Raw genomic sequence first — 72,089 nt, 5'->3', positions numbered from 1 at the left:
GATCATCTTCTTCCATGGGAGCATTACCTTCTGCTTTGATATTCACACCTCCATGTTCTACCTGTTCAAAATCCACATTCACCAAAGGACGAAAATCTTTCTCCCTTCAATGTGATCATGTTGAATACAATGTCTCTAAGCTGTTGTGATTAGAATTCTTTGACTCTTTAAGCCCTTGCATTTTTTGCAAGGACAATAAAACTCTCCATGACCTTTTCTTTTGAATTGAGACCACAATCTAGCAATTGCCACCTTATTTTGTTATGGGTTCATATTGTTAGGCTTGGACTTTCTTCATAGGAAAATATTTGGGCTCTAAAATTATGTCTAATATAAACATACAAGCATTAGTAGTATCTTGTATATAATTGAAAATAATGAAATAATTAAATATTAGCATCTCTTTAGTAAGGGTGGCATCTAAACAACTCAAATGAATTAAATAATATAAATAAATAAATAAATATAATAATAATAATAATAACAATAACATCTTAACATGTTTACTGTTCATAACTCATACTATAATGCATGTGATAATACAATTTGATTCGTAAACAAGTAGTGGCAGTTGATGATAGCGTAGTAGCAATACTTACCCCAAGGTCTAATTGTCGATCACAAATGTCAATAAGGAGTACAATCACAAATGCGAACAAGGAGTATGCAGAGGAATATTTTATTCATAATAAGGACCAATGCCTCCACACTATATCTACAAGTTGGCTCATGATACCTAAGAAAGGGAAATTGCAAATTTCAAAAGTATAACATATGTCCTTATTGACACATGACATTGCTGACATAACCATATTTCTTAATGGGATAGTGGAAAATAAGGATTCTCATGAATTTGAAGGTTGGATCTTTTTTATCACCATCACTTGTGAAGGAATCTAGTTTACTGACTTGGCAAAGATTATTAGTGACAACTTGTATAGTTAACTAATGGAACTCGGCTTACACACTCGCCTTCCTCTTCTATGCCATTGCAAGAGTAAAGAGTTGATTGAGGCAGAATTAATAAAGTCTACATGATGAATCAAAACTAAATTATGATTATCACTCACAAATATTAGAATTAGAAAATAGCTTTCATTATTTTACAAGGGTGAATGTTGCCTTTACCATGCTAATTCTTTAATTTATAGTTGTATTAAGTTTTTTACACTTCTATTGGGCACATTGTCAAGAGTTTCAAAGTGACAAGTTTATTTACCAACAGATGACTACAATTCATTAGAATAAGTTTTTTAGTGCCCCATGGAACATTTTGGTTTCAAATAATTTTAATCAGGTTGTGGTTTTATGGTTCATGGGTTGTATGTTTTGTGTTTTATTTTATTTTTTAGCTCCTTTTGATGTGGTGTTCGTGTTTTGCTTATGTTTTCATTTCTTTTAATTTATTGTTTCTTGATGCTATTAGCTATTTTTGTTTTTTTTCAGATGTCTTTAAAAAAAAATTTGGCACATTTTTTAAAAAGCAAGATAGAAAAAAGTATGAAGCCCAACAAAAAAATGATGCATAACAAAAATATCTATTTTTACTACAATTGTAAAACAACAAATTGTAAACAACAAAAGAGATAAAAACTAAAATTCAAGACTAAATATTCAAATATTAGAAATGAAAAATTAATTTAGAACGGTTTGAAACTAAAGCATTCCAAAGAATATTGAACAACCTAAATTATATAATTTTGATACAAAGATCCCTCCAAATTAAACTATCTTATCCTTACTAACTCTCCTATTATCATTATTGTTCTTTCACATTATAAACACTTCCTTAATATCATTCTTACTTTATAAAACTGATTTGACCCTTTCAAGACTCCACATTTCCAAATTTTAATTACTCTCTTATATCCTCATTTTCTTAATTTATTAAAAATGATTTGACCCTTTCAAACTCTACCTTCTGAAATTCTAATGAAAATAAGATTTCTACATAGAATAGATTCCTCTCTCATCTCTTCAACATATATATGCCTCTTATGAGGTAATAGACTGCCATAATTGGATCTTGGAATGTTAATTATTCCTTTTTTTAAAATTATCATTGGAAGTCAAGAACAATTTATGTTTTGTTTTCCATGAGAGTAACAATTCTTAACCACTAAAAAATAGTAGATAGTAGAGATTGAATGTAATACTGATGAAGTCCTGTGATTTCTCACAACACTACAATGGCGAGAATTCAAAAATGTTTTGAGGGATGATTAGGATGTAAAGTGACATAATTAGAATAAAAATTCTACCTTTGAATAAGATGATCATAGTGCTGGTTTTTTTTTTTTTTTTTTTTTGACATTGAGAATGACATTCACCTTGTCCTATAAATCTCTCATCAAAAGATATATACATTCATCTTTTCTTCGCATATATAAAAAAACACATAGATTCATCTTTTTTTGTGTACATCTCATCATTCTTCTCTCAATAGGAGGTACACACATTAACCTTTTGTTTTATATCTATATCTCACCATTCTTCTCCGATAAGAACATAGAACATGCATACATCTTTGCCCACATTATGAGCATCCTTCTAAGCACATTAGGTGGACATGATATATTCAATGCAAGACATGTTTATGTATGTAATTGGTAAGGTGTCACCCTTCAACATTTGCAATGTTGGAAGTAGTTATATGTGGAATTTCAATACATTACCACATGGGTAATTGACAAAAGAACTAAGACACTTGACTTGGTTTTGATTTTGAATACAAGACATGCCAAAATAATAGAACCCTAGATCTAGACCCAAAACAAAAATGATTGAAAAAAATTTGAGGTTCCTTTTGTTTGTGCAAGTGCCTTTGAGTACTTACAAGTGTCTGAGTTCACATCGAAGAGAGTGGAAATAGATCTTTCTAGATTTTTCTCATATGGTTCGGAGAAGGGACTTTGATTCACAAGGTTCCTTCTGTTTGTGTAAGTGCACCTAGCCATTATCCATTTTCTTGAAAAGCTTGATAGGAATGGAATTCAATGAACTTGAAGGTTATCTTTAGAAATTTAGAACAATATAACATTCGTTATATTTAATTTATGTTTTAAATGAATTTTGTTGTTGGTAACTTGGTATAAGTTATAAGTAGCTCTGATTTTGATAGAAGAGGGCTAGAGATGGAGCATTCCTTTTTTAGGTCATTATGGATTATAGCTTGTGATTGTTATGTTCACTCTATTCCTTTTCCCTTCCATTCTCCAAAAATGACGTATTGAAAACCTATTGAAATCCTTGTCTCTAGTTACTTTAAACTATTAAAGTAAAACAATGGATATTGTTGGATCTCTTACCTGACTTAAGTTGTGCTTTCCCTTGCCTGCAGAAAACTCACATAAACCCTCGCTCGTACACACTTGCAATTTTTTGGATAAAAAATGAAATGTTTACTTTTATTTATTTTTGGTTTATATCTCATCAATGTTAAAACCTCAACAATAAACTTCGATGTCATCAAGATTTTGACATAAACCTTAAGTGTCATCAAAATTTTGATGAAAAAACTTAAGTTCGGTCAAAATTTCAACCTTATCGAGATCATATTAAAAAAAAGTGAATTTGACAAGCCAAATTGACCTGTCGTCAAAAAGTCTAGTAAAAAATGGAAGCCTAATGTACTAGTGATACACACACACACACACACACACACACACACACACACACACACACACACACACACACACACACACTCACACACACATATACACACACACACACACACACACATATACATACATATATATACGCATACACACACATATATATGTATATATATACACACACACACATGTATACATATATATATACATATACATATATAGCTATACATACATATGTATGTATGTATGTATATGTATATTTATAAATATGTATATGTATACGTATGTATATACATATGTATATATGTATATGTACATATGTATATACATGTACATATATGTACATATATATGTATGTACATATATATATGTACATACATACATACGTACATGTATGTATGTATGTATATATGTATGTACATATATGTACATGTACATGTACATACATACATACATGTATGTATATATATATGTACACATATATACATATATGTACATATATATACATATATGTACATACATTTATATATGTACATACATATATATATATATATATATGTATGTACATGTACATGTACATATATATGTACGTACGTACATATATATGTACGTACATACATACGTACATACATATATATATATGTATGTACGTATGTATGTACGTATGTACGTACGTACATACATACGTACATATATATATATATATATATATGTATGTACATACACACACACACACACACACACACACATATATATATATATACACATGTACGTACATATATATATATATACACACACACACACACACACACACACACACACACACACACACACATATATATACACACACACACACACATACAGATATATATATATATATATATATATATATATATATATATATGAACAATACACACACACACACACACACACCCCCCTGCCTATGATTTTTTTAGTTCCTGTCATGACATGAATATTTATACAATGATTTCGTACAATTAAAATGTATTATAATATTTTTGCTAATCAATAGAATTAACATATTTTTGCATGTCTCAAACTTGTTATATAGTTTTAACATTTTTACATATTTTTCAATTCTACTAAATGCCAATTATTTGAAATCATATTGAATGTTTTATTATCTAATATTCATACTTTCAATGAATTACATTAGTTTATTAAATGAATTGTGAATTACACCTACTGACATGACACTCACCATCTTGAAACCATATCATGAGTGGATGATTTTATTAAAATCAAAATATCTTTGTATTTTGTGTTTTACTAATTCCTAACATATTTATTTTTCAAAATATAAATCTATTCATTAAATGAATTATCAATTTGTACCAACTCACATGACACCCACCATTTTTAAATCATGACATAAGTGCATATTGTATTAAAATTAAAATATCCTTAAATATTGGGGTTAACTAATTCTTAGACTAGGTTTTTTCTTAAAAAAGATATATTATCCTTCAATGGATGGAATTAACATATTTTAATTACTGAATCCTATTTTTCTTCATTGTTGCCATTGAATTTGATATAGATTGTGATGCCGATGATATCATTAGTTGTTTACATTTAAAAATAAATAAACTTTTAATTATAATTAGTGGAGAAAGAAAGAATGGTTAAATATTAATATATTTAAAAGTATATATATCTATATAATTATATATTATATTACATTATTTTTTATTAAATTTTTTAATTTAATTGAAAAATATATACTATCATTATTATTGTCTATTGGCATTTATGAAATACATTTTTGTCATTTGATCAAAATGTATTTGAATTTTTTTTATGCTATGTATATTTCCTATAATTTTGAAATTATGTATATTTAATTAATTTAAATAAAAATATTAATTTCTATTTCTATTTGTTAACAAGGATAAGAGTAGAAATCAAATGTTAAATAAATATCTTTGTAGTGGATAAATAGCAAAAATGTTAAACATAAAAATTGTGACCATTATATGTGTGTTGTTAAATGGGGGAAGCTAATGTTTATTGGGGGTACTGGCAAAAACAACAAATGAATGCTGCTCTATGAATGCTTAGATTTTTGGATCTTTGAAATTGAAAAAAATAAATATAAATAGATGAGGAGAATTGGTAAAACCAGTGGCTAGAGGTGACTGATATCAATTAAACTTCACTATAGACACTTTTTACTCCAATTTATATAAAACAACCCAATTTATCAATTATCAATTGTAGTTGCTAGGAGGCATCTATACTCTACGTAGAATCCTTAGTGTTTGGCTTCAAGGAAAATGGAAGTAGCGAGAAGGAATTGGGTGGCATTGAGAAGAAGCAGACACCCTGCAATAGGGTTGGATCATAAGATGCTCATAATATATAGGCTTGACAAGGAAGGAAGAAGGAACATGAAGGGAAAGAAGGAGAGGAAGAGGTAGGAGATAAGGAAGATGAATTAGAGGTATCAAGCGATTAGAATTTAGAGTTGCTAGTGAAATAAGAGCTTGCATACGATCTTCAAAGAGTCCAATGGACTGAAAAGCCAGTGTGTGTCTATGCCAATGATATTTATGATCTCTTTCATTTTGGGCATGCATGATATCTGGAACATGCAAAGAAGTTGTTAGTATTTGTTTTAGATCTTAATGCTTTAGTTCATTTATGTAGATCTATTTTTTGTTAGTTTAGGAATCATTATTCGTTATTAGGTTCTTTTGTTTGGGGACAATATCTATTTTTGAATCACGACTCTTGTTATTGGGTTCTTTTTGTTAAAGTAACTAAGATCATTTCTGCAAATGTATAATCATGGCCATTGTAATTAATTATATCCAAATGTAGATTTGGATCTCATATGAATATGAGAGGAGGAGACATGTCTCTATATTTAATCACCATTTACTTAATAAATAACTATATGTAAAACTCACCTTTAAACATATATATAATATTAATATATTAACCATATATGTAATATAATATAATATTATAATATTATTATATAATAATATTGAATGCATAATATATATAATATATATAAGATATATAATGCATAATATATATTATACATAAGAGACTTATCTTAAGGATAATTTATCATCAATGAGGTAGCTTTGACAAAATCAATCCGACAGAGGCTACAACAAAGTCATGTCCCATAGAGACATGTGATGGTGAAACAATTACATTCAAGAACTTCATAACACAATAGTCTCTTCTAATCATAAGAGCCCAATTAGTTAAGTAAAGTAATAAATCTATGAAGACATAGACGTCTATACACACACACACACACACACACTTTTATCAATAATATAAGACGTAAAACAATGTTCATATAAACCATGAATACAAATACTCAATGTAATTAGTATGCCACTTTGATTGATGCTATACTTCAACACTCCCTCTTTGCAAGGGAGAAGTGACAAAAGAACATTTTATGAGATATCGGTATCAAGGATATCTATACACAACATATGATTTGACTTTAACACTCTGAAATAGTGACTTGTCAAATAACTACAATCACAATGTTATAAACACTATCATAACATATATTATGATCTCTAATTGTCTGAAATAATATCTAGAGTAATCATAATGCATTCGTTATTAATAATCTTTAATCATCCGAAACGATATCTAGAATTTTCATGATAACAAGCCTATCATTTGCAAGATTATCATGTTACAAGATTATCTTCTATTTGTTCATTATCACGGTGTCCAAAAAAAATTGGCCCAAAGAACCATGATAATAGGTCTACCATTTATAAGATCGTCATCTTATAATGGTTACCTTCTGTTTATATATGTCAATGAAAGATCGTCACCTTTCATTACATATCATATGTGAAATAGTAACCACCACGAACCCAGTTAGAGGGTGGTACAAAGGGTTTTTACTTCATTCTTCTCTCTCATAGAGAATAATTTCTCTTAGAACTTCTCCTCAAAGAGAAGATATCATCCACAAAGGATTGTATCTCAAAATTTCTCCCTTTGAACATCAATCTTGGGAAGTCAGGTCCTCTAGTTACTTCCTCAAAAACTCTCTTTACCCAAGGATGTCTATCGAACTAATTAATCCCTCATGATATACGTAGGAGTAGGCCCATAAACATCATACAATCACCCACATGTATTTCTAGACTCCCTCTGAGTATCAATCTTCTAAGCTCCTGCATTGCCTTTGAAGAAGTGTCATACTTCCTCTTAATGTAGAAGAATCTCATAATCTTAATCATCAAAGATGCTTTCTTCAATGTTATTATGTGAAGCACCAACATTCTTTTCCTGTAAGAATATCCTCAAACATAAAGGAAAAGATAAAAAACAAATAACCTTTATAGTATGTATAGAATTACAAATAGATGAATAGATATATGTAAAAGATACAAGTACTTATTTGCCCATGAGGGTCATGGAATATCTCCTTTTCTTAGGATGGTTCAAGTGGGAATGAAGCATTTCCTATTATTCCCCCACAATGTAAAATTTCCACTCTTACATCTTTGAATGCTTTTACATCATATCAAATTTGACAACTTCTTTCTAAGTTCCAACTTGCTCATTTCATCCATTGAAGCTCCAAACATTCATTAAGCTTAATAGTAGAAGCTAACACAAGCTCGTCCACAATACACTAATATCTTGATTGAGTATGATCGTGCCACTTGAATGACTCTCCAACTCACACATCAAGTTTCATTTATCAAATAGAGACCTGTAGATAGTCTAATTTAAAGTCACAACTTTCTTATGATGTATGCAAGGGGTAGGCCCATTCACATAGTTGCATGAATTATAGTCCTCTTGACTGTTAAAATTTATCGATCATTAAAGATTCCATCAAAACATTGTTTTACTCCCTTTGAATCAATATGATCGATATCATTGACAGTTGATGAAACCATATCCTCTATTTACTCCCTCTGATAGATGTGTCAGAATCCTTCTGAACATAAACCTTCTACGCTTCTAGACTTCTCTTTCATAAAGTGTTAGACTTTCTCTAAATCTGATATTAATCCTCCTTTTCTTGCAAGAACATTCTTAGAGAAAAAGATCAAGCAAATAGCTCTTATAGTATATATTAAACATAAACTAAAAGAAAGAATAATATAATTCTCAATATAAGATCTTTCCAATATGGATAATTATTAACTAATTTCATTCCCTCTCATCCTACTTTGAAAATGATCCCCATTATTTCAATATATTTTATCTCCATAATATATCATCATATTATTTTTCTTCAATTATTAATTTTGAGCTTAACATCAAACTAATTAAATATCACCATGATATCCCTATCAATAATGTTAAAAATAAATCTTCTATCTAAAAGATAGCCTTTTAAATTAAGAAAAGATATTACAACCATCATGTTACATACCAACTATAATTTTGAGTCTTGGTTGTCCTCCCATTATATTCGGTGGTCCTTCACTTATGTATAGAATTGCCCAAGTATCATGTTAATAGCGTACACTCCTCCCCATTATTGTCACCCGATACATCCCCCTTCTTTGGAGCCTTTCTATTATTACTCAAGGGTGATTATTATCCCCATGGCATGATATGCATTTTTCTTTTCTTTTCTACAAACACTTGATTTACCCCAACAGGTGCATGGGCCCAATGCCACTAGTCATTGAACTTAATGTTATATTAATCAATGTCTTCATATTTGTAAACTCGGTGGCTTACCCTTCCATTTGTATGATTGCTCCAATGTCTTTATCTTATCTCAGTAATATTTATTTATTTTGGGGACCTTGTTCGATATTGAATACCTACAACACTATAAAGCATCCTCAATCTGGTTCTTTTGTTGTTGAGTGCGATCCCATATTCTCCTATCATTTATATTTTAACAACAAACAACCACTAAACATCAAAGACATTTGGATCAAAGTTGTTTCCCATGGACACTCAATCCATTCAGTACAAACCCAATGGAAATGCCTTTCCCTATTGTCATCATGTATTCCCATCTTGTCAGGCTCTCTTCGACACTGTAACATCATTGAGTCCCACATTCTAGAGATGCGTTTTCAAATCCAACACAACAAGTTGTAATTTGACTCCAATAACTCGGCCTAGATCACTACGAGATAACTCCCACCATCATTGGCTTGAACTAGAGTGGAGGCACCAATATTGGACCTGCAAGCTAATGTTTGCGAGTCTGGAAACCATTATTTTGAAAGATGGGTTTTGACTTCAAATACTTTGCTTAGGAGCATTCTCAATACTAATTTTGTCAGTTGGATAGCTTCTAGCCAAAAATCCTATGGTACCATTTTCTCAGCTAGGATCGCTAACAAGGTACTAAATAATACTGTACTTAGGAGATTCAAAGCTTCCAGTCACAGAGCTTTTTCATGTTCCAAAAAAGTTCACTAGCATACTACATTACTAGAAACTTACTACATCATGGTAATACAAACAAAAAATGTCTTTGATATGGAACTTTGCAATTATTTGATAGAGGCACATTTGAAGATCATAAAATATGAACCACAGCCATGGGAGTCTCATAATATTCGCCTATGTTCATATATAGAATAAAACAACACTAGAAAAAGCTTAATTAAATTCTAATATGATACATAGGAATCCATATAGCTACCATAAGTCTTAGTAGAATTTGAAGCACAAGATTTGGTGCATCTACGTTGCTATATGCTACAATGTTTAAACTTGTAATGACACTGCCATTTTTGTGGTATGTTTCTTTATGTTCAAATGGAATGATTTCCTTCACTAGTGTTCAGTGGTGTATGCATGCCAAGATTTGTACCCGCCTTGTTTGTTGCATTGTTCAAAGTTTGTCTATGCTTCTCATGATCACAATACTAGTCACAGTCTCCAATTGCTATCGTGTCTCATTAAAATCTCTCTTATACAACACCAAAGCTGATATGCTCAAAACATATTGTGCATTATGTATCTCCAAGTTGCAGAAAATAGTTAGATCCTTTGAACAACAAGTAGATCTGTGGCATCCTAATTATGAGAGCATCCCAAGCAGTTCACGGTTCCTTCAAAGCAATGGGAATTCATTGCCTAGTTTGACATTGTTATCCTACACAAATTAGAACATGATCCACCTCTCCAGCTTGGTGACTTGAAATAAATTTTGAGACTTCTAATCTAAACCATTGCCAATCGAGATTCAATACCGACTTCTATTAATTTGGCAATCCTCAAACATTGTATTTAGATCCGTGCTAACTTCCACATATACACTGAATTTGACAGACTTACCTCTTATCTTACATTTGCAATATGGCCCTAATACCATGTTAAAGTAACTAAGATCGTTTATGCAAATGTATAATCATGACCATTGTAATTGATGATATCCAAATGCAGATTTGGATCTCATATAAATATGAGAGGAGGAGACATGTCTCTTCAAGAGACATGAAGAGACATGTCTCTATAGTTAATCACCATTTATTTAATAAATAACTATATGTAAAACTCACCTTTAAACATATATATAATGTTAATATATTAACCATATATGTAATATAATATAATATTATTATGTAATAATATAATAATATATAATGCATAATATATATACACACACACTCACACACACACACACACACACACACTTATCAATAATATGGGACGTAAAACAATGTTCATATAAACCATGAATACAAATACTCAATGTAATGTGTATGCCACTTTGACTAATGCTATACTTCAATAGTTTTGTTATGGAATGTATACATCATTGGATAGAATTGTGCATAAGATTTGGTAAATTTTGTCAACCTCTTGGTGTAAAGTTTCAGTGAGAAAAAGTCATAATTACTTGTGAGCTAGAGCTTGTCACGAGAAAAGAACTTGCCACTAATTCTATGACTATTGTGTCTATGAATCAATAACAACACTTTCTCTATATTTTATGTGGGACTATCAAAACAAAAATTAATGGGTCTAATTCTATTGTTTCTTCCTAAATGTGTAGGTTTCTGCAGAAGAATCAAAGTAGATTTTTCCTCTTTTGCTATGATGGGCCAAAAGTTCCCTACTAGGTTAAAAACAAAGAGCATAAAGGTTCTTGACTTTGTGTCCTCTCCTTGCAATTTTGTTCCAGAGGGTCCTAATTTCGTTGTGATTTTGCAGTGGCTTGGGTAGTTGCCAACAAATTATACTACATTTTCAAGGTTTTCCCATTGTTGTGCGATGTTTGATATTTTGTGATTTAAGTGATCATATGATTGGCCTCTTACTTTTCTAGTCTAAACTCACAATTTTGCTGACTAGCTTGGTCTTGGTTGTCCATTCTGTAAATTGTATTTGGATATAGAAGTCAAGCTTGCACAGAAATTAGTTGAATTATGTTTGATTATTACTATCTACTTACATATGTAGCTAAAAATCTTTCAAGAGAAGTTCAATTTGATATAAATATTGTTAAATATATACTAAAAGTATATTATAAAATCAAATTGCTTTCATATATAAATGTTTCTTAAGAACACAATTTAAAAAAAAACAATTCTTCTATTTTTCTTGTTTGGTTTTTTCATTAAATTTCTTTTTTATTTAGACTTATTTGGAAATTCTCATAAATATCTTTTTTGAGTAATAAGTCACAAAAGGTTGTTCATTTTTGTTGATTCAATTTTCCCGTTTTCCTTGAATTTCATTGGTTGTGAATATTTGTACAAGGATGAATCACCTAGTCTTCTACAAGTTGACGCTCCTTTACCATTAGAGAAAAATTTTTCGAGAGGTAATTGGGCACCTTTGAAGTGATGTGGGGTCTTGTTTTTAACGTAGTTCTTAAATGTAGTGGATAAATAACATTGCATTCATTATTCTCTTGACATGTGATCTTGAGGTGGACAATGGTAGATGGAAATGGTATGTAGGAGAATTCACAGGCATGGTGTTGGCATTATACATCTCCTTAAATTTTTGCATTCTTCCATTACAAGATATAATATTATACCAATATTCTTAAGTCCAAAGAGGGTCATTGTGATGTTTAGTGACATGATGTTTTTGCTTGTTGGTCTCTTATTTAGTCTTGAAACTGTGTTAAGAAGGAGTCCGTGTATTAAACCCCTACCTTAAAGCTGGTTCTGCGAAAGCCCTTTTGTATTTAGACTGCAACCACTTCTGTGTCATTGTTAGGGATAAAGTGTACTTGTGGTGTTTTTTGGTGCATTAACTATTTCATACTCTGTTCCATTCTTTGGGACAATGGTGAGTTTTTAAACATAGTCGATCATGATAAAATTGATGTTGCTACCGAGTCCCTTAATGGTTTAATTGATTAGAATTAAGGTAAAAACTATGGTATCTAAGGTATGTTGGAAATGATTGAAAAGATCATGAATGAAAAGTAATGGAACTGGTAAAGAATGTTTTCAATCATTGTTTTGTTATTGATGTCAAACTTGCTACTTGCAGGAATGACAATTGCTTTAGTGATCCAAATACTATCAATTGGTTGATTGACAAGGAGGAGGCAATCAATAAGATATAACTAGAGCACCTAGAGAAAGGTTGAAGTTATGATGTTATAATGAAGTATAAGGATCAGCTAAGCCATTGATGAAATGGTGTATTGATGTCATACTCTAAGACACAAAGAATGGACACACTAAAACACATCAAAGATGTAAGGTTTAGCTAAGTCATTTGTAAAGCCTAACTAAGTTTATTAGAGAGAGCCGAGCAAGCTAGTTAGTGCCGAACAAATTCTTAGTTGAAGCCGAACAAAGTTTAACTTTAGTAAGTGTCGAGTGATCTTCAAGTGCCGAGTGATCTTTAGGTGCCGAGCAACCTTTAGGTGCCAAGTGAAGATTAGGTGCCGAGCATGATACAAGTGTCGAGTAACACAGAAGAAGCTGAGCATCAGTAAACCAATGATGCTGAGTTGCTGCATTATTTTGAAAATCAAAGATTCGCCAGATTTGAGCTGACATGGTAGCTATTTAGAATTTTGTGAATAAGATAGAAGATAAGAATGATGAGTTGGTGGCACAGAACACCATGTAAAACATTTTTGGCGAATACAATTGGATTCTAGACGAAGTTTCTAGATAAGAGCAAGATATGGGATAGATACATTGTATCCTACCTAATCTATTGAAACCCTAAAGTTGGAGAGGGAGAATTGAGTAGGAAAGGTATTCCAGATTTCTATTTAAGGAGTCATAAGGTCACGAAGCAGAGGGGATGGTCAAGCATGAAAGAATGAAGTGCTGAAGAAGGTGCTAAGGAGAAAGAGAGCACAAATATTCTGTTTCGTGACATGACCATAGATATGATTGCATTGGTATGATGAGCAAGAAGACTCAAGGTGACAAAGCTTGAGATGACAAGCTGACAGAGCTGAAGTGATTAAAGCCGAGCAAAGGATTGAACTGAAGTGTGATCTTTAATTTGCAAGATATGTTGTAAGTTGTATAAGATCAAAAGCCATTATTGTTACTCTCTAGCAATTGTAACAGTTAGTATAAATCCTATGGACTTAGGTTGGTTTAATAGCCATGTTGTAAATCCTTTAACGAGGTGACATTCCAAGTGAATGTTCCAAAGTCCTTTGACCAGGCCCATTCCTAACAGTATGGTGAAATCCTCTAACAAGGTCACATTTAACAGTGTGTTGTAAGCCTTTAACAGGGCATCACTTTAGAAGAGTGAGAATTGAGTAGCATGTTACTGGTGGTTTTTCCCAAATTGGGTTTCCATGTAAATCACTATGTCATGTGTTGATCTTGCATGTTTTATTTCTGCATGTTGATTTGTTGTAACTTGCTAAGATGGTTGATTTAAGCTTGGATGGATGAATAGTTTAATGGGCTCGCTATAATTGGTGAAAAAGTATTATTAGGGCATTTAGACCTTGAATAACTGATTCACCCCCACCCCCCCCCAGTTATTCTAAAGAATTCTAACAAGGTAGTAATGTAACTGATATGTGGTATTCATTTGGTTCTGTCAATCTTATTATATGATTTGGGTTACCACTAAGAGTAAAATGAAGTCTTTTAAAATTTACATTTTAGACAATATCTATAGCATATGCCTCATCGACGTAAACATTGTACCTTTAGTACAATTGCTAGTTCTATACAACTTCAAAAGTTGTTTTAAATATTGCAAGACTTATATTTATTTAACTTTGCAACATTCAAACATGACTCAAATTAATTATCTCTACTAAAAGGTAAATATATTTGTTCCACTCAAAGGTAAATATATTTGTGTTTGTTGACACTTATAGTTTATATATATACTTTTTACAACTATGTGGTGAAATTTTTTCAACAACAATCTGTCCAAGATGGATTAATAGAATGACCTCTATGATGAGAGGGAGGCTCAAGACAAAATAAAATTGACCTTAACACCAATGTTAAACATATTCTACTTATTGCTCTACCCCTTCATATCTATGATTATCTTCAACTCTTCTTATTGCATCTCTTTTTAAAAAAAATTGATACCCTATAACAAAAAAATTGAAAAGAAAGTGGAAACCCTTATTAGCCATAAACTTAAAACCCTAAAATAGATAAATTGAAATGAATTTAGAATTCCTTAATACAAGTTGTGACATTGAAAACTATTCTTGCTAATATTATATATCATAAATGGTATATAGAAATTGCAATTCATAGTTAAATGAAAACCTACTACACTAACATTGGAAGCTTTAATCTTTAACGTTGGAAAGGAAAGTAAACTCTTTAACACTAAAAATGAAACCCTAAAATTGAAATGAATCCAAAATCCCTTAACAAGAGCAATGACATTGAAAACCTATAATATTTGTTAAAATTTAAACCCTAATACAATTATAATCATACCAATAGGTGAAATACAAACAACGATGCTTGAGAAGATGAAAACATTAAGTTCCCTTATGCTTGAGAAGATGAAAACATTAAGGTCCCTTAACTATGGTCATATCACTGAAGCTAGAACAAAGAAGTGCAATTCTCTTTAAGGCTTACAAATATTAATGAACAAAATAACTTGTGTTCACAAAAACAAACAGTGAAATGAAACAAAACTAAAAACAAACAATGAAGGTTATAGTTAGGAAAACAAGAAGGAACAATTCAAAAAACTAGAATGTGTTGCCCCGAAAGGACTTTGGTGACCTTTTGAGGATAAAATCCTCACCTCCATTGAAGACAACTTGATAAAACCACTCCCACAACTCCTCCCATTGTCAAGCCCAAGGGTTCCCAATGCCATCTACGATACAACTTATATGCACCGTCTTTTTAGTGTATTTCACTTGTTTATAATAGACTTAAGACTATTTAACACTACTATGGGTGTATATAAGTGTGGTAATGTGGCAAAACGCTGGGTAGCCACCGCAACTAGTTCAGATGGTAAACTCTCTCATTTTGTGGTGGGCCCTCTGGATGTCCTAATCGAAGCACCGAAATGCCACGATGATGACACCTTCAATGAATAAAAATAAAACATATGATCAATGGATTTAAACGAGATTTAGAGTCTACGTGACAGCCCATATGGACCTCCAAAGCCTGCACGCTCCGGCTTCACTCCCCGCCCCTCCCCAACTCCATTAAAATTATATGGTGCTTTAGATTTGCTTTAGCAAATTTATTTAGGATTTTCTCTTACGCGTGGTATATATTATAATATAAAATATACCTCTCGTGATGGATATACTAAAATATGCTTCTTTCCAAAACTCACGATTATTGTCTTCTGTTTCGTACGATTTTACATAAGTTCATTAATTTATGAAAATTGTAAAATATATGAAGAAAAAGCCAGCTAGTCCGCCTTGAAAGATTGAACGTGTCATGGTTATCCGAAATCCTCCAATGGGGTTCTCTTCCTATCTACAGATGTTAACATATGATATGGCAACGTAGCCTGTATTACAGTCCAACATATAAATTGTCATGTTTAAATTTAGTCTTATCAGACGCCGTTTACACGAGTGAATTTGAGCGGTTGCTTGGGAAGGTCCATTCAAATTGGGTATGTCTGTTCTTCAACGAAATGCTTGGTTCAGATGGAGAAAAATACCTAGTTTTGGAACTGAAATTAATGTGGTGCATTCTTGAACATTTTTTTTTTACAAACTGTACCCGTAACAATTCATCCAAATAGAGCTCAGAGCAAGAGATTTATAGTGTAGCAGTTTCTTTCTTTTATACGTACACGCATTGGCATTGCCGACATTTTAATTTGGTTCTGTACCATCATAAGAAGTAGTGTACATTCATTCCATTGAATTGATGCACAAATGTTTAGGATTAGATATGTGTGTATATGAATACATCTATGAATGTGTATCTGTGTGTATATACACATTAGCAGAGGATGCAATTTAATTTAGTCTGTTACCACTATAGGAATTAGTGGTAAGTGGTCACAGATAAATAACTCCATTTAACTGAGGCGCAGACAATTTGCATTCACTGAAAAAAATGTCGAGTCTATTCCTCAAGATCAAAACGACACCAGTGTCTATTAGTATGAGAGGTAAGGGTAAGAGGAGGAAGGCAAACTACATGGACTAAGTTTCACCAATTAGCTAATATTGGGATATCTACCATACATTAGATTGTCTCTTTGGCAGAAACTCAGCTGAATATCTACTTAAAATTCAATTCCGTGTTTTAATTGAAAAAACTGAATGTTTGAATGGTGAAATTGAACTGGCATCTATTTTTATAATGTTAGTGGATTTTCAGTAATCTCGTTGGACGAAAAACAGGTTACCCAAGAAACTTGTTTGTTTGATAACAAACACGATTACACATGGCTCTTCTTTTGCCCCAACATAGGTACTAAGAAGACATACCGTAAGATCTAAGCTCCATTTTTGTTAACTTTTACTTAGAGGACATAAACTTAATTGCAAAATTTAAAATAGCATTGCCAATTCAGCTCATTGAGGTGAGAGTCACATCATACTGGAGATTCTGCTGGTACTGGCATGCAGCAATTTGACTAAGAGCTAAAGGAATTGATAGACCAGTAAGAAAGCTAACGGAATTGGCTTTACTTGATAGACAATAAGCAAGCCTAAGAAATCTAGCCAATACATTTTCCAACTTCCTTAAAAATTGGCTTTAATTCAGAAATGTTCCAACTTCCTTTGTGATCAGTGACTTCTTAAACACTCACACCTTTCATGCATTAATATGCTCACAATCTTAGTAATGCAGGTGTACATACCGACAAACTTTGAATACTTAAGCGGGATCCAGTTATCACTGCCTATTCTAGTATTGGAGATTGAGCAATGCGGCTTGAACATCATCACAAAAATCATTTTGGCTAACCATTAGGTCATATTCTACTAAGATATCATCCAGCTATTTAAGCCTGGTTAATGGAAACAAGTATTTTATCATCAATGAATGGGTTTTAAAGAATAGAAATTGCAATTTAAGGAGCTCTAATTTTATGTGGCAGTCTGTTTTATGCTCAAAGACTATTTATGTTCTAAAGGGCATAGGAAATTCGATCCCATTGGACTTTCTGTTTTTGTGGATATTTAGAAATAAAAAGATAATGTATTCTCTAGGCTAAGGATACTTTATTCTGCACTTAAGTGGGACTCTAATATTCTTTAAATTGCAGTAATCTTTATAAAATGTGGCTGCATCTGTTTGTGGGTTTGCACTGCATTCAGTAGAGAGAATGTTTTTGACTAACTTAGCATTTTTCGGTCTTTTCTAAAAAGATTTCAAATAATATTAAATCCCTATTTTGTCAAGAATATAACCTGAATAATTCTACAGGTCTGATAAGTACAGATCGTACCTTCTTAGCATGGTTGATATATCCTATGAATGGCAAATAATACATTTTATACATTTCCTATATGAGCCGGCGATTCCAAATAGACATTCTTGTTTTATATTTAACTGAACTAATATTAAGTTTTGTTAATACTAAACAGAATTTATTAAGTCGCCGATTTAGGGATAATAATATTTTAATGCCAAGGGTCATGTCCCTCGAGGGACATACCCTCTAGAAGGATATATCTATGGGTTGTGAATGTAGATTGGAGGACACACAATCCACAGCAGTCTGATCTTCCAAACATTCTCCTTCCCACAAATACATAGCAGAGATTATACAATCACACAAGTTTGAGCATAGAGGACTGGACCTGCGGTAATCATAAAAGAAATCTGCCTCAAGAAATCTGAATATACATATTGTTAAAAGGATCATTCTCAGCAAATCTAACTTTGATTCAAGGCTCACGAATTTGCAGAACTGTACATGGTATCAGAGCCAAGTTATCAGATCTAGGGCTCTGCAAATTTTTAGTAATCAGACCTTATATATATTCAGTAGTTGTCTTCCATTTCCAATGACATATACAATCAGACCTGAGGACAGATTTGATGGGAAGGAACACTTTGAAGCATGGAAATTCAGAATCTTGATGATTCTTGAAGAAAACAATATTAAACAATTTGTTGATGGAGCATCCAACAGCCACCAGTTGAATCTCACAAATCCATATGGACCAATGGAAATAAAAAAGCCATTCAAATCATCTTGGATGGAGTTAAGAATGATATTGTACCTATGCTTACGAAACACCAAACTACCTACGATATGATGAATGCATTTGAAGTAAATAATGCAACTAGGGTCCTTGCACTAAAAAGACAACTGAATCACATCCAAATAAAGAAAGGAGAATTGATAAACTCTTATTTCTTAAGAGTTGCTGGCATTAGAGATGAATTATCAAGCATAGGAACCATCATTAATGACACCGAACTAACGCTCATGGCCATAGATGGTTTGCCATAATCATGGGAAACATTCGCACAAGGAATAAGTGCTAGAGATCAGCTTCTGGACTTTAACAGACTCAAGAATGATTGTCTTCAAGAAGAGTCAAGAAAATTAAAGAAAGGAGGAAAACCAAAAGTAGAATATGAAGAACTTCATGTTCTTAATGTAAACTCCTATAAAGGCAAGAAAAAGCAATTCAAGAAGAAAAGGGGAAATCAAAAGAATGGAAAACCCAAGAAAGATCTATCTAAAATAAAGTGTTTCAAATGTGAAAAATTTGGACACTATAGATCTAATTGTCCGGAAAACTCCAAACAACAGGCAAATTGTACAAATGTCATTAGAGAAGAAGAGACTTATGATCCTGAGAACCGTGTTTTGTATTCCTCTCTATCAAATGAAATCTCAAATAAGGCATGGGTAATTGATAGTGGATCTTCCAGACATATAATAGGATACAAAGAAACTCTAGATTCCTTATTAGAGAAAGTTAACGGTGAATTTACTATTCGTCATAACTTTGCATGCTCAATTGAAGGAATTGGTAGCTGCACTTTGAAACTAAAAATAGGAAATACTCTTCTTCTTAAAGGTGTACTCTATTCACCAGGGATTAAAAGAAATCTAATGTCAATAACAACACTTGAAGATAATGGACACAATGTTGTGTTCGTAGATGGAAAAGTATTAACTTGGGCTAAGAACTCTTCCATCAAGAAAGCTAAATTAATTGGTCAAAGAAAGGGATATTTGTATGAGTTGAATACAGAATCTAGTCGATCCATTCAAGCCCTAGTTCATGAAGCTAAAGATTCAAACAAAATATGGCACAAAAGATTAGGGCACCTAAACTTTAAAACTTTATTAACTATGGAAAAGATGGTTACCGGATTACCAAAATTAAATAAAGATCACCCTAGTATTTGCAAAGGGTGTGCCCTGAGTAAAAGTACTAGAAGTCCTTTTCATGATAGTACTAGAAAAACAAATAATGTACTAGAATTAATTCATTCAAATTTATGTGGACCTATGTCTATTCCCTCCCTTGGAGGATTTTGGTATTATGTCTTGTTCATAGATGATTTCTCTAGGAAAACATGGATTTATTTTTAAAAGTGCAAAGAATCAGATGAAATCCTACAAAGATTTAAAGAATTCAAAGCATTAACTGAAAATTTTTCAGGACATAAAATTAAAACCCTTAGAACAGATAATGGAGGAGAATATACCTCAGACTTGTTTAAAAGGTTTTGTAAAGAATCAAGGATCAAGAGGGAGTACACTGTTCCTTATAACCTAGAACAAAACGAAGTAGCTGAAAGAAAGAACAGGACAATTATAGAAGCTGCTAGGGCTATGATTTTTGACCAAAATCTAGAATACTATCTTTGGGTAGAAGCCTCTTGTACTGTTGTATACATTCAAAACAGAAGCCCTCACTCCTATCTTAAAGATAAAACCCCTGAAGAAGTATTTACTAAAGTAAAACCCAATATAAGTCATCTCAGAATTTTTGGATGTCCTGTATACATTCATCTTTCAAAAGAAAAGAGAACCAAATTAGAATCATTTGGGAGGAAAGGTATCCTTGTAGGGTATAGTGAAACTTCTAAAGCATATAGAATTTTCATACCTGGACAGAAAACTATTGAACTTAGCAGAGGTGTAATCTTTGAGGAAGATCTTACATTCAAAAGAGCCTTAAGTTCCAATGAACCTTCTCCTTTATCAAGTTCTGAAAGAATTAGTGAATCTGAATCCCAGAGGGAGAATCTAGAAGATGTCAAAAATGAAAATATGAACCTTGAGGAAAATTCAAAGAAAAGACCACTTTGGGCCATAAAAACAGTTGAAGCAGCTCAAGATTTTGTTGCACCTTCAGGATCAGTCAGAGAAAGTAAAAGACCTAAAAGATTTTCTGGTTATACAATAAATATGATTGATTTATCCAAAACAGAGCCAACCAATCCTTCTGATGCTATTAAACATCCAGCCTGGAAAGAAGCTATGACAAGAGAATATCAATCAATTATGAAAAATGATGTTTGGGAAATAGTTCCAAGACCAAAAGGAAAATCCGTTGTTTCTTGCAAATGAATATTCAAAATAAAGCATGCTGCTGATGGGAGTATTGAGAAATATAAAGCCAGAAGTTTTCTCAGAAAGAAGGGATTGATTATAAAGAAACCTTTGCTCCTGTTGCTAGATATACTACCGTTCGAGCTGTCTTAGCAATTGCCGCATCTAAAGGATGGAAGGTACATCAGATGGATGTTAAGACAACATTTCTCAATAGAAAGATTTAAGAAGTCTATCTGGAGCAACCGGAAGGATTTGAAACCCATGATCCTAACGCCTTTGTTTGCAGGCTCAAGAAAGCTCTCTATGGGCTTAAACAAGCTCCCAGGGCCTCATATGAAAGGATTGATAAATATCTCACCGGCTTAGGATTCTCTAAGAATGAAGCCGATCCAAACTTATATTATAAAAGAGATAAAGATGGTATAGTAATATTGATATTGTATGTTGATGATTTATTAATCACAGATGATGATCATCTTATAGATCAGTGCAAGAAAGATCTAACTAGAGAATTCGAGATGAAAGACTTGGGGCTTCTCCATTACTTCCTAGGATTGGAAGTACAACAGAATTCTGATAGTATCATATTGAATCAAGGAAAGTACACTTCAGATATCTTGAAGAAATTTGGAATGTGGAATTGCAAGTCTATGTCTTCCTATGGAGACCAATTTGCATAAACTTAAAGAAGCAGCTGCAGAATCACCTCCAATAGATTCTACTCTCTACAGACAGATGATTGGGTCCCTTATGTATCTAGCAAATACAAGATCTGATATTTGCTATGTTGTTTATGTCTTAAGTCGGTTTATGTGTGAACCTAAGGAGATTCACCTAGTTGCTATTAAGCACATTATGAGATACTTACAAGGCACTCTTAATTATGGACTCAAATATTAGAAAGTTGCTTTAGACTTGCATGGATTCATCGACTCAGATTGGGGTGGAAGTGTTAAAGACAAAAAAAGTACTTCAGGATGCTGTTTCAGTTTAGGATCAGCTATGATTTCATGGATATGCAGAAAGTAGTCTTCAGTAGCTCAGAGCTCCACAAAAGCAGAATACATTGCAACAGCGATGGCCTCTCGAGAAGCAGTATGGCTGAGGAAGTTACTTGTGGGATTATTTGGGCAAGCCATGAATCCTACGATTATTCATTGTGACAATCAGAGTTCCATCAAACTCTCGATGAATCTAGTTTTCCATGACAGATCCAAACATATTGAAATTCCTTACCATTATGTGAGAGATATGGTAGATAGGAATTCTGTAAGATTGGAATACATTTGTACTGCAGATTAGACCGCAGACATATTCACCAAACCTCTATCTAGAGTAAAGATAGAACATTTTAGGAGGAGACTGGTTGAGTTGTAATCCATTTGTACTCTTTTGATTATTAATAAAATAATTTTATTGTTTGTCAAGCTATTGACTGTTATGGGCTCCACCATGTGTAATCATTATTTAAGAGGTGACAATCTCTGAAATAATGAATACTTGTGTAAAAGGCATTATGAGAGATGATGATCTCTTAAATAATGTACTAAACAATAGATTTTTACTGTTAGATCCAGATGAGTTTTTAGATCGTCTTGTCACATCGACATTGCCATGTTCATGGGTCACAAATTGGATAAAGGGAGAATCTTAGAATTCTTCGGGTTTATCCTGTATTCTGGTAGATCTTAAACTCAGGATCTTCTTGTGATTTAGAAATACTAGTCTCTATGAGTCACAACATGTGTCTTATCACTAGTAGCAGTGATTTGTCATATCACAGGTTTAGTAATATGATGTTGTATCATGTGTTTGATACCACATACTAAGAAGAGACAGACAAATATAGAGTAATTATTCTTGCTTAAACATCTATGTTGATGTTTGCTAGATATGATATCTCTCTGTAGGATTATCAGGTTAAGAGGGAGTGTTAAGAATATAACCTGAATAATTCTACAGGTCTGATAAGTACAGACTGTACCTTCTTAGCATGGTTGATATATCCTATGAATGGCAATTAATACATTTTATACATTTCCTATATGAGCCAGCGATTCCAAATAGACATTCTTGTTTTATATTTAACTGAACTAATATTAAGTTTTGTTAATACTAAACAGAATTTATTAAGTCGCCGATTTAGGGATAATAATGTTTTAATGCTAACTAAGGGTCATGTCCCTTGAGGGACACAGCCTCTAGAAGGATATATCTATGGGTTGTGAATGTAGATTGGAGGACACACAATTCACAGCAGTCTGATCTTCCAAACATTCTCCTTCCCACAAATACATAGCAGAGATTATACAATCACACAAGTTCGAGCATGGAGGACTGGACCTGCAGTAATCATAAAAGAAATCTGCCTCAAGAAATCTGAATATACATATTGTTAAAAGGATCATTCTCAGCAAATCTAAGTTTGATTCAAGGCTCACAAATTTGCAGAACTGTACATATTTTACCCAAGGCTGTCCAATTTATTTACTCAGGTTATTTAGGACTGATGATGCAAAAGCTTTATTCAATGCAAATTATGGCTTCTTATCTTGGAAGAATTCAAATTTGTTAAGTCCTTTTTGCCTTTGACACATTCTATTTTAAAAGAAAAAAAATTTCATTGGCCCAGATATGGAAAATGAGTTGAAGGTCAAGGCTTCTGATTGTGGTTTGAATCCTTCGATTGTATTTCTTTCCCATTTAAGGGGACTGTGTGATTCTGATGGGGTAGATGGAAATATGAACAAACCAAAAAATAGAAGTAATCACACAAACACATATGCAAGTGCTTCTGCACTTCATCTTTCATTAAACAATTGCTAAAATGATACATCAGCTGAGAATACTGCTGCCTTCATCGTACTTAATCAGATGGAGCTTGCTTGGTGTTCAAACTTCAAACCAATTACAGTTGCCTCTTGTAACAAGCAATAAAACTGCTAATGAAGTAATGGCTAGTTGGCTAAAAATTGAACCAGGTTTAAATTTTAAGATGTAAGAAAAGGATATTATTTTAAAATGTTGTTTTTTCTTAAAAAGAAAATATTAAAACAAGTACATTCCAAAGAACAAGTTTCAACAAATTTTACAAGATACTTGAACTGAAAAGTAAAGCTAATCTGATTCTACAACTTATTCTATATGATCATATTTTTTGAAACAAAATATAGAATGGAAAATAGTTTACTAAGCAATTAGAAGTGGGCTGTCACTGGATCCTTCTTGCTCTCTCTTCTGTTAGGGGGAAAATGTATCAATCGGGTGTTTATCCGCCCAATCATGGATCATACCTTGTTTATTTCTTGCTAACTTTTAGTCGAAGTGGTTCCAGCCCTCCACAAGGGAAATGAATATGGTAAAGGGTCAAGTCAGCTGGAACTGGTGTTACCTTACAAACCTAATCAGTTACGCCTTATAGCTCCTGCTAACTGGGCACAACTCTTGACCAAGTTTGTATCCGGGAGCTAGGAATTGACAAGCACCAACATAATCTGGTGCACCTTGGCCAAGGATTCATGAACATGATGAACATGTTGTCAATTCACACCCTATCCAACTTGCACTGTCTAGACAGATCAATTTAGGCAAATTAAGTATATACAACTATATGTGGAAAGATATGTTCTGAGGGTAGGGTTCCTTAGCCTTTCATTTAATAGTATCCTCAGCTAGGGCTTTACAATGCAGCTACATTTTGTTTAATAGGGAAGGTTGGACCTTACTGGTCCTTAACAGTTCTGTTTGTTTTGCTGAGTCATGCTATGTTTCCAATTCCGTGGTCTACAGTGTTCAGTTGTATGTTTAGACAACCCCTTTTGCTAGTAATTCTAAACAGCCTTTACAGTGAGGAACCTCTCTTGATCCAAGAGACGGTAGTGAAACATCTTGTTCCTGTTACATAACTGAGAGGGGGGAGGGGGATGAATCAGTTATATCCAATTATCCTACAGGCCTTGCTTGTTCAGATCTTTGCTTTGCTTTGTCTTCTTCCTTCTGATCTCTGTCTGGCTGATTCACTCTCTTTCTCTTTCACTTTGCACTTCCTCTGCTTGATCTTTCTTCTTTTGCTCTGCTTGATTCACCTTGTTCTTTTTTCTCCTTCTTCACCTTCAATAGTTCTCACTTTATCAACATCTATTAGAAACAATCAGCAACCAAAAACACTTTCAATCATCTCCTTAAATAGTAAACTTTTGCCTTCTAGATCCTTCCAGATTTTGGCACTTAATCACGACCATAGATCTCAGATTCATTGAATTTAGACACTCGGAAAATAGAACTTGAACTCTGTGCTCATATTCATCTTGCATAAATCTCCTTCATCAAATCTTCATTATATTTCTCTATCCGTAGATCTCATAACTAACTTTGACTTCATCCTTTGAACTTCTCAATCATTCTTTACTTTCACCATGAGTTGGCCTCAGATTCAATTTTTCTTAACTTGTTCTTCTTGTTCATACTCGGTAACCATTGCAACTTTACTCAAGCAATACATCTCTTGGTTAACACTAGAATTACTCGGTTAACACTAGAATTTAACTTTGCTTTGCCAAGTGCTTGGTGATAACTGTAATCACTTGGTGTATAGTGTATCTCTTCTTTCACCTAGTTGCTCGGTGTAACTTGTGTAGCTCGGTGAATACATGAACTTCATCACATAATTACATGATTGTAAGACAATCAAACCAACATTATATTGTCATAGTCCAATTCATTCAAGTACCCATTGAATACCAATACTTACAAACTCTATCATCATACTTTCTTCAAATCCTCTTCATCAATCAAATGATATGGTACTCTACTCAATTAGCATAATATCTAACCTACTAAGGCTTGACATTAGTGACAGCATAACAACTGATATGACTCTTTTACATACAATAACAACATTATCAGCTGGGGCTAACAGTTCCATATCTTCTAATTAATCATTCTATTCAATTAACTGATTGAAGTTGGCAGCTGAGTAACTTTAACATTTCTCTACATTTGTGGAAGGTCCTATTCATAGAAGGATTAGACAATAGTAAACCAAACCGTTCTTGACTGTGAACAATCAGTTTGTGAGTTTTTTGGAGCGTTTAAATCTCAACATATGAACTACAATACGGCCTCAACCAATCTTAAATTATATCAAAGTGCCTTAACTGGTTGTTTGTCATGTTTCTTGCTAAGAGTATACCTTTCTTTTCATCTCTGGGCTTAGTGTTAGATAGTTTCTATGTGGAGGAGCAGCATTACACATAGGTTTGCTACGTCCTAATGAGAGCACCTATTTCCTAATAGAAGTTAATAAGACCCCCTTCAGCTATGAAATAATAGTATTTATGTGTGCTTACTACTTCTTGCAACTACAGACTCTTCCCAAGTCAAATATATAGAAATGCAAACACTATATTTTCCTCTCTGTATATGACAGAGCTAGATATTCTGAGCTTATAAGAGCTTCATGCACTAAATCTCTTCATTCTTTTCAGACATAATGAACTCTTAGCATCTTAATACTTCCATAATATTGTCCTCAGTATAAAAGACATTGAACTAATTTCTAGTATTGTTTCATGTGAAAGCAAAGAAGACTCAGAAACTAATGTGCAAAGACAAGCTTATTACTTCTACACATTGCACAGATATATCAGCTGGCGTAAGGAAAGACTCACACCACCATGCTTGACTCTTAATTTTAGAACCCTTTCCTACAGCTAGAAATCACTTAGAATCTTTACCGCTGAACAATACTAAATTCCATTTAAACAAGGAGGTACTACTGGTTTTCCCGTTTCACCATTTCTATTCAATAAAGGAGTAGAGAGAGACATGCTTGTAATTAATAGAAGAGGAAACTGCAGTTTATGCACAACACCAACACCCAGATACATGCAGGTTAAGAACCGTCTCAGACTTCTTGTGAGTATTTCTTCTTTCTGTGTTATTAATCCTGGCCTCCAAAGAATGAATTAAATCATTCCTGCAATGAAATTTATACCAATGCAAGGGATGACATCCTGAAGTTCGTGATATGGTACTATTTTTCCACCATCACCCATCGTGTAATCAAGCAAGATAAGGATTTAAAGATCTTTAGATCTTTAAACTTTTCTCAATCATCATGCCTTTTTCTAGGCTTGCTCCAACTGCTATGGTAGTCTCTCAAATATTTGGTTTTTAACCCTTCAAAAGTTCGATTTGAACCATCCCGCAACTTCATTTTCTGTAGACATCTTGCAAGACAATATTCTCCTTTGAATAATTTTTTTTGTTATGTCTTTGAACATGCAAACCTTCCATGATTGCTGTCATTTTTTACATATGAAGTATGAACTTTTATACTTGAACAAATTTTTTATCATACTTGTAATCATTTTCAAAATTGATCCATAGTTCCATCCACAGTCTGCTTTCATGCATTGATTCTTGGACTCTTTGTTCTGTCAAGTCTTTTCATAATGATTTCTCAATACAAATATTACAAGCTTGCAGTACCCAACACTTGTCATTTGTATGACCCATAGTAGAATGTGAACATTGCATTCCTTGACTTAATTTGCTTGAACTTGTAGCAGTTGTATCATCTTTTTCATTCTTTCTCAATCTTTGACCTTTATAACCAATTCTTTTCATGATCTTTAAACTAACAATATCATAAAAAATTTAGTAACTTTGCCGAAACAAACGCATTAACAACATTGCCATCTTTATCTTGACAATCTTTAAACAACTTCAGCAAAATCACACTTACCAAAGTTACTACACAAATCCTTCATGTCAAATGAAACATCATGAACCAATTGCTTTGACTTCAAACATTCTGTTTGCTGCAAGTGATTGACTTATTTGATTGCTAAACTATTTGTTTCTTCTAAATTCTTTTGCTTTTCTTCCAAATTTTCATTTCTTTTCTTAACATCATCAAACAACTTTAACTTTTCCTCTAGATGTTCATTTTTATTTTTCAATTTTGTTCAATTCTTATTAAGGATCACAAATTTCCTCTAAAAGTTTAGATTTCTCTGTTTGACTCTCTTTCATAATTGCTATCATTTCTGAATTGAATTTCTTCACTTCCACCAATTCCCTTTTTAAAAGCTCCACCTCACAATTTAAATTTGCATTTTCTTTGAACACTTTTTTACCTAGCTTTCTCATTGAAATAAACAATTTCAACTCAGCATATGTATTTGCTCATGATTCCCATATTCTGTAGCTTTACATGCCTCCTCTTCCTTGATGTCCTTTCACTGTGATAACCAATCCTCTAACAACTTCTGTTGCAGCTTTATTCGTCCTCAAATTTGTTAGTCTCTTTCAGGAAAATAAAATCTCAAACAAATTTTGTGATCTGTCCAAACTTGACAATTTGTTTACAAAACTCTATCTTTTCTTATAGTATTTCTCAAACTGATAACAACTTCAAAAGCCTAAATTCAACAGCTGTGACTGGTATTCTTTCTCTGATCAAACACATCACAAATGCATTCCTTACCTTCGGAAGCAAGGATACAACATATTGACCTTTGCTCCTTTCGCTGGCTTAGACAACTACGACTTTTCACGTTCAGTCAAACCCACAATCTTTTCTGACTTGGCGACTTCCTTGATGGATAATCCCTGCAGCTTCTCTTTGATTAATTTTTTTTGAACCTGCAGTTCTTCCTTTCATCCTTATATTGCCTTTCAACATTGACAACCTTACTTCTAATTGGTGTGGGCTTCACATCTAACAGACAGATTAATGTTCAATCATTCTCACCTGCAATATTCAGGTGGCATTATTTTCCCAGCAGCTTCATCAATTTGTTCTCCTAGTCCAGTCATTCTCTCATCTCCATTTTCCTGTGAGCAGCCTGGGTAATTCTTGTTCTCTTTTACAACCTAAACAACTTTACACTTTGGTAGCTTTCTAAACTATAACAACGCCTTCAATTTCTCATTTGATTTCTAGGCAGCAAAGACAGTTCAGATTGTATAGACAATAGAAATAAATGTGATCTCTTCCTTACCAAGCCTTTATCTCCTTCCTCAGTGACAATTCCAAAGTCTTCTCAAGCCCTGAGTTCACAATGCAGTTTCCAACCCTTCATTGGCGGCTAAAGAAAGCAACAATAACAATTCCTGCAAGCTCCTTTTCTAGGTGTTATACACTTATTTTTCCAGTGGCATCTCTAACCCGTGTAATCTTTCTTCAGTGAGTATCTCTTTTGCCTGCCTGTAAATCCTTCATGTAGTGGTTAAACTATCAGACAACTATACAAACACAGTGACATACAAATCTCCATTCCCTTGGGCTCTGCAGTTTGCTAGATCAAGGCGGCTGCAAGATCTTGTGGCAACTTCACACTTTGATTCTTTATTTGGATCTGATAAACCTTAGCTCTGATACTCCGACGGGGTGGATGGAAATATGAACACACAAAAATTTAGAAATTTTCACACAAACACATTCAAGTGCTGCTGCATTTCATCTTCCATCAATCAATTGGTAAGTAATACATCAGCTAAGAATGCTGTTGTATTCATCATACTTGATCAGATGGAACTTGCTTGACGTTCAAACCTGTTACAACTGCCTCTTTAAATAGAGTTCTCAAGATGATTCTGGAAATCACACTGTTGATTCTAGATCATAGGCTAACTTCAATAATATTTAATGTTTTGCACTCACTCATCCTCATCTAGGTCTTTCTAGAACATTTCTATCTCATCTTATCTAGGCCAACTTGGCATTGCATTGAAATTGGAAAGGGGAAATTTCATTTGCAAACAATTTCCTCATCCGAGGACCCACAGAACAAGATGCATGATAATTCCTGTTCAGTTATTGTTGCCTTTGATTCTGTTTGAATAAATGGTGATGGATCACGTGACTATATTCAGCCCTTGTTTTAAAATAAACTAAATATTTTTTTTGCTGAAATTAGTTGTGATCTTAATTATTGTATTTTAGGCTTTCGTAAAGTGATAACCATTTTTTGGTTATGAATGGTTGAATTGATTGTTATGCTCTAGCCAATGACCATCGTGTCCCATACACAGTGAGTCGAAAGTTAACATAAGAAAGTCGATGTGGTAGGCCCTTTCTATGCCAGACACTGTATTTTACGCTATCTGGTGCAAAAAGCTATCGTTCTCCTACATTCTTCTTTGCTTTATTCATGGACTGCAATATTAGTGCTGTGAGTAGTAACAAGGGATTTCGATGTAAACATTTCTGGTGCCATTTCCTTTGCAAAGTTGGCTGAGGTTGAAGTCAAGTGGAATTGCTTGAGAATAATTACTAAAAATGACACACTATAAAGATGGAAGTAAAATGTGGAGGCAATGGCTTAACTAGTTCAAAAGTGAGCCAAGAGAAAGCAACAAAAGAGAAAACTAAAAAACTTGAGTTAGTCAAAGAAAAAATTCTGTAACCAATTTGCCTGGATATGCTATCTAGAGAAACTTGGCTCTAAGTGCAGACGTTGATTGACTGTTGTCTGATTTGCATATATTCCTTGCAAGGCTTTACATTATTTTGTAATATCATTGTGCCAGATGTGGTCACAATGCACAAGCAAAAAACATCTCAAAATGGTACAAGGAGAGGTGTCATTAGGAAGAAAATGGAAAGTTTGAATACCAACACTAGAGTGAAGCAATTAACATGCCATTGAACTTAACAATGGTGATAGAAGAAGACAAAATGATTATGGAGTGGATCAAGAAGTCATATGATTTATTTGATTGGTGGAACAATGAGAAAAAAAGAAACACCAAGCAACACAATCAACTCTAAAATCCTCTCAAAGCAAGTTTGAAGTAGAAATGAAAGCCAAAGCCTAAGTGAAGACTAGGTTAGAAGTATAAGTGGATGTTGCAGCCAAAGGAAAAGACAAAGGCGGGTCTAGTTAGAATTTGAGAATTCTATGCAACTCATGACCAAGAAGCAGGTAGAAGTTTCAAGGTAATGTAAACCTTCAGGTAGAGGAAGGAAATGGAGACCTTCCTAACTAAGTTATGATAGAAAGTCACAGAGAGGAACCAACTGAACTGTTGATCATTCCCCCTTGTTCAAAGGGAAGTCTTCCTTTAGAAGCTGGTTTAAGGACTTCTTACAAGGTAGAGCCACCTAGGAAAGAAACATTTGACACATTGAAGAATCGGTAATTGATGAAGGTGAATGAAAATCACTATAGAAGTCAACTAGAAATATTTAGTTCTGGTTTGAACAATACATTTGCCTACAATGTCTTTCCCCACACCAGAATTCCACTTGACAACCTTAGTACTGGTATTATAAAAAGCCCCTACTCTAAATTTAGAAAGGTCCCTATTAATTGTGCTACAAGCTACAACACTTACATTACCCTTTACACTCAAAAACTAGGTAGATGCCACATAAATTTTTTGATACCCAGTTTGTAAACTTGGACTTGGAGAGTACTCAAAAAGCCAAAATATTTCAACTCTAAGAGTACTTTATAAAAACTCAGCCACTATAAAAACACTTAAATTTTGAAGAAGCATAATTTAAAATAAAATAAATAAATCTAATGCAAAATACAGCTACAAAATTATTGGATGAGTTTAACGGGGATTGAGGTGCAATGCCCTTAGTAACCTTGCTCACATGAGTGTTTGGGGTCAATGCCCTTATTAGGGTTGAGGACCAACACCCCTTGTGGGTCTGATAGTAGTGCCTTTGGCATGCTATACAAGGTAGGGTCAACGGGCAAAGCCCTCATTACAAAGCTGAAATGCAATCTTGTGTATACAGCTAAATGAAAATAGGTTACAGCTAAATGAAAATAGGGAACAATCATATGGAAGATATTAACCTTTGGAAAGGAGATAGTAATAACTAACAAGCATATGTTGTTAACCATTGCTAGAGTCTCACCACACAAGGTTTGGATTGCCCCATAGCTTTCCCTGTAGGTACGATTTTCTCCTTTGAAGAAGCAATGACATTTTGTCTTCATGAGTTTGATCAAGTAGGAATACAACCTTCTCTTAGAATATTGGTCCATTATTTATGTGTAATATCAGCTTCCATATAAACTTGCATCCAATTCTAAAGAATGGTAGAACGGATATAGAAATATCAGAAACTTGAAAATTTAACTATCCCAATCCCCAAATAATGAAATTAGTTCATGGGACAAAAGCTTAGGCTCAAGAATAATAAGCCTAAGAACACCCAACAAGGATGTCAATTCCATAACCAAAAGAAGGAAAATATAAATTTTTTATGAATGGAAAGCCTTAAATTGTATAAATCTAGATACAAAGAATGGCTCTATCAGTAGCACTATAGAAAATCAAAGACTTGTCACACTCACATCCATCTATGGCAAAAAAATTAACTATAAGAAAGATCAAGTCTATTGGAAATGATATTTTCTTACAATTTTTATAACATTTAAAACAAGAGAAGGTTATTCCATTATTTGATTTGGTTTGCATTAGCATCAATTATTCTTATTCTTAGATGTTGTGAGAAGATTGGGAATTGGTCACATGGCACGAATGTTTTTTCTTTTTTGATAAATAATAGCTTAGGTTGTTCAATTCCATATGTCTTTATTGTAATTGTTATATCAGGTTCTATTGCTTTAGGCAAGGGTTCATGTGACAATTTATTAGGATTAAACTGTGCAGCATCTAGTCTATCAATCACAAGAACCCATCTCTTATAACTATGAGTGGTTTTTCAAAGTTCATATACCTGTGGTACCGGTATCCGGTCTAAAATTGTTTTGCCGAATCCCAGAACTTGAATCGGAATCCAAATCCATACCAGAACCAGGATTGGCTACTTAGCTTGAAGCAACTAGTAAGTGCTACATGTTAGACATCAGCTGCAGATTTTGACAGGCTGTATTTAACAATTGAAAGAGCTTTTTTGTCAAATGCTTTTGAGAGTTGATATAGATTTGTTCTGCAAGACTAGAAATTGCAGGAGGGTTCTTTAGGATCATGAAACTTTTTAATGCATTTGTTAAATTATTTTTGATTGGTTGCCTAGACACTTTTAAATTTGGTTGTCTCAATGTTGATTACCTATGTTACAGATTTATGAAAAACTGGTAACCTATGTTCTAAGACAACCACCTTTTTAACTTCCCTTTCGTGCCCATTACATTATAGAGAGCCAGCTACTCTATCTTTAACTTGGAAAGATGAAAAACCTATTTCAAGGTTCATATCTATAGGAAATTTGGAAGAAACCCAAGCGCTTGTTAGTTTTTTGAAGAGTTTTTTCCATGCAGAATTTTTGCTCGCTTTGGAATTCTTTTTTCTATGCATGGAGAAATAACAACATATATTCTGTATGAAGACTGGGTTTCAAGGGCTTACTTCTAGCATTGATGTTTAGGGATTTTTGGGAAGGGGAAAATGTGTTTATAGGTCAACTTAGAGGGTTTACCTAATACAAAACAAGTTATTTTTTATACAATCCATCTCATGTTTCTATTTAATAACCACTTAATATTTGATGATTAGAACCTAAGGTCCATGTCGTTTGTCTACCAACCCAAGTGATTTATCAATGAATGGGCTTGTAATTGGTCTTGTAATTGGTCTCCCAGAACTTTCAAAAGAGTTACTGGTAAACAACCTTGTAGAATTACATGACCTACTTGCTGCAATATGATTATTAAAACTTCCTTGATAGTGATGGGGGGCTTGGCTCATTTCAAGTCTTAAGTTTCATTTTCTGATCCAGATGATTAGATTTATCATGTATGAATTTGTTGGGGCAATGCCCTGTTCCATGGCCATAAGTTCTTTGGAGCTCATGACTAAATAATTTGTTATTGAATCTGTGTAAGGTGGCAGGGTAGCTTTTGAAACATGCAAAACTAATAATAATACCAATATTGTGAATAAATCAACACTGATATCCGTGAGGATGATCTTTCATATCTAATCTTTTTGCTTTCTTAGATTTTAGATTGCAAGTGTGGCTTATTTGTGTACCTTTTATTTCTAGTCCAATATAGAAAATATATATCCACCTTTTACAGCTATCTTCCAGCCAGCTCCTCTGGTCCAGGATGAAAAGCAATTCCCTTGGTTTTTAATATTTATTAGGCAGCTAAAGTGGGATCTTTCTTGAGGTTATGTGGGACCTTATTCATCTATCCAAACTTCAACTGATGAATTATAGCACCATGAGCATTTCAATGGAAGTTTTTTTCCTTAATATTTGAGTCTATTAAAACAAATTTTAATATCTAATGAATCAATTAACCCTGTAGGTTAAGTTTTGCAAGATATATACTGAGATTTTTGTTTATTTCTTGTAGGTTGGTAATGCAATGGCCCAAGCTACAAAGTTAGCTTCATTAGCATCCTCAATACACGTTTCAACTCCAATGTCAGGGGCTTATGGCTCATCTAGCAGGAAAAGAACATCTTATTTCTGTCCTTCAAACCATTGTGATTGTAAACAAATTGTAGTATGCCAAATGATCAGAAAAAATAATCAAGAACCAACCACCATCCTGGATCGAAGGTATGCACCCTAACAAATTTTCTGCCAACCTATTTGTTTTTTTTGGGAGCATATTATGTACTTTGAAGTAGTTATGGCAGACAAAGAGACGTAATTTGCTAAAATATATTTCATCTCGATACAAAATTTTAATTGAATGTGTTTTTAAACTGACTCAAAAGAGATGATAATATTTATAAAACTCCTCTATTGTCTGGAAAGCAGATTAAGAAAAACGAATCTGTTCAAGAAATCTTAGAAATATCTTGTGTTAGACTTATCCAACCGAATTGGACCTTCTAAGCCAATTTAGGTTTCTGTTTATATTCACCCCTTTATGTATCTTCATATACGCTCTTCAAACAGTGAAGGCTTTAGAAGCTTAATAAAAAGCTCATTGTTATGTTCCTGACCATGTTTGTATCATTTACATCATTTTAGCACTTCTCTCACATAACCCCTCCAAATTTGTATGCCTGCAGTTCCATGGAGGTGATGTTAAATAAGAATCTCACATTAAGAATCTATTTTTCCCTTAACTTTGAAGTTATTGCGTTCTCAACTTTGAACATGAATCTGTTAGAACTTATTTAGTCTTTGGATTTATTCCATTTTTCATGTCCATTTCTATCCCAGACTTTGCGTATTGTTTGTGCTGTCTATATTATACTTTGGCTTGAATTGTTTGAGATATGCGAAATCATGAATATCCAAGGCTTGTATCCTCCGGGTTCACTAATTTTAATGTTCCTTTTCACATAACATCAATGATATATAAAATCAAGAGGTCTAATTTACTAAATCATTTTCATCTTTACCAAGATGAATCACGCATAAAAATTCGTTATACTGTGAAGATTCTTTCTTTCGGAGTTGAAGACTGCGAATTCAATTTTCTGATATAAATGCAAGTATTTATATTGAATTTGGAAAAACCTATATAATACATCCTTGTACCATATTGAGGAATTTGTAATAGATGTCAATATACAAAGGAGATTTGAGCATCTTTCTAACAAAATATATATCTATATTGCTTCTGCACCATAGCCAATTTATAGCAGCCTTGAAACCAAACATGGCAATACAAAGACTAGGTATTCAAAAGAATTTTAATGAGCTTAGACCAATGCTTTCCTTCAACTATCCTTGAACTGATACATTTAGGTGTAGATTCATGGAGCCCTTGAAAAAGTTCATTACGAAGAAGTTGATACCATTTTCTCTTTGTATGCTTTATGCTTTAGCAAATTTTCTAATAGATAATAAATAATTAAGACCATCCATGTAAAAGACAAGCCTTGATGGGGACAAAAAAAGTTGAATAGCAGACAGGTTATATTGTATCCTGGATAAGCAATCTGATGCTGACCAATAATCAGCAGGTTTTCGAGGACAGTAAAAATGTATGTAGCATTCAACAAAGAAGTCATGATTAAAGAGAGTTAGATAGAGACAGATTAATGGTATTATTACCCACAGAAAAGACTAATCTGAAACTAATAGGGGCAAGCAAACAACTGAAACTGTAGGTCAAAAATAGATGTATCAGGTGGGTTTTAGAGAAATCCATTATGACATACCACCTCTAGCAGATCAACTTCCATGCTGGTAGATTTTTTTCCTTCCTGATGGAAACAAGCTAATTTTGAATATAATGCACAATAGACGTTGGTCAAAACTTGTCAGGTGCTTGACAAAGACAGACAGAAATAGACTTATTAGTTTGACATCCTAAACCTTGTCACCTGAAGAGGGGTCTAGGTAGACCTGAAAAATTAGAAATGAAAATGATGGCAGGTGGGTTAAGAAAAGGAAAAAACTGAAAGTTACTATACCTGGAACTTCAAAACATCTGAAGACAGATATCAGATATATCATATACATGATAACGCAGAAAAAAGAAACATAGCAACTACACCCTCTTTGAGTCGATCGAAGATGTGTAGTTAGAATGAGGGCTCCTTTTATCATTTTCTGTCAAAGTGTAAACCCCGGATTGTCATACTTTGCTTTAATTCTAGTGAACTAAAACATCCAGCATTATCAATTCAGGTAACATCAAAATCCCGAAAAAAATGTCATATAACTTAGGTGAAAATCAAATAACTATATATAGGTATATCCTTGGCATTTATAATATTAATATTGATTGAATACCACTGTACTGACAAAGAACGATCGTTTGATTTAAATTTTTATTCATTATAATTTATATCCTTCCTAACTTATTTTCATTGCCTTCAAAGATCATTTGCCATTACCACAGGTGCTGTAGCTACAACGATTGTGCTGAACACAAAGGAAGCATTTGCTGCGAAAAGAAAGCCACCTGTAGAGGAAGAAAAAAAGCCAAAGGATGACCCAAATCTGAGTGCGATACAAAAAAAGACGATCGCTAGTAATAGAAGGAAGGAAGCAATGAAAGAAACATTGGCAAAATTGAAAGAAAGAGGTAAAGAGGTAAGATAGATGGAGACGTTGAAGAGTGAAGTGACAGATAAATCAAATCCCACTGAATTTTCCATAAAAACTTGTGCGTCTTTGTCAGTAGTAGGAGACCCTCTCTCAATTCAGAAGAAACAGAGATACTAAACTCTTAGGTGCTATTGTGCAAGAATTTAAATTCTTTACATCTACATGCATTTCCTTCACTTCATTCTTGGACTATCATTTACATCTGAAAGAAAATTTTGGGGGATTTTAAGAATCCCTTTCTAGAATTCACTTCAACCTCTCATTTCATTGGGAGAGCAATTTGTTACTTCAATTTTAGATTCGTTAATCCATCTCTTATCTATTCTAGTTGTGAATATTGTGTGCTCTAGAATGTTCATAACAAGTAACAAAAGTTGAATTATTATAGTATCAGCATTGCATTTTGAAATTATCTTCTCTGAGCATATGAGAAGGAACTAATTCCTTCTGATTCAGAGCTTACCCTTTTTTAATATTTTTGCAATAGATGCTGGATTCTGTGCACTTCATGTATTTAGGCTAGTTGAGATAAAAAAAAAAATACTGAGTTTTATATTAGATGCATATACGCATGTACTTTGTCATCACACCTTTCTTTAGAAAGCGACAGTACTCACAATAAGACAATCAAGAGTATTCAGCTTTGGTTACATAGCTATCCTTGTTCAAAATTTCCTATCAATTAAATGGGCTTCTGCATGTTCTAGTATGCAGGGGAGAACTAACCTCATATCATTTATCCGTTTGATCCAAATATTATCAATGCCTTCTGAGGAATCATATAGTTTTCATTGTATGAATCACATAAAGTTTCCTTTGGCAATTAATTCTTTTACAAGGAGATAATGATTCCAATTACAGTTTTTGAAAACTTTATATGGTTATGGTCAGCTTGGGAAGCACATTAAGACTCAGTTGATGTGTTATCAACTTTGATTATCTTCGACTCTGGAACTGAAATAGAAACCACTCACCCTTCAATGTGATGATGCATAGAATCTAGGACGAGCTAAATCCTTATATTTACTATATATGTAATTTGAGATCAGATTTGTGCAGTTAAATTGTTCATTGGTTATAGAGGCCGTCACGAGTTCATTGATAACACTATTTGGCTCATAGAATCTACACAGTACATTTTTGTTGAGTTCAAATGAACGGCATCTGAAGAGACAAGGCTTGGTGTAAGTCACTGACAAATTCAAACTTTTTCTCAAAAGCCACCCCTCAGTTATTGGCAGTTTAGCTGATCATTTTTCCAAGTGGAAAAAGTTAACAGAAAACAGAGGGTGATACAAACACGATATTAATGCTTCATGAAACATTACTTTTTAATAATTGTTAGCAACATGGGATCATTTAACATATAAAAAACACATCTACAAGGAAATAAATACATTACTGTTGAACCAAACTAGATGTTCTATTGAAATAGACAGCTTGTATAGTAGTGGATATTATACAATTGAAAATAACTAGCTAGAAAGCGTGGGATTTGGATGCCAAGTTTAACATCAATAAGGTAGGGGTCCCATGTAAACTGTTGCAACTCTTGTATTCAATGATAGGTGGCCCTAAGAGAAATGAAAATGGCAACGAAGAAATTGCGGCATCATTTCCTAAAAAGAGAAGACATGCCATTAGTGGAAAACCTTGAGATGAGAAAAATGAGGGGTTGGAAGTTTCGTACACCTCTCTTGTCTTCAAGGAGTTTATTTTTATCAAATGTAAGTCTCTAAACCCATTTAGTTTATATAATCATAGATGAGAAATTGGGGGGAATTATGTTTTTAATAATAGCATTTGTTAGAACTGCATTAATTATTGAAAAAAGGAAATGAATATCAGTAGGATAGATTAAATATGATATTAGTTATACACTATATAGAGAAGAATAGGAAGGCTTGTTTCTTAATACTTTTTGGTTGTACACATTGGAAATATTTTGTAAGATTCAAGAGTAGGATTAGACTCTATAAATTTACATTCTTGAAATAAATAAGTTTTCTTGTGTTTTGTAATAAGGGTATTTTCTCTCCATGCCTTTACTACTAATTCTCTTTTACTCTACTACATTTGATTTAGCATCAAGTTATTAATTTTGGAAACAAAGTTTGCCTTGCATTATTTGGCATTAGGGCACATAAGGATGTGTTGAGGGGATCGTGTTTGACCAAAGGAGAGGCAAGAGGAATGCATGGCCTTTGTCATGTCCTCACCATGCTAAATAAATTCGTTACAACAATATTTAATTTACACAAAGGATATTTGGAAAGAGTGGTGATTCTCCAAAGTGGTTGACGAGAATTTGTGGATACATTAACCATTTTAACAATTCCTAAAGGTAGTATTTAATATTGAAGGGAAAAGATATTTAGAGTACCATGAAGGAATTGATGGGAGGAATCAACTAGAGGAAATGAAGTTGCAAAGACGGAAATCGAGGGACAAGTTTTTTAGACCAAGAGCTATATAGACAATTGCAAATAGATGGAAAAAAGGGTTTCAAAGGGAAGACACATACTCAGAGAAGATTCATTTCCAAATAGAAGTCATCAAATGAGAACAAAAATATTTTTTCTTGGCAATCTTCTAAAACCTAGACTAGAGGGCATCTATTTTGGTACAACTAGAAGACAAAATTATTTCTGGTTTCCATGTATCAACAATGTTAGGAAGAGTTTTCAAAACTAAAAAAGTTATACAAAAACCAGAAATCCATTTTCAACATATGCTAGGGCACAAAATTCTTATAACAAAGGGGAGAAAGGATTTAGGGAAGGACATGGGGAAGGAAATTCAAATAGTAATTTTCAAGGATAGAAGATGAATCAAGGATTGAGAATACCCACAATTTCTTTTTCGAGGGCACAAAGACCAGAAACCCATTTTTAACATATGCTTGGGCACAAAAACCAAAAACCCATTTTCAACATATGCTAGGGCACAAAATGTTTATGACAAAGGAGAGAAAGGATTCAGGGAAGGACATGGGGAAAGAAATCGAAATAGTAATTTTTAAGGACAGAAGATGAATCAAGGATTACGAATATCCACAATTTCCTTTTCTAATGATTAACCCATTTTCCCAACTTGTATGCGAGGAGCTTAAATTAATCCCCCTCTTCCAAGAAAGCAATTTCTCCCCAATACTAGGAATTATTTTCAAGAAGAAAACAACTATTAAAGCAGATTAATTAAGGGCATAATAGGGACAAATTTCAAGTGACAACTCTTGCAAATGGAAAGGGATTGACTAATAGGGAATGGATTCATTCAGAAAATATAAGGAGAAGGAGACATATTGTACACAATAATCCTTTCAATAAGAAGATATCTGTCAATGGTCTCTTAGAAACAAAAAAGGACAAGATAGAAGAACTTTTTGGTTGCAAATATGAAATAGAAAAGAGATGAGGTGTAGGCACACAAACATCCCACGACTACAACATGAGTTAAAGACGATTCTTTCAAGAAGGGATTGGTGAATGAGGATGATGAAGGAAAGGAAATTAAGGCTTCAAATCAAACTTTAAAGAAGAAGACATTTCAAATCAAATTTATGTAAGCTTAGTATTTTCAGAGGAGATTTTACAACCCTAGATTAACCATCTCAGTTATAAAGCATTAATTTGTAAATTTTGGAACAACTCTATTTCATTTAGTGAGCTTTCAAGGTGGATAGAACAAAATTGGTTAGATGTGGAGAAGGTAGGCTTCCTAAATAAATAAAATTGTGTTTTTTAGCAATTAGTTGTTAGAAATAAGGAATATTGAGAGGAGGGGGGTGGGGGGTTCCAACAATTTTTGCGCAATTTCGGATTTCAACAACTAACCATATACTTGCATAAATAAATAAACTGAATAGTAAAGATCATATCACAAAGAAGCTCATAACACCATATTTTTTTAACTAGGGAAACCTTGGCCAAGGGAAATCCCTGGTGGGGGTGGTACCCACAAAATGATGCACTAATAAAAAATAGCTTGTAAAGAGTATTGACCCTATTAGGAGTCTATTACATATGTTTTAGTACATTTATCCTTGTTAGAGGACTTGATGTTGTTAGAGGTCTTAACCCTATTAGGAGTTGTATTACAAAGGAGCTCACTACTCTTACCTATACAAGAGATATAGAGACTCTACCAAAACTAATATCTTCGATATTTGATTAGTCCTCATGTGTTCCTTGCATTTGATCATATGCCCATATATCCTCTAATTTTCTTTGACCATCAAATCATACACATACTAACATAAAAAAAGCTCGCATAACAAAATCATAACATAACATAATTACGTATGTCTTCACATAGAAAAAAATTCTAATTATATACCCTTTTCCTTTACTCTGTCTAGTTGACCTGAATAAGAATACATATAACACTTGTCTAAAACTTGTTATCACAATCTGTTAAGTGAGGGAAAACATCTATGATGTTGTCCCTACAATACTAAGTTCTTAAATTGTCAAGACAATTCAATTCCTTAGCCCAATTATAATTTCTTTACCATTTATTATGGATTTGCGATAATAGACTGACTTCATGGTATTCACCTAAAACTCACTCCAACTAACATAGTATCATTAGAGAACATAGATGTATCACATAGACTCACTATTCTACCATATATCGAAATTGTGGAGATATATCTACTTCCAATGAAGCTCGTTGATTAAAATAGTATGACTATTGACAATTTTTCTTGTTATACTCAGACAATTTCTTTATCATATTATACCAAAACTTTATCCTTACAATAAGAAACATAATTTGATGAAAGTGTTTTCATAAATGACAACATCTATCCATTCACTTTAGTCAAATTGCCAACAATCTCCCCCTTTGGCATTGATGGCAACACTTAGTGAAAAATTGGCTAAGTGTCAAAATTTCACAACTCCAAACTAACTCCAAAAAATTCACATCATAAAAACTTTATCTTTCTGTACATATCTGACTAACCTTCTTTTATGCCTAACCTCCCATTTTTACTCCCTCTTGAGTATTATTTTTGATACATATTTTGCACTGATAATTACTCCCCCTTTGACATTAATGGAAAAGTGATCTATGTATAATTCAAAATTGTAGTGCCAACTATCTTACTATACATACCTCCTGCAAAATTTCTTCTTAGAGTCTCAGACTTCATATCCCATGTCTTTTTCATTGACTCCGCCACTTGGATGACTGCACATATAGCACAAGTTGTTATCTTTGCTCCATTGAGGTCAAGCGGACTATAAGACTCATAACTCTTCTTTGAAGACTCCAAAACTTCAAGTTCTTTATGTAGCATGTCTAGTTTGGGGGTCAATAAACTTCACAATAAGGTAAGCCTCCCTAGTACTCCATCTTTCTCTTTTTGTAGCATATTGATGGAATTGTAGGTTTTACTAATTGCCTTGTCCATATCAGTGACACTTTCATCTTTATGCTCAAACTCAATAGCTAGTTGTTTTAGCTTCTCTCCATCCTCCTTTATACATTTGGTGACATCTTCAACACACTTTGTTGACCTTGTGTAGGCAATGTAGGCCTTTTTCCCTTGTTGAATACATCCTCTAATGTCTTTTATACATTTATCAATAACTTGAATATCATTAGCAATGTTCACACATAGCTTGTGGGACTGTTCTATCTCAAACTGCCTCTCTGCTCTTACTTTAGCTATTTTTGACAATAAGGAATAATGTGAGTCAAAGTCTTCTATTATCTTGCTCAGGTTCTTTACAATATTGTTGCCTTGAAGTGGTGTGGGAGTTGGTAAAGTCTTTTGAAATTTGTCCAAGACTTGCTCCAAAATCTTCACATGTTTCTCGAAGTTCTTCTTAGACTGCTCCTTTTCTTTAGCATATGCAAATAAGGACATTTGCATGAGTGTATCCTCATCCATGTCTTCCTTTACTATCTTGGAAATGTCTTGGCTCAAATTTCTTAACAAAGCTTGTATTAAACTACTAGGCGTAATAGGTGTGGCAATTACCTTCTCTTTCTCAACTATAATGGCCTCTTGAATATCTACCCTCTGAACTGGTGAAGTGGACCACATATCCACTTGTGTATTATCATCTACTAGAGGCCAAAGATTTCATCTCTATCTTAACCTTGTATCCTTTATCCTCTTCTTGGTTCTGATTTATATTACCAATATCAGCTATTCGACTTTCCATGTGTATTGCTTTAGTTATGATCTATTGAATATCTGTAGTGTTCATCAATTTATCATCTAATGTACCCTTTTCTTGCTCTTTCTCTTCTGGTGTAGCATCCAATGTAACCAGAATGCCACTTACAAAGAAATCTAGCTGCTTTACTGCACTAAAGAACTATTAACATCATATGTTTCATCAGTAGCTTTGATTGTAGGTTATCTGATAGTAATACCCACTGATCTTCTCATAGATTGTGTAGCATGAGATTTCTTAAACCTTGGTTTATTTAACACTTCTACAAGTGCCTTTTCTATTTCCTCTCCTATCTCTTCATACATGCCAACCATAAGTTTCACTAATCTCATCTTATTTCTCATCTTTGACCTTGCTCTCTCTAATACATCATGCATTTCATCATATGTTATGAGTGTGCAAAGCTTGCACAATTTATTTTCTCTAATTTTCTTGTCTTTCTCTCATGCTTTTAACCTTCCCTCATCTAACTTATCAAATACTTGATCAGGGATACTACCCTTGATCTCTACTAAGTTTCTAGATTAAAATTCAACAAATATTTAATAACAAAGTTCTCAATCATACCTTGATCATCTTGATTGTACCTCTAATAATATTTCTGAATTTGATCCAACTTCCCATCATGCTCTAGTCTAGCTATGATAGATTTCAAATCAGGTTTCTATTTCTTTCTTGTTGCCTCTATATCAATATGTAGTTCCTCTTGTGTGATGATAGTAGTAGGTTCTTCTTGTGTTTCTTTAACTTTCTCTATTCTCTTGGATTTCTCTTGCTTCTTCTTTTTTGCGACCTTAGGTTTCTTAGAGCTATGGCCTTGTGCCTTTACCTTTTGCATGGTAGTCCTGTTAGGCTTGCTCATCATTATTTGTTCTGACTTTGTTGATGGAGGAGTCCTTGGAGAACTCCTAGGTGCATTGCGAGGTTTAGGTGTAACCTCAACTGTTGTGATCTCAAGATCAGGAAAATCTTGTACATCTACTACCTCAATAACAATCTCTTTTGTAGGCTCATTGCTTGTCCCTTCTAGCTTGATCCTTGAGGCAACTTTTCTAGATCTTTTGATCTCAACACATTCTTTCTTTGTGATACCTTCTTGAATAGCAATTCTCTCTACTATCTTCTCCATTTTCTATTTCCTTGTACCCGTATACAATTGTTCTCTTACTTGACTGAAATTGTCTTTGTAAGTACTTGATCTATCACATTCTTTGTATCTAGGTGATGCAAGTGTTACATTTGCATATTTTTTAAGTACCTTCTGTCAAATTTATAACCCATATGATGAGTGAACACCTCTCTAAGTTCCACTGCTTCCATACATGTTACATCAGTTTCTACCATGAAACATACCGTGTCTTCATATTTGCAACAATAGATCTAGGTATCCTATACCTTTGATTCATATCATTTTGGAATCCCTTGAACATTCCAAACAAGTTTGCAATAATGTCACCTCTATATTGCATGTGGTAATGTTCAATGATTAGGTTCATAGTACATTTCTTATTAGTCGAAGCATGTGGGTGCATGCTTGGAAACTTATGCATAATGCTAAAGAAGATGTGAAAAACAAGTGACCCAAACCTAAAGGGTTGATTCTTATCATGCTTGATTCTCCTCAAGTTTTCAAATAGTTGTTGCCTAAAGATTTCATATACATCAAAATGTTCTCTCTCTATCACCATCTTGTAAGTTGATTGAATCACACATACTGAAACATAGCTATGCCTTGTGCTATAGTGTATTTTGTAACCTAGGATCTTAGCTATCATCCAAACATCAGTTTGTCTTATGTTAGATAGAGTCATGACTCTCCTCTCCCATTTTGTTCCAATATTAGCTTCTACCTCCAATTTGACCATTTCAGTGGCAACATGCACTATTCCAACATTATCTAAATCAATCACTAAGTGGATTAACTTGTTGGTTATCATTGTTGATTTGTCTCCCAACCAAAAAATCAGGTCATGGATCCTACTAAGTACAATTCTGATCCATTCACACTCATCAGCCTCTTCTTAATCCATGAATTGCAAAATTTTCAAGCTCTCTAATGTGCAAATTCTACTGTTAGGGTCTTGTCTAGATTATAAATCTTTTCTAGGTATGCCCCTAATGTCCTCATTGCCAATTGACTCTAATTTACAATGAATGTAAGCTCTAATATCCTAAATGTGTAAAATAGGTTCTGAGATTTGCAAAAATGCTCCAGTAGGGTCATCTTCCATAGAAATAAAAAGGATCATTTTGAACTAATACCTAGGACTTTTCTTAACATTGTATAATTGAGGCTTATCCATGATTAACTATCTTGAAAGACAACTTCAATTAAGTACTCAAAAAAACTTTTATGTGATGTAAATACCTTGTATCAATTTTGCTAGGACATCCAACAAATTCTTCATAATTGCTCTCAAATCAATTTTCTCCTTCACTATAATATCTCTATGGTCTCAAGCAACTCGAATGATGACATTTAACTCAATTTTCCCCTTTACATCATTAGGAAAGCACTTTCTGTGAAAGTATATGAAGCTAATACAATCACATAACATACTAATACTTGCAACAATCTTCCTCTTTCTCAAATTAATGTCTGCAAACTGAGCTACAAGATGATCGATGCCTTACATTCCTCCAACTAACTTTGCATACCTTATCTCATTGAGTGAGGGGTCTGATGGTTTTCCAGTGAAGTGCTCCCGCTATAGCTATAATAACTATTTAGGTTGAAATGGAGGGTTTAGTGCTAGTCATTGCATCCACTAGGTTCTTTATGCTTGCATGTTCCCTTTCCTTCCATTCCTTTGTGTTCATTATGCTTTCTTCTCTCACAAATGTATTATCAATGCTCTCATACTCTGTCATGTTAACATTTGTATTTCTTCTTCCACCATAATTGGTCCTTCTAATATTAGGTTTTTTCACTGTGCTCACAAGCTCATTGAATCTATAGAATCTGGTTGTATGCCCAAATTGTTGTAAATATGACATATTAACTGAATTTCCTTAGCTTGTTCCAAACTGATTTATTTGCAATATGCAATCTCTAGCTATGTGTCCATCTTTTTTTTGAATTTGTAGCATGTGATACAATTTCTAATAACACTGTTCATTCCCAAAGGTCTTCTTGTTGTCATGTTAGGTCTTTCATTTGTTCTAACACTAGATCTTTGATTAGACTTTTTGCATTCATGTGATTTGTGTCCATAAAGAAAGAAATTGAAACAATACCCAATAAAGGGTTTTGTATCCATATTACCTTTGTGATCTTTCTTCATATGTTCGAAATGTTGCATGCATAACATCTGCCTTTGAATAATTTCCTCTATTCTTTAGACTGCTCTATCTGATCTGATTTTTTATTAGGTTCTTGTTTAATCAATATCTCTGAATATTTAGAACATTCACCTTCAACATATCCAATACCTGCCATGTCTCCTTTAGGCTTATGTGCTATTAATTGCTTGTCAAGTTTGTCAATACTTGAATATAACTTGTCAAAATGTAGCTTTTGTAAACAAGTTCACCTTTCACAATGTTGTTGTATTTCTCAAGTTCCTTATACCTAAGCCTTGAATCATCAAGTTTTGCAAGTCAATAATCTTTTCTTCTAGATTTGCTTCAAGCTTTTCTTTATTTGGGGTTTTCTCATTTGATATCTCGATCAATTTGAGTGATGTGACTTCAAGTTCATGCTTAAGTGCTTGATTTTCCTTCTTCAATTTAGTGACCAAATCTAAATCCTTGATCTACTCAAATAGTTCTTTCCTCTTTTCTCTTGAAGTACCAATTTGATCTTTCAACTTCTTGATATAACCTTAAGCATCCTTAAGCTTGATTTTCGATCTTTTCTTTTCATCATTTGTTTGATCTAATTTATCAAGTGTGGCTTCATAGTTTCTTTTCAAATGTACTAAATCCATTATGATCTCCCTCAAGTTGTTAGACTTGTTTCAAGTAACTGAGCTCTGATAACAATATTTAGAAATAGGGAATGGGGGGGGGGGGGTGTGAATCAATATTCCAACACTTTTTGCTCAACTTTGGATTTCAACAATTAACTATATACTTGCATAAACCAATAAAATGAATAGTAATGAACTCATATCACAAAGAAACTCATAACATCATATTTTGTTAACTAGGGAAACCTTAGCCAAGGGAAAACCACAACGAAGATGGTCACAAAATGATGCACTAATAACATACCTTGTAAAGAGTGTTGACCATGTTAGGAGTCTATTGCATAGATTTTAGTTCATTTGTCCTTATTAGAGGACTTGACATTGTTAAAGGTCTCAACCCTATTAGGAGTTGTATTATAAAAGGATCTCACTTCTCTTACAATCTATACAAGAGATATAGATACTAAACTAAAATTGACTATACCGATATCTTCAATATCTAATTAGTCCTTGCATGTTTCTCACATATGAGCATGCCCATATAGCCTTTGATCTACTAGGATTATCAAATCATACACATACCAACATTAAAAAAAGATCGCATAACATAATCTTCGCATAGTATTATCATGCATGTCTTCGCATAGAAAAAATATCTTCTTATATACTTGTTCCCTTTACTCTATCAAGTCGGCTTGAATAAAAAAATGTGTAACACTTATCCAAAAATTTTTTTATCACAATCTGCTAAGTGAAGGTAAACATCTAGGATGTTGCCCCTATAGTACCAAGTTCTTGAATTGTCAAGACAATTCAACTCTTTTGTCAAATTATCCATTCTTTACCATATATTATGGATCTATGATAATAGATTGACTTCATGTTATTCATCCAAAACTTTCTCCAAATGACATAGTAACATTAGCAAACATCAATGTAACATATGGACTCATTGTTCTACCATATACTAAAATTGTGACTATATATTTTCTTCTGGTGAAGCTCACTGATTAAAACTATATGACGATCTACAATTTTTCATGTTAGACAATTTCTTCATCACATTATACCAAAAATCTATCCTTGCAATAAGCAACCTTATTTGATAATAGTGTTGCCATAAATGACAACATCTATTCATTCACTTTAGCCAACTTGCCAACATTAGTAATATTTAATTCTAACAAAGGTAAGGGTAGAGTCTACAAAAATAAGTGATAGTTTTATAAAAGCTCTGGATATTATATGCAAATTCAGATACCAAACTTGTCCATTGAGAAACTAAAAATCATGTTCATTCCAATTTGGGTTCAGTTCAAGTATTTACCTATATAGTATAGAAATGCAAACACTATATAGTTTATAGGTAATAAAATGTAAGTATTTGAAAGATTAAAATCATCATCTAGGATCTACATTCTATTTGAAATAAGAAAAACCTCTCCTCTCTCCATCAAAATTATATTCAAATACGGTGAATGGGTTTAGAGAGTTCTTTATGAGGAAGAAGAAATAGCTTGTAATAAAAGGTATTTGATAGAACACTCAATATCCCACTATGAAAGTAGTGTGAACTAGAAATAAATTCTATGGGAGTTAGATTTATCTTATATTGATATTTGATAAATGTAAAGATAGAAAATATTTACTTCTAGATATTTAAAATTGGAAAATGCATGCAAAAAATGGCTTTAAGAAATGGTGGTTAGGGACAAGAGATAAAATAACATCATCTTAAAGCCTATTGAGAATGAGGGTACTAAGAGATGAAAACAGTACGATGGTTTTATGAAATAATATTCTATTGTTTTATGGATATTATACTGGAACATACAAAGACAAAAAAAACATGTCAAGGTTGTATTTATTAAAAATGGGGAAGACCAAGGAGTAAATAATGCATCTTTCTAGAGTGAGTCAAATTTTGATATACATCTATTAAAGAGAAAATTAAGGATTATTATGTATTCAAAGTAATCCTCTTAATCCTTTGAGAAAATTATTTTAGAATAAGGAAAAATAATTGAGAATTAAGATTTTCTCTTAAATGGAATGGAAAATCATTATAATAGGGTTGATATGTCTTATTTAATAAGTATGTCGAGGATGAGGAGGTGACTTCTATCTTTGATGGAGCAGAGCTAAAGATGGTGAAAGAGCCTAGCTTGGACTCCACCCATGTGGTTGCCAACTTTACCATTAACACTATGGACTTCACCTTCCCTTCCCTCCTACTACCCCTTCCATGAAAGAAACTTGCCCTTTGATGACTATGTCCTCGACAAGTGATATAAAAAAGGAAAATAAAATGATATCTCTAATTCTACTGTGTTGTAGGTCTAGGCTCCTGACAAGCCTAAGGGAATTGTGTTGGCTTCCAGGAGCTAGGAAACATGATGGCTAAAGTCAAAAATGACATTGAGTCCATGAAGATCAATTAGCAATTTAAATGAGAGCTTCAACATGCTAACCCAAGTTTCTATGTAGGTGATGCATGCAGAAATGACTATGCTACAACTCCTGCAGTAGGAGAAATAAGATGAGGCTCTTGAGGGTGGGGATTCAAAGAAAAATTATGAAATTCTACTGAATGACTAGACAAGGATCCTCCTTCCCAGATTGGGGAAAGATGTGGGAAAAAAATAATTTCTTTGTTTATTGTTATTTGTTACTGGTGTTGTGGATTTGTTGGGATGACCCTATTGTTAATGTTCTGGACTAGCCTTGCATGACCTTTTATGTTTCTAAAAACTTTACTAGTAGCTTTAAGAGTGTTTTTATTTTGTTTATGATGTTGGATACTATTATGGACATTATTCATTTTATGTTAGATAAGTACTTTATCTAGTTGTGTAGGGTCTATGGTGATGGGTTTTTGATATTATCTATTGTGGCTGTGAACTCAATGCTGTTGGTTGTCTTTTGATAATGCGTATTCCATTATTCTGTACTTTTGGGCCAGCCCTCTAGTTTTGGCTACTTTATATTGGACATTCAATCCTCAAAAGACTAGTATAAATCATCAAATAAAATATGCACCCATAGAAAAAATAAGGGAAATAAAGAACTCTCAAGAAGCTTTAAAAGGCCAAAGCACCTTACTAGAAGTTAAACTAGGGAGAAGTATAGACAACTATTCTAGTGGTGACAATAGAATCTCATATTTCACAACATAACAAGAAAACAGAACATACATTTAAAATAATGATGTACGCATGGTTGGGAAATTTACCCCCTTTAAATAAATGGGAATATTTTTGAAAAAAATGAGGAAGAATAATTCAAGCTAATGGAAGAGATTGCATATCATGTTTTAGTAGAAGACCCTCACTAGTAAGATTATTAGATGTAGAAATAATGGAAGCAAGAATAGTACTGTTTAGGAGGAAAATTGAAGCACTTAATAAGAAGTGTGTCAAATACGGCTTCCACTTTCTAAACATTCAAAAACAAGTCAAAGAGAGGATTCCATACATAACTCTCAATATAACCCAAATTAAATTAGAAAAACTCAAGTTGGATGAAGGATGCCAATGTTAAACCCAAATTATATCAAGCAAGTATGCAAGCGAGTCCTCTTTCATGCAATGCTCACTAACTTTAGACATTCAATGTGAATGTAAATTGAACTAATTGATTTAAATTCAAAATTTGAATAGATCTAGGCACTAAATGTATGCAATATTAAAATATGGAAATAGATCTATGCTAAGAGACAAAAAAATGATGAAGAACTTACCTTGAAATGTGCAAGACAAGTTGCATTTTTGCTCCAAAAATCATGAATCTAAAGCTATGACTAAAATTCTGACTATGCATTTGCAATCGAGACATAAAGCCCTATTTTTCCTAGATCTATAGGAACATGTCCACCTCAAGGAAAAGTGTATGGATGATTTACAAGATGATGGACATGTTCTCGAGGCACTAAAGCAAAATTGACCCAAGTTCTTTAAAAATCTCTTGACAGACAGTTTTGGATTTGAAGATGCAATTCTAATATCCTACTCTCTCACACAAGAAAAATTGGTTTTAGTTATTTGGATGAGGGTTTACCTGGGTCAAGCCCTAGATAGACGAATCAACCTTGAATTTGAGATGTAAAATATTGATCAAGAAAATGCTAGCATATAGTAGGACTAAATATATAAATGAGAAATACAATTACCGTTGTAGATGCAATTGATTTTGGTATGTGATCTGATGCAGAGCCTCTCCTTGGAAAACTCAGGAGGAAATGAATCACTCGACTAAGTTGCTTCAAGGGGTACATACACCTTCCAAGACCAATTCTAAAACAATCTTAGATTTCTATCCAAGCAATTCTCTTAATACTAACTCACACACTGACATGTGACACGAACTTTCTTGACCTCCTATAGCAACATTTGTTTTTTGCACCAACTTAACATAGACCAACTGGACTTCTCTACATTGGAATCGAAATACATGGATAACTTGATTCCTTTCGAAAGTAAAACTGAATAAATTCAGACTAGTCCATAATCAACCATAAATCATGTTCAAATCCACACTATGTAACTGTATTGGAAATAGAAAACTCAAACCCAAACTGATTATCGAACATGACATTCCAAACATGAATTGAAACTGTAATTTCATGATTTGCGTCGATTCTTATTGTTATCACATAACAATCCTTTGATTAATGATATTGGTGAATACATAGACATATTCACCCGATTCAAAGATTGACTTCCACATAGGTATGAGAAGGAATAAAAGGAACAAGAAAATTAGAAGAAAAACAAAAAAACATATAATACATAACTCCTCTGCGATCCCAGAAAATAGATTGAAGAGAGTCTAAAAGACTTCCATGGAATATTGCGACCCTTAAAACAACATATAATTACATTCACCAACTCAAACAATCAAGCTTCCCGTAATAGATTTCAAATCCAGAAACTTACTTGAAAATTACAAGAGACCAAACAACTACCTTACATACGATAATTAGATTAACAATCTACACTCAGAATGTAGGTTCTCAAATTCTGGAAAGAAAAGGGAAAAATCACGCATTCAAATCACAGATCATAAAAGCAAAAAAACTTAGAAACTTTCTATTCCTCTCCATATATATCTTTTATTGATTACAAATCGACTTTTTCAATACTTTCCTATCTCTGATGTAGGAAGATGAAATGTCATCCAAAATCAAGAATAGAGAGTCATTTTTTCACATTATGAGGAGTCAAAAATTGCCGCCAACTTCCTGTAGTTGTCGGTTGTTTAGTTGGCTTAATAATTAAACACACAAAACTAACTTAAAGAAAACCTACTCAACTGAAAATCGAACACACATTGCCCTAAGTGGCTATACTTGGAGAGTTCATCAAATTACTACTCCATTTATGCTACCACAACATAGGACTTTATTAAAAACATTAAAATTGAAAACATTTAAAAGAATGATATTAACTTTTTGCATAACTTCTTGTAGCATTTTTAACCATGTTAGTTCCTGTAGCATCTATCTATTCTGCCACGACAACATACTCCCCTATAGAATGAATCTCAAGTTCACTTGAGATGAGATGTTGTAATGATAAACCATGCTTGCTGATTTGTTTTTCATCTATCCAAATAGCTTTTTTTGCTAGTTTGTTCTTCCATTTGACTAAATATTGGATATATTGTCTCCTTTGAGTTTTCTTTATCTTTGTATCGAGTATCTTTTCCAAATTAAGGTGGTGCAAGTTTAGATACTTTTTGCAAATCCGATGTTACTAAATCTTCAGGTGCTGGTTGGTTTTTTGAACCTTTGTATGGTATGAGATCACAAACATTAAATATGGGTGAAATACAAATGTCTGTAGGTAATTGAATCTTGTATGCATTGTGTCCATATTTTTCTAGAATTTTACAAGGACCAACCTTCTTAGGTAATAAGTTTGTATGCTTGTTTGAGGTAATCTTTCTTTCTTCAGATATGCCCACACGAAATCACCAACCTTGAACTGTAGTTCTCTCCTTTTTTGGTCAGAAAATTCTTTGTATTTCTGATTTGAATTCTGTAGTTGTAACTTGACTTGATCTTGGACGTCTTTAATAGCTTCAACAAATTCTTCACCATGTGAACTACTTAGAAAAGTGTTTGGAAGTTCTCTTAGCTCGAGAATGCCTCTTGGGTGTGTATCGTACACAATCTAAAATGGGGATTTCCTTGTACTTCTATTCACTATATCATTGTATGAGAATTCAACTTGAGCAAGTATAGAATCCCATTTTTCTCCATTTTTTTGTAAGACATCTTAACAAATTTCCCAAAGATCTATTGACAACTTTTGTTTGCCCATCGGTTTGTGGGTGATATGCAGATGAAAAAGATAAATCTGTGCCAAGTTTCTTCCAAGGGGTTCTTGAAAAATGACTTACAAATTTTCCATCTCTATTTGAAACAATATTCAATGGTAATCCATGAATTTGAACTATCTCTTTGAAGAATAAATCTGTTATGTACGAAGCATCTTTGGTGGATTTACATGGTAAAAAATGTGCCATTTTACTAAACCTATCCACAACAACAAAAACACTATCATACCCCTTTTGAGTTCTTGGTAATCCCATAACAAAATCTATATAGATACTTTCCCATGGCCTTGAAGGAATAGGTAGGGGAATGATACAATCTTGCATTGGTACTTTTACCTTTGCTTTTTTGACAAATGGTGCATTTTACCACAAATTTTCTCACATCTTTCTGTAACTTTGTGGCCAAAATTAATTTCTATGAACCAACTCTAAAGTCTTATCTAGTCCAAAGTGATTGGATAATGCTCCACTATGTTTCTCTTGTATGATGTTATCTCCCATAGAACATTTTGGTATGCAAAGTTGTCCTCTTTTGAATAGTAACCCGTCTTGAATCAGAAAATCAACATACTCACGATTGGATCTATCATCCAGATTAGTACATGATTGGTAAATCACTTTAAAATCAGCATCATTAACATACATATCTTTTAGATTTGAAATTCATGTAGTTTCCAACTGAACTTGTGATGTAGTCAAAGTTCTTCTACTTAACACATCAACCACCTTATTTGCAACTCCCTTCTTGTGCTTAATAGAAAAAGTGAATGCTTGCAATGTCTCTACCCATTTCATATGCCTATGGTTTAGTGTCTCTTGACTATTTATGAAACTAAGGGTCTGGTTATCTGTGTATACAATAAATTCTTTGGGCAGCAAATAGTGTCTCCATTTCTTAAGGGATTGGACAAGGGCATACATTTCCAAATCATATGAAGAGTACTTCTATTTAGCTTCATTTAGTTTCTCACTAAAGAATGCTATAGGTCTACCCTCTTGACTAAGTACACCTCCTATTGCTATGTTGCTTGCATCACATTCTATTTGAAAGACTTTACTAAAATCAAGAAATGCAAGGACTAGTTGTTGGGCTACTTTCTGCTTAAGAAGTTGAAAGGCTTCACTAGCTTCTATTGTCTAAACAAATTTACATTTCTACTCTTCTTTAATGGTGTTCAAAATATGTGCACAAATGAAATTGAAATTTCTAATGAACTTTCTGTAGAAAGTGGCTAAACCATGAAAACTTCTAACTGCTACAATAGTTCTAAGAATTGGCCATGAAAGAATTGCACTTACTTTTTCTTGATCCATTTTGAGTGTTCCCTTTGAGATTACAAATCAAAGGTATGTCATCTCCTCTTGCATAAAAATGTGTTTCTCCAAATGAAGCCTCAACTTTTCTTCTTGTAGCCTCCTCAACACCAAACCTATATGTTTCAAATGCTCCTCTTTTGTATCGCTGAAAACTAAGATGTCATCTAGATATATTATCACAAAATTTCCTGTTAAATCTTTCAGAACTTCATTCATAAGTTTCATAAATGTACTAAGAGTGTTAGACAATCCAAATGGCATTACCTTCCATTCATATAATCCCTCATTGGTCTTGAATGTTGTTTTCCATTCATCTCCTAGCCTAATTCTTATTTGATGATATCCACTTTTTAAATCAATTTTTGAAAAATATCTTGCCTTACCCAAACAATCAAGTAAATCTTATATTGTAGGCATTGGAAATTTGTACCTTATAGTGATCTTGTTCAATGCTCTTGAATCTGTGCATAGCCTCCATGTTCCTTCCTTCTTTGGTGCTAGGACTGCAGGTACTACACATAGGCTTAGACTTTTCCCAATCAAATCAGTTTCAAGTAACTCTTCAATTTGCCTTATCATTTCTTCATTACGTTGTGGTGTTAGCTTGTATATAGCCTTGTTGGGTAATGTTGAACCTGGCATGAGATCAATGCAATGACTGATTTCTCTCATAGGTGGGAGACTTCTTGGTATTCCATCAGCAATGATTTTTGTGTACTTGTCTAGAATTAACTTATTCGGCTACCTTTTGTTTCTTCTTTTCTATCACTTCCACCTTCAAGTTCAAATGTTCCATTTCTGATTTTTCTTCCTCAATTTGATTTTCAACATCATTTTGTAATTTATCTTTGAGTACTAGAATTAATGCAAAGAGTGGACATTTATTTCCTTTAACTTGTTTAAAAAATTATTTCTAACCCATTACCATGATCTTAGCTTATGTAGCTTTTGTTTCTTCTTGACTTGGTTCAGTTATAAGTATCAATTCAATGACCTTTCCATTCTTTGTAATGGTATATGTGTTCTTTACTCCATCATGTTGTGCCTTGAGATCATATTGCCATGGTTTGCCAAAAAGTAAATGACATGCATCCATATTAACAATATCAAACAATAATCTATCTTTGTATGCTCCAATATGAAATTCAACCCAAGCTTGCTCTTCCACTATAGTCTATTGTCCTTTATTCAACCAAGACACTTTGTAAGGATACAGATGTGGTGTTCTTGGTAACTTTAACTTCTCCACCATTTCAAGAGCTATGAAATTCTCTTTAGGACAAGAGTCTACCAATACCTTGCAAATCTTTCCTCCAGACTTACAAGTAGTTTTGAAAATAGACTTCCTCTGTGGTGGTTTTGCTTTTATAGACATCTTCAATAGTGTTCTTCTCATCATAAGTGCTTCTCCCCTTTTTGGATAACCATAAGTTTCTGAATCATCTTGTAAATTAGCTTCTTGTGTAAGGTGTATTCTCCTTTTTCCATGAGTACTAGAGCTTGCCTTTTCTAGAAATTTATGTGCCATGTGACCTTCTTGGTTACAATTGTAACATCTTATTGTTCCATTTGTTCTTCCTATTGATCTTCCTCTGCAATTTGGTCTTCTACCTCTGAAACTTCCTCTAAAATTATCAAACTTGTTTACTTCATTATATGTCTTTGTTTGTGGTTGAAAATTTGGGCTTCTTCCTCTAAATGTGCCTCTTCCTCTGAATGATTGTCTTCCTCTACTTCTATTGTTATTCTATTGTCTCCTCTTGATTTTATCCTCCACTTTCAAAGCTAGTTGGTAACACTTAGCTACTGTGTTAGGACTCAACAATTGCAACTCTTCTTGTATGTTCATTCTTAAACCATTTAGGTATCTTGCTACCTTGATACTCTCAAATTCTGCAAACTTTGATCTTAGACTCAACTTCTAAAATTCCTCTATACAAGTGCAAATATCTGTATCTCTTTGTTTGAGATTCTACCTTTTCTGATGTAATTGTACTTCATTATCTTCAGGGAGATACGTCTCTCTTATCATAGACATCATCTTCTTCCATGGACACATTTTCCTCTTCTCTTCCTTTACTCTTGCTTCTTGTATAAAATTCCACCGTGTAATGGCAACTCCCTTCATTCTAGACAGCCAACTTGACTTGCTATGATTATGAAATCTTCTCACACTCAAAGTGATTCTCTAAAGCTTCAATCCATTCCAATACTAATTCAACATCCATCTTTCTCGTAAACATAGGTAACTTAGTGGGTTTTCCTCCCAAATCCTTCAAAGTTTTAAAAAGTAGTTTCTCAGTTTCAGATACTACATCCTCATCATCATTTGGCACTTCTTCCTCTTCCTCTTCTTCCTCTTCTTCTTTCATTTCTTTCTTCTCAACCATATTCTTCATGTGTTCTGACTTACTGGCTAATTCTGCCAATATCCCCTTCACTTCTCTATTCTCTTTCTGAAGGAGTTCTTCTTGCTCCTCAACCTTCTTAGCTAACTCTGCATTGGTCACTATTGTGCTTGACCCTCTGAAGACTCTTTCTCAGGAATGGACATGTAACTTCACACAATCTAAAAACTCTTTAGCTTTGATACCAAAAATGATGCAGAGCCTCTCCTTGGAAAACTCAAGAGGAAATGAATCACTTGACTGAGTTGCTTCAAGGGGCACATACACCTTCCAAGACCAATTCTAAATCAATCTCAGATTGCTATCCAACTTATTCTCTTAATACTAACTCACACACTGACATGTGACATGAACTTTCTTGACCTCCTATAACAACATTTGTTTTCTACACCAACTTAACATAGACTGACCAGACTCCTCTACATTGAAATTGAAATACATGGATAATTTGATTCCTTTCGAAAGTAAAACTGGATAAATTTAGACTGGTCCATAATCAACCATAAATCGTGTGCAAATCCACACTATGTAACTGCATGTGAAATACATAGCTCGAACTCAAACTAGTCATCGAACACAACATTCCAAACATGAATTGAAACCGTAATTTCATGACTCGGGTCGATTCTTATCGTTATCACATAACAATCTTGTGATTAATGATATCAGTGAATACATAGACATATTCACCTAATTCAAAGATTGACTTTCGCAAGTATGAGAAGGAATAAAAGGAACAACAAAAATAGAAGGAAAAAAAAAAAACATATAATACATAACTCCTCTACGATCCCAGAGAATAGATCGTAAAGAGTCTAAAAGACTTCCATGGATTATCGTGACCCTCAAAACAACATATAATTACATTCACCAACTCAAAAAATCGAGCTTTCCGTAATAGATTTCAAATCCGAAAACTTACTTGAAAATTACAAGAAACCAAACAACTATCCTTACATATGATAATTAGGTTAACAATCTATTCTTAGAATTTAGGTTCTCGAATTTTGGAAAGAAAAGGGAAAAATCACACATTCAAATCACAAACCATAAAAACAAAAAAACTCATAAACTTTCTATTCCTCTTTATATATATCTTCTATCAATTACAAATCGACTTTTTCAATACTTTCCTATCTCTAATGTAGGAAGATGAAACATCATCCAAAATCAAGAATAAAGAGTCACTTTTTCACATCGTAAGGAATCAAAAACTGCCGCCAACTTCTTGTAGCTGTCGATTGTTTAGTTGGCTTAATAATTAAACACACAAAATAGACTTAAAGAAAACTAACTCAATTGAAAATCAAACACACATTGTCCTAAGTGGCTATACTTGGAGAGTTCATCAAATTACTACTCCATTTATGCCACCAAAACATACGGCTTTATTACAAACATTAATATTTAAAACATTTTAAAAAATGATATTAACTTTCTGCATAACTTCTTGTAGCATTTTCAACCATGTTAGTTTCTATAGCATCTGTCTATTCTGCCACTGCAACAAAGATGCAATTGATTTTGATATGTGATCAAGTATGCAAATGTAATAGCCATGACTTAAAGAAACCTAAATGAAACCATAGAAGTAAAAACCACATGAATTGAAATGTTTGTGATGTGCCTTGATGAATAATGGAAAAACATGAATGACTTGAATGATAGATCACCTCAGAAGCTAAACTTCACTATCACCTTGAAGGAATAATCTTAATGCAAGAAGAAAATACTAGATCTTGAGGAGTGCTTGAAGAATGCTTGATGTAGATGCTTGAAAATTATTTCTTGAAGTCTCATGGACGTGTGTATTCTTTCTCTTGATTTTGGATGGATTGATTGATGAAAATGAAGAGCCCAAGCCTCCTTACATATTAGTTTTTAGGATTAAAAACAAAGCAAGTTGACTAAGGAAAAGAATTAAACAAATGAGACACCCAAGACATTTTAGGACCCAAGACCTAAATTCCTTGGGGGAAAAGGTCAACCTAGGTTGACCTATTTCCAAGAAGGTCCCAAAAAAGGGGTCCCCGAGGTCTTAGAGGAAGTGCAGAAAGATCCAAGAAGTTCTAAAACAATTGGAAGATATGACCAAAAAGGTGATGAAATATAACCTAAAAGACCATGTTGGAAGATGAGAGATGGTTTAAAAATTTGGGAAATATTGGGAAGAGGGAAGATAGACCAAAATCATACTAGGGAGGGCTAAAAGGTCTCAAAATAAAGTGTTTCCATTTTAAGACGGTACAAGTAGGAATAGTTATGAAAAAAGTGGAGGAAATCACTATTAAACCCAAGAGAGAAAGACTTTCAAGTAGATTAAGGAAGAAAGGAAAGGAAGCAAACACAATTTCTAATATTTATGATTCTTGAGAAGCTAAAAGTTCAAATTTAGGATGGACAAAATCAATGAGATTGATAGAAAAATTAAATATGAAGGGCTCCAAATTGGTACTACTAGCTCAAGGGACAAAGGTCTTCAAAGGAACAAGAGGATTGGGTAGGAAGAATAGATAATAGAGGTAAAAAGAATATGAATGATATTTTTCTTGAGGTGGGACAATCAGTTAAAGGGATTGTTAAGGGATGTATTACCCCTTTGAATTAAAGAAGGGACATGACTCAAAAAAACTAAAATTTTCTCCATTAGTAGAGAAAATGCTAATAAGGAGAAAGAGGATAACAAATTTTCAATGGAATTCGAAGTAGTGTTTGATCCTTTAAGTGGGGTGATTAAGAAAGTTCAGAAAGAAGTAATGGAGGATAAAGAGTTCTTTATTAAGGGGATATTCTAGAAGAAGAAATGATAGAGAAGAAATAACTTTTTGACATTTCCCAATGATGATAAAGAAAAATTTTCATAATCAAGTTAGAATATTCTAGGTTTGTAGCAATCAAATTCAACTAAATTAAAGTCAAACTTAGGTAATTCACTGAGACAAAAAGGAGAAAATCCTCTTTGGATCTTAGAACATTGAATGAAAATGCCTCTAGTCAAGAAAAAACACAAGTAGTGGCATGCAGTGAAGGGAGTATTGGTTCCCATGGAGACATGAAGATCATATCATGGGATGATAGAAGACGAGTTCCCCTAACAATCATCATATTATAAAATGTTGTATTTTTTTAGTTAAGGAAGTGTACCATTCTAAAAAGTTAGCTCCATAATTAGATGCTCTGTTAGGCCCCATTATGGTGATTTCAATATTTGATGTATATTATTCTTGCTCCAAGAAAGGTTGTTACCCAATTCCTCTTTTCTTGGGTTTCTTTTCTACCATCCCGACACCTAGTGTGAATTTGGGTTGATTTTTCAAAGTACCCCTAATGTTGTATACACATGTACAAATGTTTAAGTCATTCTATACTTAAATGTTTTTGCCCAAATTTAGTTTGGAACTCTATGTGAGAGTGTTAGTGGGAAAATAGATTCTATGGTCGTCTCGGCATATTTTTGAATCTCAAAATGATAGATGAAGTATATGAACACCTGTTCTCTCCTTATTTTAATATACTTCCATAATCAATAACTATCCTCAAGCATTTGTGATCAATAAGACATTTAAGTAATCAAGAGAAATCAAGCAATTAAAGTCAATATTTGAAGGAAAGCATCCAATATCTAGTTTCTTCAACCCATTCAAATAAATTCTAAAACAATCTTCTCCATTAAAATAAGTTTCTCTCCTATGATGGCAAAGCAGAGGAATTCTCAATGAAGAAAGAAGATCCTTGTATCTAAATTCATTTCTCCTTCATTGAAAATGATTATCAAACATATTTACATTGAAGATCTAGGAGAATTGTTCATAGATTCATGCCTTTGTGAGTGCATCCTTGATTTGTATTCTATATTCCAAGGTCAACTCCTTGATTTCAAGCACATTCAATAATCTTCATGGGTATGAGTGATTCCTCCATCTATTCATGAAGTTTTAAGCAAGGTGAGTCAAACATTTCTAAACAAGGTTTTGACCGAGGCAAACCCCCTTTACCCAACTTTTCCCCCATTTTTTCTATAGGAGATTAGAAAGATATGAAAAAAAATTCTAGTAGACCAAGACCAATCAAAGCATTCCTATAAGTTTCATAAAGAAACTTACAGTACAAAATGTTCCAATCACTTTGCACCCGGGCACAAAATAACCTAGCCACTATATACTCTCCAAATCCATTTAAAATTTGAGTTGCCAGCATGTCACAACTTCAAGATTTGATAACAATACTTGTAAGTGTTTTTGGGATTTTCTCTCTCTATTATTCAGATCTTAAGTAGCATATTTCCTATTTCAATTCTAATGCATATAAATCTTTCCTTATCTAAACTCTTTCATGTGAAGATTACTAATTGATTTTTTTTGCCAAATTCAAATCAAGTACATATTATTTATGAACACTTCATGACCTTTCTTGGATTCAATTTGAAGTATTCAAGTCATTGTATTATTCCTTTTTTCTCATACAAAAATTGAAAGACTTGTTAAACATGAATAGTTAGTTGTTTCAGTAGACTTGTAGGGTGAATGCCTTGTTGATGACATATATATGATAGAAGTAATACCCTCTAGGTTATGAGATCCTTTGACATACCAATGGTTGGGAATAATGTCAAATATATTACCATAAATCACAAATTCTTTCCACACTATGAGTTCTTGATGTAAAAGTAAGAACTACCAACATAATAATCTTGACCAAAAAATATTTTTGTGGTGGAGACTATAAGCTACGATGATCCTTTAATGAGGAACCTACAATTTCAAAAAATAAACTTTTAACTAAAAATATTTTTGGGTGCAAGACTATTGATTCTAAAATGCTCATGCAACATATTAAAGGGGATGAGTATAGTGTTCTCATAACTTTAACATCAAAATATTTTATTCAATATATGTTATAAGAAAAGACACATACCCAATGTATTACACTAAGACATTACGCATGTGAAATCTGCAAACTAAATCTTAAAGCATGGAATTAGTATATACATTATACAAAAAATAAAGATAAACAATAGAAATGATATCATATAGTTTTAATCCTACATTTTCTATATAATTTAAATACAAAGAAAAATAAAGAAAGTGGAGCTTGAAGATTGAAAATCAAAAGGCTTTATATAACACAAAAAGAATTGAAGATGTGAAAGACTTTTGCTTATATATTTCTAACCGTCCTTGACTTTCCTTTGCAAATAATGGTAGAAAAATATTTAGCTATACTAGGGTGAAATTAGTGAGAGATATTAAAGAGAAATTATAACATATATAGTTAAATAATAATAAGTTATCATAGTTCAAAATTTTATTATTATTATGTTAAAATCTCTTACAACAAAAATAAGATTGCCAAAGCATAAAACAATATCTTTAGCCTTAGGAAATTATTGTCTCTTTTATTTTTTGCACCAAGATCATTGATGATAATTGTGCTTTTATAGTGCATTTTCTAATGTTTAATTGAAATCATAACAAATGTGAAGTATTTGGTTGTTTCTTTACAATTCTACTATTACTTTCTTCTTCTTATTTAAAAAAAAAAAAATTGCACAAAAAGTATGTTTAGAAAATAATACTTTTTAATACACTAGATACATATTCCACTCTATTTTTTATTAATTACAATTCAAAATTTGTTACATTCTAATTGAACCGTATTTTATTAAGTAATTAAAATTCAAAATTATATTTTATGTTTAATAATAGAAAGCTTCTCTTGAGGGCAACTAGTCCCCTACATTTCCTCAATTACATTATCTAGCATTGAAAATTGTATTTACATAAACTTTCATGCTTACTTAGGCCTCACTTTAGTGTTACTACCTCCTATCCCTAGTCATACTTGATTACACTTCTTCCTATTCAAATTTTGGCTTCTCTACATTCTACATATTAAGTTTTGGTCCTAGCATTTATCAAGAGGATCACATAACTTGGGGTGACTTGGTCACAAGGGTAGGTTAGATGGGGAAATCTGGGTCCAAACTAGGGCACCCAATGTGACCTAGTCTCGATAAGCAAAGCCCAAATTCAAACCCTCTAATGGTTAGCTCGTAGAAGCTAACTAAATTAGTTTGTGTTAGCTCACAGTAAAATTGCAAACCTAAAATGCTAGGGAGAGGTGTACAAGAATGCTTACCCCCCTTATTTTGAGATTCATCTAATTCAAGACACACTTAAGTGAGAGTATTCAAATTCAATAACATCCTAAGAGCAAGTAACCAAACATCTTTTGAAAACATGAAGAGTCAAGACAAGGAGTAATTTTTAGATCTATAGCATTCATTATAGTATCCATGATCAAATATTCGTAAAGTGAACTCTATAAAATCAATATCAACATCTTCATGAGGATTTTGAAACAAAGAAGGTATTTGAAGGTATGAACATTTAATTTTCAAATCTAGCTTCAACTACATTAAAAAAATGCTTTATGTTCCATTTCAATTTATTTCAATTTGAAGGTTAATTCATAGGGTGGGATTTGATAAGGAAAAATTCTATCAACCAAAAATATTTCTCTATCTATGTGCAAGTGGTAAGCTACATACACGTAGATCTAGGTTCATATCACATACCAAAAAACCTGCATAACTTCACTTTGTAGATCCAAAATTGTTGGGCTAGGCTTCCCTAATTGAAATAGTCTAGGTCAAGGTTGTTGCTCACTAATGTCCTTCAAATTTTTGCCTAGAATTCGGTAGTAGATTCCTCTCTATCCATATTCTCCACATATACTTCTAAGTTTGCATATATGATTTTGCTATGTTGTATACATAACAACTTTTATTTTACCTTACTTTACCTTACCTTTTGTATTTCTTTTCATAATTACATAAGCATTTTCAACTCTTAGCAAAATACCACATAATCAATTGTGTCCACACATCTTGAGTCAAATGGACCATTCTCCTTCCAATGTAAGAGTGGAAATGGGCCTAAGATTCCTAGTTGGGATATAGATATGAAGAAAATATAGATATAGATATGAAATGTTCTACTTGGGAGTGTAGGGGAAGAGCACTTATAGCTAACATTGTTCACCCTAAGTTCCTAAGCAGTGCTTGGAACTTTGAATTTCTAATTTTATTTCTTGAATTGTCTTTATATCTATGTGACTTAACTACGCACCATTGCTATTCTAACTTCTATATAATAAAGATAAATATCCTATACAAAAATTATTATTAAAAAAGTTAAAACTTATGAGTTCAAACTATCATCCCAAACATAATCTATTTACCCTTTGTCAAACACAATTTCTTTGGTAGTCCATTACTTTAATCCCCAAATCCTTTATTAATTGGGCACTGGCTAATCTCCAAACAAAATGCACCAAAGACAAAAAATAGTCAAACATGATTCTTTTTCAGATTCACGAAAACACATCAAAAATTTCTCAAATCGATCACAAAATATTGATCATAAAGATCAAATGATGAAAATTTAAAAAAAATCATTGTATTTTCGATTTTTTGAAATTTTGTCAATGATGCAATTTATAAGAAGGCGTCCAATTAATTGTAGACCAAGGGCAATGTACTAATTCTCCAATAATTGTACAATACTAGTTCTAATGAAGTAATTACCAATGAAGTGGGGAAGGAAAAATTATATTCAGAAGGTATAATAGTCGTGGGCTGAAACAAATTCTGTTAAGATGATCGAATGAAAGAAGGATTGCGAATTCTGTGTCTCCAACGCAAGGTTGCTCTAATCTTCTATTCATTGAACGCCAGCATTACTGTCGAAGCTACTTCAAAGGGCAAACAAATCCATTCTCACGTCAATGGCAGGGAATTGGCATTTAACCCCTACACAATTTCACAAAATAAGCTTATTAACATGTATGACAAGTGCGGAAGTTTGGTAGATGCTCGCAAAGTGTTCGACCATGTAACTCAACCAGACATTTTCTCATGGAATATGATAATTGCAGCTTACAGAAAGCATGGCTTTCTTGTACAGGCTTTGACATTGTTTCACCAGATGCAACGAACAGCCGTACAACCCGATGAATTCAGCTTCTCCACAATTCTCCCTGTTTGCGTCAACGCCTCGTCTCTAGATCATGGTTTGCAGATTCATGGAAAAATTATTAGATGTGGATTTCAATTTAACGGTGTTGTAGCGAGTGCCCTGATACACATTTATGCTAAGTGCGGAATGGTAGAGAAAGCGCGCGAACTGTTTGATAGAGTGCCTACGTCAGATGTGGTTTTGTGGACTGCAATGGTTACTGGATATGCACAAAATGGTGTTCTTGACGAGGCTCTAAGTCTTTTCGAAGCAATGCCTGAGCGGGACAGGGTTTCGTGGACTGCAATCATTGCTGGGTATGCACAAAATGGACTTGTTGATAAGGGTTTGGAGATTTTAAAGCAAATGAAATTAGCAGGCGTGTATCCGAATTCTGCTACTTTCGTCAGCATCCTTCCAGCTTGTGCCAAAATGGGAGCTTTGAAACAGGGTGGGGAACTACACACAAGTATAATCAAAACTGGGTTTTTGTCAGATATTGTAGTTGTGACTGCCTTGGTAGACATGTACGCAAAATGTGGAGGTATACAGAAGGCGCGTCGATTGTTTGACAAAATGAAGGAACGAAATGTAGTCTCCTGGAATGCGATGATTGTAGGATACTCACAAAGCACACATGTTGGGAAAGCTGTGGGTGCTTTTATGGAAATGCAAATGGCAGGTGTAAAGGCAGATTCGGCAACATTTGTCAGCGTCCTTCCAGCATGTGCTGAAACGCGAGATTTGGAAAGGGGTATGGAGATTCATCAAAAAATAATTCGAACTGCATTTTTCTTGCATGTTGTTGTTGTGAACGCTCTGATAGACATGTATGCTAAATGTGGATGTATGCAAAAGGCACAACAGTTGTTTGACAAAATGCTTACTGCAAATGGGGTTTCAGGGATTGCAGTGACAACAGAGTATGCACAAAATGGCAATCTTGATAAGGATTTTAGGGTTTCCAAAGAAATGCCTCTGCCAAATGTGATCTCATGGACTGCTATCATTTCTGGATATGCCCAAAATGGGCCTATTCACAAAGCCTTGGAGGTTTTTAAGCATATGCTATGGGAAGGTATAAATCCAAATTCTGCCACCTTTGCTAGTATCCTCCCGGTCTGTGCTAAAATAGGAGATTTTGAACAGGGTATAGAGATTCATCAAAGAATAACGGAAAGTGGGCATGTTTCAGATGTTATTGTTGCAAATGCCCTCGTGGATATGTACGCTAAGTGTGGGAATGTAAAAAAGGCACGCCAGTTGTTTGATAACTTACAGCAGCCAGATACGTCTTCTTGGAACATAATAATAGCAGCATATGCAATGCATGGCTATAAAAAGGATGCCCTCAACCTTTTTGAACAAATGAAGCACTATGGAAGGAACCCAGACCAAGTGACTTTAGTTTGTGTTTTATTTGCATGCAGCCATGCAGGTCTAGTGAATCAAGGCTGTAAACACTTCAATTACATGAGTAGTTGTTATTGCATCATTCCTATAATGGATCATTACGTGTGCATGATCGATCTTCTTGGCCGTGCTGGCTACGTGGAAGAAGCCCTCAACTTTATTATCAAAATGCCCCTAAAACCTGATGTGGTTGCGTGGACCTGTTTGCTTGGCGCTTGTAGGTCAAATAACAATATAGGGTTAGGAGAGTACGTGATAAAACTCCTTCTAGTGTTAGGTGCAAAGAATTCTGGACCTTATATTCTTCTGTCAAACATTTATGCAGAAGTAGGAAGGTGGGGTGAGGCACAAAAGGTTAGGAAATTGATGAAAAATAGAGGAATAAAAAAAAACCCTGGTTGTAGTTGGTTAGATGGCAGTAAAACGGTTCACGCATTTCATGTAGGAGATGGATTGTACCCACGGACACAAGAAATCAATGCAAAGATGTAAAACTTGTCCAAGGAGATGAAGCGGCACAATATAGTCAAGATACCAGATTTGATATTGAATAATGGGGAGGGAGAAGAACAGTTAACATTCTCGAGGCTAAAGCCTCTTACATTTCAATTTTTTTTTTGATACGAAATGATCATGAATGTTGATGAGGACAAGATGATGATTAGGATAAGAATAAACTCTTCTGAGAAGAATTAACTCTTGCTAGAATAGTGAGAAGTCGGTGATTGAATTGAGGTTGTTCCCAGAGTATTATTGGTGACAACCACACTTGCAAGAAATTGATTTCAAAAATTGTTGGAAGATGAATTGTTCTGAGAGATGCAAACAGGACCATAGCAAACGGGACCATAGTAAATTGTATGGTGTCAGACTCGTAATCGCGGCACAGAATGTGTTTTGATGTATTTAATGGTAATCTTCATTCCTTTGTACACTGGTGGATATTGTCAATGTTCCACTTAACAGTAATATGGAGGAGTTAAGGCACGGAACTGTTTCAAGGGAATCCCAAAGTACCCACTCGATAAGTTGTGGGAGGAGGCAAAAGAGTTGGAACTTCTGTAGGAAAGCTGCTCATCCAGAAGGAAATCATTGGAAAGAGAGACCTAATCCTGATTAATGTATAGGCCAACCTTTTCCATTTTGTATGGATTACTTGTAGTATCCCTGTGTCAGCCCTTCCATTGGTACCAAAATGTACTTTACAAATTAATATTACTAAAGTGCGATTTGAGTCATTTATGGCGGTACTACATTAGTGGTATTTTGCAATAAATTTGAACATTCCCCACTTAGGCTAACTGTTGAAGACTTCCATGTCTGATCATTGGAATATTGGGGATGACTCAATAGTTTCAATGGTTTCTATGGGTTTTAAAGATCTAATTTTATAGCTTTTATAAATCAGAGTTGACATCTACATACACATTTCAGTCAATCTGCCATTCTAGAAGTAAACTCAAGATACAGTACAAGTTATAGTTCAGTTTATTTAAACTAAAAAATGAAGGAAACTAAAGAACAGGGCTATAAAGTGATTATCTGACCAAAGGTAAAGTTTTAGGTGGCGATTTTGAGATCTATTTTGATGGAGCAGAGGTCCCATGAAACAAAAACAAAAATCTGGTACAAAATTATTTAGAACATTTTTCTGAAAATTACAGTTCGTTTTTTAGACTGGAACTAGTATGCATCTCCAGTATCCGACATTTTCTTTTAATCAGATTTCAGCATCTCAATACAAACATATACAACTGTCATTAACCTTTAAACCTGCACAGTTAATTTCCCTTAAAAACTTGGAGGGAATACAATGTAGTTAGCATATCGAAACATATTTGGCAGCATAGTAAGTAAAATTCTCATTTCAAGAATATGCAAAATCAATAACAAAAAGAAAGATGTACAGAAGAGAAGAAGCACCCATATACGTGGGAAGACCTTTTCCACTGTAAAAAACCCCATACGCTGAAGCATTGATGCAATGCATTAGTTTGCAACAAATTATTAAAATAAACTTGTAAGTTCATAGCCTTTACATAGAGTCTTCATTTTGCTCTTTTGAAAGGAAATCAATAGCACAACTCTGCAAAAAACAATTTCCTCACTCCTTTCTCATAACCCATATGGAAGACATACAATGCATAGAGAAATACATGTTTGAAATAGCTTTTAGAAAGCTGAAAAAGGGGGTTGTGCAAATCCTTGTCACACATTTTCCAACCACCTGTAAAATACAAATGACATTTGTACATCATCTTCTAACCCTTCTCACACACCTCCAAATCCAAGCACGTATATTTTGCTAACAATGGGTATGATAGTAATTGTCATAAAAATATGTTATATGTTATATGTGATAACACTTACTGTTATAAGAGGATACATCATAAATGACTATAATTCATTAATTTTCTTGCAACTTTTTATGACCCAAAATGCCTTGTTACACTTGTCCAACCTCTCATAAGAATATATCATACCATAATGACTTACACAAGTTCCTAAGATGCTGACACATGACAGAATATCTCTCCCAAAGTGGCATGCCTACTTACCTTTGTGTTTACCTCCCAAAGTGAAGATAGCTCACTGTGCCATGTTACATTAGATGACAAATATGATGAGCATGAAATTACATTCTAGATAATTAATAAATAGATACGATGTTAGAAAAGGTTGGAGTTGGAGCATCTCAATTAACAACATTCTCCATGCATCAAACACCTTACCACCTAACAAACTTAAACAAGATTTAACAATAAAGGGCCAAACAATGAGATGTATCATCATAGTCATCCATGAAATCACATGAATTTTCAACACATTCTCATACCCCAACAATATATCTGCAATAACATGCAATGAGTCCATCATATCAAGAAAGAACTTTTCTTATCCTTCAAAATACCACCTATGGAAGAAAAGGAACAAGCCTAGGAGAAAAATTACCAATCCAAAGCTCACAAGCATCAAATCCAAGTGCTGACAAAGGCCTACAAACTATTGTCACAACTCTACTTTTCTCATGAGTTTTACAATAGCATTAATATGTCTAACTTCATAGATGTTACTAGATCACAACTATGAAGTTCAAAATGTTTCTCCTAGAAAAGATTAATATAAATGTTCGAAAATATTTAGAACAAACACAATTGATTGCTAATATCCAACTAAAAAACCCACATGACTAGTTGAAGCAACCACAACAACTACCAACGCATCTAGTCATCCATACCTCATAGGTATGTCATCCATACCTCATAGGTATCTAAAACATCAGCAAAATTCACATTGATAACATATTCAACCCATAAGATGCAATCATGAGCTTCCTATAGAAAATGTGTCAATGAAGAACATATACATTTGGAAACTCCCACTGTATGGGCAATTTTCAAAACTAAAATAATTCATTGCATGTAAAGTATTCCATTCAAATATTATACCAAAGATGTGGCAAAATAATTTAGTCATGTAGTAACATAGAACAATCACAACGGTCCACATATGCAAAACAAATTGTTGCATAGTCTCAAATAACGTGTCAACGTAACTCTCCCAAGTCCATTATAGTGAAACATATGACCATAAACCTCCAAGAAGTAGTCATCTATATCAAAGAGAAAACTTGAAAAATTATATCACACTAATGTATTCCTTCCAAAAACTCAAAATTTTAAGTTGTAACAAGTAAGATCTTCTTCTCAAACTTGATAAAAAGCCTCAACAAAACCCAAAGGTTCAATCTCATTAGATTAAACAAAACATATATGAGATAATGCAATGATGGATATATTCTTCTTTCAAACTAGGAAGGTCAAACCCAAAGTAACCATTACCATATTAGAAAATCAACCCATTACACCATCTCCTACATCCTCATAATTATATCATAATATCAACCATATACACAAGGAGAGAAGCATGCTTTTCTCCATAACTCAAGATCAATATATCTATGTAAGATAAACATAAATCATAAAGCACTTTAAAGAAATAATGGATAATACCACTCGAATAGACCAATAGTGGGGAATAAGACACTCCTTCAAGATATACACATCATCATGACTCATCAAGAACACTCTCCTCATAAGACCATGTTAAACTCATGTCCAACGAAGGTGTAGGCTCCTTAGAGTTCTTGTTGAAATCTTACCAAGAGTAACCATCTCAATAATCTATGAGCTAACACCTCCTAAAAGAAGATCACATGCTCCAATAAATATATCATACTCCTATGAGTGTTTGTATTATACCAAAAATTTAAATGTGTAATCAAGATTACAATATGCCATAATAACAAGTTAACTCATAATAAATGATCACATGCATAACATAACAAATATATAACACTTCAAGCATAGACTACATGAGTCCTCCATAGCTCCAAGATTTTAACATCTCCAAAAAAAGTGAAGATAACTATTTCCTGTTAGTGAACTTGCAAATGTGAAGATCCTTTTGCAACAACAATTTCTAAGAGATCCTCCATACATAGATGCAATATTAAAGATCATCTGCCATCAAATGATGAATCTACATCATTGCCAACTGATCCCACTAATTGTAATACATGACATAATGATAATCATCTCTAAATAAAGATCATCAATGATTCTAACACAATCAAATACTACACTTGCAATTGTTAAATACACAAGACAATTGAGAGGGAGGGGGAGTAAATTATTTGTCCACAAATTTATTACTAAAAAACCTTTTAATTAGTTCCACCATACTTAATTTAAATTTCTAATTATTGAAATATATGAGCATGAAAAACATAAAAACCTCAAACACTTGAAACACTATATTTACATGTAAAACCATGTCAATGGAAAAATCATAGAAAATATTATTCTCAAATATATGAACACAAGTTACGATGGATTACACGGAAGACCCATGTCCAAAGGCTCATTCTCAAAGAAGGCTCGCTATCAAAGGTCTCATTACCCAGATGAAGAAGGATAAGAGAGAATAGATAAACCATTAATATAA

The 72,089-nt window shown here is 33.3% G+C and overlaps 1 protein-coding gene and 1 pseudogene across 2 annotated transcripts; both read left to right on the top strand.

Annotated features, from left to right (window-relative positions):
- Nucleotides 1–16,412: 16,412 nt before the first annotated feature.
- On the top strand, nucleotides 16,413–37,817 carry LOC149540130 (uncharacterized). The gene is made up of 3 exons (XM_089801312.1): nucleotides 16,413–16,640; nucleotides 34,817–35,025; nucleotides 37,254–37,817. The coding sequence occupies exons 1-3, from the start codon at nucleotides 16,515–16,517 to the stop codon at nucleotides 37,474–37,476; spliced, it is 558 nt and encodes a 185-aa protein (XP_089657438.1). The 5' UTR covers nucleotides 16,413–16,514; the 3' UTR covers nucleotides 37,477–37,817.
- A 27,438-nt stretch (nucleotides 37,818–65,255) lies between these two features.
- LOC149540129 (pentatricopeptide repeat-containing protein At2g13600 pseudogene) lies at nucleotides 65,256–68,320 on the top strand (annotated as a pseudogene). Its single transcript, XR_016356360.1, has one exon. The product of XR_016356360.1 is annotated as a pentatricopeptide repeat-containing protein At2g13600 pseudogene (transcript).
- Nucleotides 68,321–72,089: the final 3,769 nt, after the last annotated feature.

This window comes from Cupressus sempervirens, chromosome 9, assembly GCF_028749045.1.
Source record: "Cupressus sempervirens isolate cs-2001-9-10 chromosome 9, ASM2874904v1, whole genome shotgun sequence".
NCBI classification, from domain to species: Eukaryota; Viridiplantae; Streptophyta; class Pinopsida; order Cupressales; family Cupressaceae; genus Cupressus; species Cupressus sempervirens.
The sequence above is the reverse complement of the archived record's forward strand: the minus strand, read 5'-3'. Positions and strand labels throughout refer to the sequence as shown.

Bases quoted from the DNA above. Each gene is read 5' to 3' on its own strand.
- LOC149540130 (XM_089801312.1), top strand. From the start codon at position 16,515: ATGATATGGCAACGTAGCCTGTATTACAGTCCAACATATAAATTGTCA. The intron at 16,641-34,816 runs GTATGTCTGTTC...TATTTCTTGTAG, and splicing joins GGAAGGTCCATTCAAATTGG to GTTGGTAATGCAATGGCCCA. The intron at 35,026-37,253 runs GTATGCACCCTA...TTGCCTTCAAAG, and splicing joins ACCACCATCCTGGATCGAAG to ATCATTTGCCATTACCACAG.